Source organism: Adiantum capillus-veneris, chromosome 4, assembly GCF_014529385.1.
Source record: "Adiantum capillus-veneris isolate H3 chromosome 4, ASM1452938v2, whole genome shotgun sequence".
Taxonomy (NCBI): Eukaryota; Viridiplantae; Streptophyta; class Polypodiopsida; order Polypodiales; family Pteridaceae; genus Adiantum; species Adiantum capillus-veneris.
Window position 1 is genome coordinate 132,342,962 of NC_140934.1, and position 72,089 is coordinate 132,415,050.

A 72,089-nucleotide genomic window follows, 5' to 3' on the forward strand; every position below is an offset into this window, starting at 1 on the left:
TCCACTTCTTCTACTTTTGCTTTCCCTTTGTGCTTCTCTCGAACTGGTTCTTCTACCTTTGCCTTCCCTTTAGCTTCCAAGCTAATAACACTCACTGCTTGGTTTACATCAGGTGGTGGGGGTAGTGGTGGAATAAGAGGTTGTGGTTGTGGTTGTTGTACAGGTGGTCGAAGGATTTGGACCGGTGGAATCGGCCCTGGTTGCTTGGGTGGTGGTGGTCTTGCCCTTGGCGGAGAGATTGGATTCTGCCTCCCTCCTCTATTGAAATTATGCCTTCTTGGATGTGGGCAGTAGTACATACCATGGCCGTCTTCCCTGCAATTATAGCAGTGGTACTCTTGGTTTTGCCTTCGTTTTCCTCTTCCTTGTTCTGGATTTCTGACAGGTGCATGCCCTTGATGCACCAAATGCACGGATAAACTCTCGAGTTGGGTAGTGATGCGACTCAGCAGGTGTTGCTGCTCTTCTAATGCCTCTTGTGGCTGGGTTCTATGAACGGCTCTTGCAGTCACTGGGGTTAGTTGGATTGAGCTTGATTCCTCTAACTCTTTGACTCTTTCTTGCATGTGCATCTTCTTGTCTTTAAGGTGGGCTACTTCTACTGCCAACTCATATGTTGCAGAAAACCTTCCCTTCACCTTCTTCTTAAGCGGCGACCACAGGCCAGCAATGAAACGGTCCTTCTTTAGGAAATTAGGTGCTCCTTCACCTTCCTCCAGTGAGGCAACCCATCTCCTCCACAAATCCACAAACTTGGACTCATAGGTGGCATACTCTAGCAGACGTCCCTGCTTTACTTCCGTCAGTAGCTGCCATAGCTTCTCCGAGGTTGCGCCTCCACCAAACCTCTTCACAAAGGTAGCACATAGTACATCCATGCATTCTTGGTAGCTTGGGGCAAAGCATTGTACCAAGACTTGGCCTCTACTTTCATCAGTAGAGGAAAAATTTGAATCTGTGACGCATCGTCATCCTTGTTGGAAACCACACAAGCAATGTCGAAATCATTCAAAAAGTCGGTGGTGACGTCTTCTCCCTTCTTTCCACTTAACGTGGGGAAAGAACACTTGCCATGGTAGTGACTCAGGAAATTACAAACTCTTTTTTTTTCTTTTTTTTTGAAGAATGACAGTAGTGGCTCATAGCTGCTTTTTTTTACAGGGTTGGGCGGATAGATTAAAACAGGATAAAGATGGAAATGTTGAAGGAGTGGTGGTAATCCAATATGAGGAGAATGATAGGGTTTGGGGAGCTAAGGATTTCTCCTAGCACCGGAGCGTCGAACAATACACAATCTTCTGTTGGTAGAAGATCTTCCTATCTACATAAATATTCACATGCATATGCTGCAGAAATCTAAATGGGAACGTTGTTGGCCCGTTTTCCATCATGCACAAAGGATGGAGCACTTACTTATACTCTTACCATGCCGGTGTTGATGAGTCAGCACGTCGATAGGAGGTCGTCGCCTTTCATAGGCTCTACTTTTCCTTCGTCGCTCAGCACGTACGGGGTGATAACGACGCGTCTGACTACTCCCACCCTTTTGGCTAGCAGCAACTGCAGATAATTATTGTAGTCGACGTGTTGCATGAATTCCACTCCATTCAGTTGTAATTCATCTCCAGTCCACTAGGTTTCACCCGTGGTGGAGAGATTCTTCAGGATGAGCTGTACGGGGAGAGGAGGAAGACCCTCTACCCGTCTTCCAAAACAGCAAGAGCAATAGCCGAACCACTCTTCCTTAGGACATGGGAACCTTCTTACCACTTCTACTTCCGGATTGTCGAAATGGACTGGTAGTACTCGCATGCATCATGTGAATCTGTAGGCAACCTTCCGCCGCTTAGCCTCGGATGACCTTCTCTTTGGCAAACTGGGTACGACCCGGCTTTCCGAACTTGAAGCACTCGCTTGGGCAGACGCTTCTTCCTTTGGGGTCATGTGTTTCCAAACTGGCTTAGCCTTTCCTTACCTTTGGCTCGAGCAGCCCCTTTAGGCAATTTTGGAGTAGAGGTTATACCTTTGATTGCAGTTTCCTTAGGAAAGAGAGGCCTTACCTTTTTCTTTCCTCCTTTGATATGGACGACTTCCTCGTGGTGAATGTCGATGTAGACGATTTCAGTCCCTTCGCTGCCTTGGTTGCTAGCACTCATTGACAGTGTGTTTTGGTTGACAGCAGTGATAGCACTTCATAGACCTCCCACCTGATGCTCTCAATTTGTGGTTAGAACGAGCAACACGAGATGGGAACTTACCTCTTGAATACTGACGAAACTACAGTTGGGCAGTAGTACTTCAATGAAGGCGGCTAGTGCCTTCTTAGTCTCCTCCTCTTCCGTCCTCTAGTTAGAGAACTCCTTCAGCCATTCGTCCATGATTGATGAGATGCGTTGCTTTCAGCATTGTAATCTGAAGGTTTCTTAGAAGCCCTCCTCCGGGGGGGCACCAAATGACGAGCGCAACAGCACGACACGGACCCCGATGGCCTCTAAAACGCCTGGAGTTGATGCACGCTACAAGCCGCTCATAGTGAAGCGAACAGGGGGCACCACCTAGCTTTGAGCAGCTAGGACCTAGACAACGGTGATTTGAAATATCATGGACTCTACACACACACACACACACACACACACACACACACACACACACACACAGAGAAAGAGAGAGAGAGTAGATAGGTGATGAAAACACTCGGGGGTGTGAGGGAGAATTATTCTCTTGCCATATTTACAGCAACCTTATTTCCAGCGAGGTGGCACACCATGGTGATAGAGAGATAAAGGGAGAGATAGTGAGCCTACTTGCTGAGTTCTCTAGAGATGACTCATTGACATGAAAACTTGCTAACATGAGTGTGTGTGCATCCGACCATTGGAGTCAAGATGTGGACATAGCTTCCTTTACATAGTACAATTCCCAAAGCAAATCACTACGCTAAGTTCCCTCTCTTGTGATGCAAATGTTGCCAATCCTCCCACCAAAAATACTACCAAGTGCTGACCTCTGATGAGCTTGCCCCCCCCCCGATAGTGACCTCTCATTGCCTCTTTATAGGTGTTGGCTACTTTAGATTAGGATAATCTAGTTTGATTAGGGTAATCTAATCAGGGGAGACAAAGCAAGGCGGTGGGCCGTGGGTGGTTGACCCTTGTTTTGTCTTGGGAAATATTATAAGGAAAACCTCTAGGTGGCCCTTTGTGACCATCACCTAAAGAGATGAGAATTTACAAATTTGGGATTTTTACAAGGCTTGGTTTCAAACTGGAAAAAAAATGATGACAACCTACGGTTTTTACTGAAGAGGGCGTCGTGGACACGATGCCGGTGAATGGCAGCCTTGCTGGTGAGTCGATGTAGCGCATTCGTCACTTTCAGGGTTGGCCGGGGCATGCCTTCCGCGCCTTTGCTTGTTTTGGTGTTGGTGTCGCGATATTTGGTCGTCTTCTTTCTTTTGTCGATGTCGATGTCGTTCGGTTTCTTTTTTTTTTGTATTTTCTAGTGTGTACGTGTATGTGTGTTTGTATATGTATGTGAGTGCGCTCGTGGGTGCGTGTGTGTAGATGTGTGTCGGCCAATGTGCGTGGGAATGGGGGGGGGAAGTATATTATGTATATATTTATTTATTTATTTATTTATTTTTATTTTTTTTTTTGGTGGTTTACTGCTGCAGGGAACCGGCGACGCAGAGGCGTGAGTGAGAGAGGGAGAGTGTGTGCAAGGGGTGTATGTGTGTGTGAGAGAGAGAGAGAGAGTGTGTGTGTGTGCAAGGGGTGTGTGTGTGTGTGTGTGTGTGTGTGTGTGAGAGAGAGAGAGAGAGAGAGAGAGAGTGCAATGGAGGTGAAGTGTGTGTGTGTGTGTGCGTGTGTATTTTCCGTGCGCCCGCACGGGCTGCTCACGGCGAGCGCGACGGAGGTGAGTGGGTGAGAGTGGGGTGTGTGTGTGTGTGTGTGTGTGTGTGATAGAGAGAGAGAGATTCCGGTTATTCTGATGCGCCCGCATAGGCTGCCCAATATAGGCGAGAGAGCACAAGGGGGTGGGAGGGTGATGGTAAGGATAAGAGGTAGGGAGAGATGTTGTGGTTGTGGGCGGTACAGAGGGCGGGCAATGGCGGGGGCGAGAGAGGGTAGGCCCGGGTGGCGCGTATCAGACAGAGGATGAGAAGGGGGGGGGGGGGGTTAGTCAACGGAGAAAAACGGGGGATTTTAGGAGTTAGAGAGAGAGAGAGAGAGAGAGAGAGAGAGAGAGAGAGAGAGAGAGAGAGAGTATTTTCCTTATGGTTGGTTCCCACCGTGGAAGAGAGTGAGAGAGAGTGTGTGAGTGAGGGGGGGGGGGGGGGAAGGATAGGAAAAGAGGTTATGTGGAGGGGAGTGAATTGAGAGAGAGAGAGAGAGAGAGAGAGAAGAAGAGAGAGAGAGAGAGAGAGAGAGAGAGAGAGAGAATATGAGATTCCCTCCTATGCCTGCGGGCCGCTCTCTCAAAGGGAGAGAGTGAGAGCTAATGGAGGGGAAGATAGGGAGGGGGGGGGGGGGGGGGGGGGGGGGGGGGGGGGGGGGTATGGGGAGGAGAGTGAGGCCGAAGGGGTGCAGACGAGAAGGGAGATGGGTGGGTGTAGTATTGCGGCCCACTAGGGCTGGGATATGGACGAGCAAAGAGAGAGAGAGAGAGAGAGAGAGAGAGAGAGAGAGAATATTTGAAAAAGAGAGAGAGAATATACAAAATGCGTGGCGGCCCGCTAGAGGGGTGTGACAGTGGTATCCCGTCTTATGCGCCCACTGGGCCAGGTGATGCAGCGGCAGAGTAAGTGAGAGAGAGAGAGAATTGGCGGAGCCGAGCAGTAGGAGAGAGAGAGGCTCTGTCTTCTGGTGATAATGGAGAGCTGTGGCCAAATTGGTGGCGCCCCGCTAGTGGTTAAGCGTAGAGGGTGGTGAATGGTAAAGAACTTTCCTTTTTCTTTTTGTTTTTCCTTGGGTAATATGCTCTCCTCTTCTTGGGGTATGGTTCTCGCGGTCGCGGTTTCGAAAACCGGTCGTCACTAGTTTGACCAAGTTAGGCGTTAGAGATGTTCTCTTAATACCATGGGAAATACCTTTCTAATAATCAATGGTTACTTTAGATTCTTAATCCAATTTAGGCAGCATTGTGTGCAATGTACTAGGGCTTTATAGTAAGCTTAGTCGCTATTGACCTTTAGCTTAAGTATTATAAAGGGAGTTTACTAGTGTGATGAGTTGGGGGAGGGTAACAATGTCGTATGACCCCCCAAAGTTCAAAATTGCAAGGCATTAAAAAACAAACAAAAGTGTCAATAATGTAAAATTTTAATTTGGTACTTCACTCACATATATTGCCTATGGTATTAGAGCCCTAGAGGTTCTCAGGGTAGGCACTTTTCCTTGAAAAGAAAAAAAGCCCAAGGAATATAGATTAAGCACACACATCAAAAATTGAATCAAGTGTGAAAAACTTTGGGGGGTCAAACAAAGGGAATAATTTAGGAGATGATTTCATAAGCAATTCTTTTTATCATAGCTTAACTAGACGGTCTTTTAGGTATAGCCTCTAGCTAGTCCTCAAACATGAAATTCTTTTCTCTCGCGATTAAACAACTTAAATGATAAGAGAGAATTAAGAAGCTTGCCCATGGTATTAATAGTTGACCCCTAGTGCCTTTCAACCATTAATTAACAACCCCATACTTGTTTATTTTTTACCTTTTACAAATGCTTATGTATTTGATTATATTACAATTTAATGTTTACTACTGATGAATTGTTTAATATTGTGTTACCAATCAATTTGTGTGCCCACGCACTGCATATGCTTTTTAATTTTATATGAGAATGCAATTACTGTGCCAATTTTGGTTAATGTTGTAGTGGTTGAAGAAGGCTAAGGACATTCAAACTCAGATGCTCTTCCACCTCGACGAACGGGCTTCATCTTAATAGCTTTCGAGAACAGAATCTACATCAAGAAGGGAGACATGTTAACCTCACGAACACCCTACCGGTAACCTTTGACGGATGCCTTATTATTTATTTGATTGAGTCATGAATCAGGCTTGTCGATCCAATAGATGTGTATGCGATCGCAATGAGAGGTGCACCACTTAGCTTATTTTTACAGTATTTTTGCAACGATCAACCAGAGTGGGCACCCATGTGTGAATGGGTAAAACTCTTATAAAAGATCTATTTTGACCTAAAATCCTCATTCTTTGAGGTGCAAGCTAAGAAGTGCTCTTTCTCTACTTTTGTCTTCTCCTCCTTCGTGTGCTCACGTGTATTTGTGTGTGTGTGTGTGTGTGTGTGTGTGTGTGTGTGTGTGTGTGTGTGCGCGCGCGCACACATACGCATGTGCGCGCTTTTGAGAGAGAGAGAGAGAGAGAGAGAGAGAGAGAGAGAGAGAGTATGTGTGATCGAGCATTACGGTGGCATCGGCGGCAACGGCTCCTTCTTCTTTGCGGCATAGGATCCATTCGTGGCTCGCACATGGTGTTTGGTAAGTTCCCTGCCTTCGACACGTGCGGCAAAGCCCACAGACAACAGTTTACTCTTTTGATTATAACTTCTTCATCCAAACTTTGATTTTGGGTGATCTATAGCCTCAATCAAGAGCACAATGCTCTCTACAAACTAATGTGAAAACAAAACAAAAAAAGAATTATGAAAGGCTTTTATTTAGCAGCATTTTTGAAGTGAACACGTTCGCGAAAGTTGACTCTCATCTCTTATTTTATATACAATGTCTTCTGGTACTCGGAAGGGTTCTCCTTCTTCAACAAGGTCCACAACCATTGTAAAAAAGGATCCAAAATCTCCTAAGTGTGGAGATAGAAGCACGACCACGCAACCAACGACATCAAAAACCATGCTCATGGCATACTTAATATCGTTGTAAGAGATCGTAAACAAACAAGGTGAAGACTTACGGACACTTGCATGGCATGCTAAGGTTTCTTGTGGCTAAGAATGAGAATCTCAAAAGGGCACTTGAGATGCTAACAACACGTTTGATACAACTTGAAGAGAAAGTCAAGGAATGTAAACACTCTCTTGTGGACTTGAATGCTTTGAAAGAGCGTGTGAGCAACGTAGAGCATGACCATGTATTGAAAGAGGAGAAATTCGACACTATGAGTTGGGATGTATGCGATATGAAAAATGTATGCACAAACAAGTCTTGGACTGATGTTTGTGTGGTAGCAATGTGGTTCCTAATTTCTCCCTCCTGCAAGCCATGGCTCAAACAAAGAATGTTGAGAATGTGGATGTAGAGGAGTTGAAGGAATGAAAGTGATGCTCTAAGAACACTGTTGGGTTGGCATTGATGAACTAACAAACAAAGCCAATATTTTACTTGTTGAAACTTGAGACCATGATACACAAAGGATTAATGGGTTGGAGGAATATAATGTACATTCATTGATGTGGTCAAAGAATCTCAAGCAATGAAGAGGGCAAGGAGAGATAGCATGTATAGCTGGAAAAGGATTGACAAGCACAAACGTTATGTATGGCTGAAAATTATGACACCAAAAAGAGCACCTATTTTTGTAGCCAGTTGCTACATTCTTCATCATGATTCCCCCTTTTATGCTTGCATAGATAAAGATCGATCATTTTTTTATTTAAAGGAGGATATTGCTTATTTGAAGGCGAAGGTGATATTATTGTCTTTAGGGATATGAATGCTCGCACAAAAACATTGCAACATGATACTCAACAATTTGATATGCCATACATTTCAAGGAAGTTGGAGGAACTTTACTTGTATGATTGTACTTCAATGGATGAGAAAGAGACGGATCACTATAGAAAGTTACTTTTACACATGTATAATAGCATGGGTATGCTCATTGTGAATGGTGTTTTTTTGTGGAGTGGGACCAATGGATTTACACGTGTGTAATAGCATGGGCATGCTCATTGCAAATGGTGTTTTTTTGTGGAGTGAAACCAATGGATTTACACGTAGAAAAAATAATGGTAATAGTACGATGACTATATGCTACTCTCCAAAGCCACCATGTATAGCATAAAGAGTTTTACGCTTGGCCAATTGACCCCGGAATCAAAACGTCGGACCTTATGTTTTGAGCTTGCATGTGGAGAAGCAACTAAACATGATAATCTCAGCCAAAGGGAAGCGAAGTTATCACTATGTATGGATTTCAAATGGGTGCCTGTGTACATTGAAATGATTGAGCAAAAGTTATGGATGACAAAGCTTCAATATGAAGCACCATTGAAAACTAAATGGAAAGCTTTCAAGAAAGTTATTTATTCTTGTGCCGAAGAATGTTTTTTCATAAAGCATGTCCATGGTATCAACAAAGATAGATCACAAAGGTGGTTTGATGAACAATGTCAAGATGCTTAAAAGTTCTTGATAAAGCTTGATGCAACTGTGGACAAAGACAACTGTCAAATCCATTTGCATACATACCAAGTATTGATACAAAAGGATAGAAGAAGATAGCAAGTGAAGCAACAATTTTTTTGAGTCCAAGAAAAGGTATGTGCATGTGGAAGATTTTGGAGAAACTTGAGGGACAAGCGGGTTGAGATTTTTGGTAACTTGAGTCTTGTGGATATGTACACACATTGTAGGCAACTATATGAGCAACCAAATGCTAAAAAAATATCATTTTATGGTTCACTCCCATGTATGCCCTCTTTTTTTACTATTGAGGATATATGCGGTGGGCTCAAAAAGTTGGCCACTCGCAAAGGAAGAGATCTTCAAGGTATCAAGCCAAAAATGATTAAATAGATGTGAGATTTTATAAATAATTGGATGTGTGATATGTTCAATCTTGCACTTCAACATGGTATGCCTTATGATTTGAGTACTAATTGGGTGAAGCCTTTGCATAAAGGAGCGGATGTAAAGAGTGTAAATAACCATCGGGATTGGGTCTCTTATAGAAAATTTATTTGGATGATAATGGAGGTCAAATTGAGTGATTGGGCTAAAGAGAATGGCAAGCCTGTAAAAGGATTATCGGGTTTTCATCGACGCCATAGCTCCATTGATCATATTGTCACTCTTCGTGTTCTCATGGAGGAAAGTCGTTGAAAGGCAAGCGATTGTATTTTTGCTTTGTGAAATTTAAGAAAGGCTTTAATATGATTCGATGTAACAATTTGTGGAGAAAGATGAAAGAACTTTAAGTACCAAGTGAGTTTATACATGCAGTTTCTCGAATTTGTAAGAAGGTGATGTGTCACTTACGCATGGGAAGAGGAATTTCAAAAAAAGTTGCAAGCACTATTGGGATTAAACAAGAATGTCCGTTGTCACGAACTCTCTTTGATCTATCCATCGATCAATTGGAACAAATGGTACTTGACTTTATGCAAGAAGAAGGCATTGAAGAGGTCACTATTTGTAGTGTAGTAGTCATGATTTTGTTGTATGTGGATGATGTAGTGCTTCTAAAATACACTTTAGAGGATGCACAAAAGCTTATGATTGTCCTTGAGAACTTTTGTTTGCATAGTAGGTTGATTGTGAATGAATCCAAAACAAAGGTTATGCTTGTGAAAACTAACCATAACGAGAAGCCATGCATTGTGTAGAACAATGAGACACTTGAAGTTGTTGAGAGCTTTAAGAACCTTGGCCTTGAGATTCCGGCCAATCATAAGTGGTATGAATGTGTTATACATCGTATGAGAGCCGGAAAGAGAGCATACTATACTTTTGAGAACATGTGTAATGTGGAAAACATCAAGTGTTTGGTTCTCAAGAAGTAGCTTTTTGACACATTGATGAGACTGGTTCTTCTTTATGGAGGTAAAGTGTGAAGCGGGAGCATCTCAAAGTCTACTTAGAAAGAGTTTGAGAATGTCCAAAAGAGTTTTCTTACAAAATTTCTCTAAGTTAAGACACAAACACCATATATGCTCCTACTTATTGAGTCGGGATCTCTTCCCAAGGTGGAAAAGTACGTAGTGTACGGTACGTTTTAGGTACATACGAAACGTACTTCCGTACTGAACCAACCTTTAGGTATGTGATAGGTACATACCATTTGTAAAAAAAGATAATTACACTAAATTTAAGTTCACAGATCTTTCAAAATTCAGCCTCATTAACAATGCAATGCTTAAACTGAACATATTGATCATAAAACTTAACGACTCAAGACTCAATACTCAATGAGAAAAACAATGACCATAAATCATAAAACCACATAACAACTACAAACATCATGTCCATGGCATCAGCCAGAAGTCATCATATACCATACAAACTGAATCAAGATCCAAAACAAAGTACTGTGAAATACTACAATGTCATAATAACAATAAAAGTCTGTTGCAGCATGTCCTCCAAAGCATGTAGTCACCAGTGTGCACTAAGACGTGCAGCCTCAAAAGTCTGTGTCAGATGCGGAAGATGAATCGTCGGTAGAGAGCAAGCCCCCATCATCAAGGACATTGCCCTCCTCATCAAACTCAGGGTTAGGCTCAGCATATGTCAACTCTTGTACAACCACCTCTGCACCACAAGCCTCCCCAGGCATATCAGCAATCTCTGCATGGATGAGCCGGACAGCTTCATTCGCTCGCCTGCGATTGGAGCGAATAGGAAGCCTCCCCCTGCGAATACTCTCTCGTCTCACAGTGTCTGGATCTCCTCCCACCGTGCGTAGAGGATGACTAAGAGCTCGTGCACGTGATCTAGTCACACGACGATCCACGCTCTCGAGCTCTCTATGCAGCTCTCTGAGAATCTGCTCCTGCTCGTCTCTGATATGTCGGTCCACCTCCTCTGGTCTAGGATCATCTACCATTTTCAGCTCTGTCGCATCAACCTATTGAAGAGTAAAATAAAGTTTAAATGACTTATTTATGGCATATGCTTGCAGGTTGAGTTTAAAGTGGCCAACATCGAGATAATTTACCTGTTTGGGTTGCCCCAAAGAATGGTAACTCCTCACGAGCCTCATGTTGGCTCTGCAATACACCAACTTCTCCAACTGAGAAGTGCTAAGGCGATTTTGAATCTTCGTGTATATGAGAGAGTAAGCACTCCAATTGCGCTCACATGCTCCAGCCGAGCAATCTTGCTCAGTGCTCAAGCAAGAGCGCAATCATCAATGCACACAAAATTAGGAGAGTGACAAGTGTCAAGTAATATAAAGATGAAGTTAAAAGTAGTATATACAATGGAATCATGGATGGCAGTTTCATAACCTGAAAAAGGATACGAAGAGCAATGCGTGAGAGGTTGGGAAGACCAACTCTCTCATACGAGTGCCACCACGTCAAAGGATACTTTGTGGCTTCCTTCCTCAAAGAAACTGCTTTCGTGAAAGAAGCGCCAATGCCATTCATGTAGTTGGTGAATTCCTTGTCTATCCCAAGCTGATCATCCTCTGAAAACATGAGCCCAACATACTCTGATTGTTTTGTGTTGAGCAAGGTATTACTCCATAGCTCTGGCGACCTGTAGAGAGGATGAAGCATGGTAGCCATCGCATGTATGGGACGGCTCATGAAAGTCCAGCGGCTCTCAACATGTCCCGATAAATCTGATCGGCTGAAATATCAAAACAACTTGTCAATACAAGTTAGAACTTAGACTTGATGATTAAAACAGACAACCATTAGAACATGAGGAACCCCTTACCGATCAATAGTCAACAGAGAGCATTTGGAAACGTGTTCTTTCATCTGCATAAACAGATGATAGACTAGTCCCAAGGTCGATCCCTCCATATCCGTCAATCGAAGGAGGACGTAGACTGGCTTGAGTGCCACTGAAAGAGCGTGCACTTCCTGCCAAAAGCTCTCATCAAGGATCCGCCTCTGCAAGTATTTTGTAGATTCATCCTACGATCTTGACATGCCTCGCCATTTTGGATCCACCACTGTTTGGAGTAGTGGATCTCTAAGTTTGTAGAGCCTCTGTAAAACCAAGTAAATGTAGGAAAACCTGGTTTTTGAAGGTCGAACCATATCCAAAGTGCTATGGCTGCGGAAGATAGCAAGAGCCTGATGTTTCTTGCGAAAGAATGTGGTGACCTTGACTACATCTGCAACTATGGGCTGCACCCATGAAAGTTTGCCAATATCCTCCATGAGCAAATCCAAACAATGTGCAGCACATGGAGTCCACACTATGCCAGAAAACTGTTGCTCGACCATAAATCCCATTGCCTTGCAATTAGTTGCATTATCTGTCACCACCTGCACAACATTCTCCGTGCCAACCTCCTCTATGGCTGTTTTGATGTGACCAAATATAAACTCAGCCGCACGTGATCTTTTCCCCTGCTTTTCCTACATCCACAGCACGCAAGAAATAGGTGCCCAAAGTAGAAGACACAAGGATATTGATTATGTGTCGTCTGTGTATGTCTTCCCAACCATCTGAGATAATGGTGCATCCAAACTCCTTCCATCTAGCCTTCACAGGCGTAAGTGCCTTGTCAATTAAGGCCTTCTGTTCATCTAACATAGTGGTGCACATCTTGGTGTAATCAAGACCTGTCAATGTCTCAATAGGCCCCACCTGCGCAATGGCTTTTACCATTCTTTTCCACTGATCTGTGCGCAAAACATTGAAAGATATGTTGCACTCAATAAGAGTGCAACATATCTCCATCTCTGCCACCCTCTGACGCTCTTTGACCCAAGCCTGAGAAGAGATGCGACTAGGCAAAGTGGTCTGCGTTGGTGTTTCAGATGTACCTTTTTCACGTGGCAAGGAATCCTCATCTTCACTGCCAACACGTGCTCTCTTCCTGCAAGTAGGGGGTTGCATGGAGGCCGAACCTCCTCCACCTCTGTCTCCGCACCTAAAGACTCCAGCTCTCCAACAAAAGCATCATGTAAAGCATCCTGTGTGTTGGGAGCACCTCTCAAACCAAGAGCACCAACAAGAAAATACTCTTCAATAAGCTGCTCCCTCAAAGGTGGTGGTATTTTCTCACATGCACCAATCTGATCAGTGCACCCGATGCCCATCAAGTGCTTTTTGACTCGCGTAATGGTGCTGGTGTACTCGTCCCCACAATACTTGCATTGCCATAAGCGTGTGTCGAAACCTTACTGAGAAGTGGTCGTGATTATGCTCAACACATTGGTGTGGAGCGACCAGTTGGGGTTGGTTTTACGCGGCATAATGAATCCTGCACATTGCAAATGCAAAAGAGTGCACACACATGAGGAGTACGGAGTGCAAGAAGAGTACGGAGTGCATGGTGGCAGAAGCAGTACCTTTTCACGCGCATAGCTCGGCTCTACAGGTCTCTGTGCACTGCTCTGCAGACTTCTGTGTAACACAACAGAGACTCTTTTGGTTTTGTGGTCGATTAAAAAAGCCTAAGGCTTTCTCCCCTTCACACTATTAAGCCCATCTGAAAGCGCCCTGTAGCGCAACTGGTCCGATGAGAAAACGCCCAAAAATAATAATAATGTTGTACTGTACCATGTCGTACGGTTGTACCGTATGGAATGGTTAGGTACGTACGTACGGATTCCACCTTGTCTCTTCCAATTTAGGTTATGGGCATGGAAAGTGTTGTGGAGTACATGATAAAAATGCATGAAAACCCCTCACATCAACTTCCTACAATTGCATGGGAAGCAAGCAAAAAAGTCCAAAACACGTATAAAAGAAAGATCTTGCGCACATGATTGATGCAAGAGATAAAGAAGTGATTTGGGAGATGGGATGCATTACACTTGCTACGTAATACCTTAATCGACGACTTCCAAGTGAATGAATCTTTTCTACAACGCCAATGTATTATGGTTGGGAAGAATTCGTGATTCACACTTCATACATTATGCCACCCATATTGCCCCCAACTACAAAACCATGTTCTTTGCTTGAAAGCAAAAATTGTACTCACCCTTATATGCTTGAGTATATCCCCTTGTCAGTGATATGCACTATCACAACCATTCGGCTTTGCTCTCACTCCCTTCGATGCAAGACAAAGCATTGGGGCAATGGAGAAGAGTCAAATCAATTGTGCACATTATGTGCACTGCAAGTTCAAGAGTTTGAGTACCACACACTACTAGAATGCTCAATTTTTTGTCACATCCCAACTTGCTTCCCTCACATTTTTAGCCATGACTTAGACCTACACAGTTTCCTGTCTCAGCCACAATGTCATTGCGACTCTCATCACCATAGTTTTGGAGCATCGACAGTCACTCATCAACCACACAAATATTACATCACATGTAACTTTGGTCCCAAAGGTCATTTTTGACCTCCGAGGACGACAATAAAATCTCTCTCTCTCTCTCTCTCTCTCTCTCTCTCTCTCTCTCTCTCTCTCTCTCTCTCTCTCTCTCTCTCTCTGTGTGCTCTTACCTTTAGTTTAGGATGTTATTTGAGATTACATGATGCATGGATGTAATTTGATACTTGTCTCATAGGCTACATTGGCCTTTGTAGTTGTTAATGTATCTTTCTTTATTTCTTCTCTCAAAGAGTTGATGGAAATCTATTGATGATGGGGGCACCCACAATTTTAGCTTTGGTGTTGCCCGTAAGTTACTTTTCATATTGTAAGTAAGTCTTTCTAATCATAGCTGTGGTCTTTATATCTAATTACCTTATGATAATTAAGAACCTTTGATCATGATATCCTTGAATCCCTCGGCAAGTGTGGACAAAAGGATTGCTTTATCCAAATTTTTTAGGCTTTCTCTCGTTTAGGGGTACCTTGGTATGCCTCATGCAAAAACTCTAGACGGTGGTCGCCAAAGAGTTGGTCTAACGGTAAGGCATTGGCCTCTCAACCTACGGGTTGTGGGTTCAAATCCCCCGTTGGGTCACCCTCTAGAGGGACACCTGGTGTTCACATTGCTAGGGCTCTTGCCCTTGGACACTCAAGTGCATCCTCCTCCTAAAGTGGGTCACCCGAGGAGGAGGTTCCTTGTTGGTTGCTACGAGTTCTCTCCGTCGTTCCCAGCACGTGCCACATCAATTAGGTGGCCATGGTGACAGCTACGTGTAGCTCTTGCCCGAAGGTACGTGGCCCTTACCCGACCATGTAGCATGTCTAATATTTAGAAGGGATAAGCACCTCCCCTATGGGCCCTCTAGTGTGTCAAAAAAAAAAAAAAACTCTAGACGGTGGGGATGCTCCAATGTTGGTGGAAGCATGTTGTGACATACCTATTTCACTCCAATCGTAATTATCATCATCTAGAGGAATTTTGTTAGTAGGACCTATACAAAATTATAGTCACTTGCCTATCCTCTATAAGTATAGATTAAGCATTCAACTCCTTTCTAGTAGCCAAACTACCCCATGAAGATGTTCATATATAATCAATCCTTTTTCAGCAATGTACATTGAAACTTCAATACAAAAGAGAGCATACAAGGAGCAAAAGTCCATTGCCTTGCATCTTCTCAAGCTGAGAACAATTTAACTTCTTTGGTGGAAGAATTACCCAAGAATAGAACAATTTTTTATTTTATTTTTTCGACACACTAGAGGGCCCATAGGCGAGGGGGTTATCCCTTTCAAATATTAGCCATGTTACATGGTCGTGGAAGGGCCGCATACTATCGGGCAAGAGCCATGCATAGGCATCACCACGGCCACCTAATTGATGCACCGTGTGCTGGCAACTAGGAACCTCTTCCTCTGGTGACCCACCCTAGGAGGAGGATGCATTTGAGTGTCCAAGGGCAAGAGCCCTAGCAATGTGAACACCAAGTTAACCACAAGTTATGCACCATTTAATCAACATAGACAAGTGCATATTGCCTTCACATTCACAATATTTAGTCCAATATTAAAGATATTTACGTACAAATGGCCACAAAATTACTTGGAAGACTCAATTAGTAAATAGAAAGGAAGTATAATTATATTGGATTAACTATTATTTGAATTTTTGGCCTACCCAAAGGGCAAGGACATAGTATCGCTTAGCATCCTTGGCTTAACTAAAATTTAATGTACAATTAGTTAGAAGCTATTGCTTTTGTCCTCTCTTTGACCTTGGGTAGGTGTCATGATACTCATGATTTCTCTTCAATGAAATCATAAAAATGATTGCACTTCAATGAAGATAGGTTGAATACAAAAGTTGTTTTTACAAATTTGAAAAACCTATAGATAGATATGTTAAAAGAGGGGCAAAAAAAACTCACAAAATCAAGTTCTCTTTGTGTCACTATACTCTCCCAAAGTTCATGCCCAAACATCAAAGGCAGTTTCCTAGTACAGCAGCACTTACAGAATACCATCTCAATACAGTGGGCATGGCTTACAGCTGCAGCAATGACATCTTGCCATGATACAATCTCACTATATAGAGGGTGTCGCTTGCTGCAATACGTCGTCTCCTTGCCAGGATTGCAGCTCCAAAAGTGGCTGACTGGGTATCCAAGCATGGCCTTGAAAGCTTTGCATATACCTTGAGCAATTTGAGCACAAATACCTGACACAATAGGCACATAGGACCTCGGGTTTCCAAGCTTCTCTCAACACTTCCAAGCAACAACCATCAGGAAACTCCTTTTTTGTATACTGGCTCACCACTGCTATTTCTTGCCTTTTTCCTTGGGCTTACTGCGTGCTTTCGCCTTCTTGGGAGCACCTTTGTCGGTTGGCTTTGGCTTCTTGTCTGCCTTGGCTTTACTTTTCATTTTATGGCCTTGCTTCTACACGTACAAGCATTAGTCATTGCTTCTTTCTAATGTTTAGGATTGTAGTACTCTCAGCAATGGAAACAGAAGAATTACTAGTCATTTTGTCATACCTCAGCCAACGTTAACTCCGTCGCAGCAAAGTTGATTTGCAATCTTGATGCACTTGCTGCAAGAAAAGCATTCTCCCTGCAGATCTTCTCTATCTGCTGTGCTGTTGATACTCCAGGAGGCTTGTCCATCCCTGGCACTTGTCGTCCCCATTGAGGCCTTGGTGTAAGAGAGCGCGTCTCGAATGAATACGTTTCAACCTGAGCTTGAACCTGAGAAATCTTGTTCTCCAGTTCTAAGATCTCTGCCTTTGCTGCTATAAGGTCCTTCTTTGGAGCACTGGTTGAAAAAGCTCCTAATGTTGTCAGTACAATAGCATGTGCAAGCACAAACAGATGCAGGAATACGGATGCATACAAGCCCACCAATACATGCACAAAATCGACACCCACATCTTGCTTACAAACATGCAAAAAAGACAGCGATAATAACGTGATATACAGCACACAAACAGCAGTCAAAGAAGATGAAAGCTCTCCAATCCAGATTCCAAAACAAGATGCTATTCTGTCTCAAGAGTTCTAGTTTGTACTTGAAAGGTTAGCTTAGTTTCTAGTCACCTTTCAGCAACCTCACACTGAGCTGCATGGAGGAATGCCTGTGCATGTTGAAACTGGTGCACTAGCTGCATGTACGATGCTTTAAGCTTTTCAAACTCTTCTAGTTCTTTTTCCTGCAATGTAGTTTAAAGAACAATGTGAAAAGAGCAGTGCCAAATTCAACATTCTATAGAGCCATTGAATGCCAAACCCAAGATTGATACATAGGTGAGCACAAACGAAGCAATCAGTCATGTCATACCTTTGAGGCTTCTATTTGCTGAGCACGCTTTACTTCGTGCCTAATCTCTTTCAGCTCCTTCTTTAGCTTTCTAATCTTCTCATGCAACCCTTTTACCTTCCAAATCCCTGACAAACATCAATTTTAAATGCGCATGTCTCCTTACCAAACACCATCTCAAGAATCTTCCGACACCGGATACAAGCCTCCAAACAATATCAAAAGCACACCTTCTCTTTCTCAGAACTCATTGCCTTCTCTGTCAATGAGAGTTTATCTCCTAACTCATTGCCTGCAGTGTCAGCCTTTGAAAGCTCATTTCCAATTTCCTGAGCACAAAAAAGGACAAAATGAACGCAAAGCCCAAATCGGCTGAAAAGCATAGGCTAACAGGAAAAGGGAAAGTTAATAAAGCGTAAGACATACATTAAAGCCAACTCTTATTAGAGCCAAAAAGAATCTGGCAATGCTCATTTCACCATTCAAGCAAACTGTCTTTAGATCATTAGGTTCAAAGGTAGAAGAAAGGTGAAACCTGCAACTCTCCTCTTGTTGTCATCAGCTCACGATGTTGGATCGAAAGTGTAGACTTCCAGGACAGATTTTCAGCTTGCATTTGCTCAATTTCATGTTCAAGTTCTTCAGTGAGTTCAAAGTAGGGCCTTTCCTGAACCACAAAAGATGATTATGTTTACTGTCAAAGCATAGCCAGTCCTGAGCTGTAAGAAGGTGCAGGTAAATGTTAAAACCTCAGCATTGCTATCTTGACTGTTACCATAGGTAGCACGCCTTAGCTGGTCACAAATATGGCGCAAAACAGATGAGAATGGGAGGTTATTTTGGCACATCTCCTCGAGCACCTGCAATTGTATTCATCATGCTTTATCTAGTGCACATGACAGATATTGAGATCCGTATTATGAAGGAAATACCAATACCCAAGAAGTGTAGGACACATACTTCAAAGCAACAATCTGTTCTTTGTGCATTGGGAGACCAGTCGCAGCTGTGACTGTCCGACTTCAACGTATCTTCCAGCTTTGCCTGATGATGTCACAATTGTAAAAATCACTTTGGAATTATGGAGCATGTATTATCATCAATTATGCTTCTTATCAATGTGCTTTCTATTTTGTGTTCTGTGTGATCTGTGATAAAACCATACAAGGAAGATAAAATGATTTTAGGAGAGAGACCTGACTTCACAAAAGCAAAAAGGCCACACAGGAATTTTGTAATTTCTCCAAAAGTACAATTTAGCAATTAAGAATCTATGCTCAATACGTCAAATCTATGTAAGTGTTTGATTTTCACAGTTAAAAAGTTCAATATGTGTTTTGGTCCCTTTTGGAAACTATCATTTACTCCAATTGTCATATGACTCCTTTGTTTGATAGAGATCCTTAACAACTATTGTGTCACCGATTTGGCCCATTTCCATGTTCAGGGCTGATTATCTACATTTGTTGTATGCACTTGTCATGTTTGCTGAAATTTTGAGCAGGTGCTTTATAGGTTGCAAGGCACCTAGGAGAGAAAAACTAGAGGTGCTCAAATGGACACACTGTAAAGGACCTGTGCTATCTCCATTGTGCTCGGCTGCTCTAGAAAACTATTGAGCAGTTGGAGCACTAACTATGAAGGATCAAGGAATGTGAGGAGGTGGGAGGGACACACAAAAGAGGTGGAGCGGATGAGGGGTTGACGTGTAGAGGTGCGGTAGGGTGTGGGTGTGGCAGAGGGTGGTGGTGTTGGAGCATCAATGGGTGAAGGTGGGAGGGGGGAGGCGCAAGTGGGGATAGCAAAGGGGGAAAGTCTGTCTCCATAGCTAAATGTGAACCAACAACTATGGTGTTGAGCCTAGATGCCCGTGGAGCCTTGGGAGGATGTTGAGAAGTAGAGGGTATATCCTGCAAGGGCTGATCCAACTGAGTAGCAAAGACCTGAGAAACTACTGGAGACATAAGGCTGTGTCAACTGAAAAGTATGACGATGAGTAGCCTACTGCCAGCCCTCCGTGGCGCCCAGGGGTGGGGGATGTTGTGGCTCAGGTCGTCAAGGAGGGTGGATAGGGCAACTCTCACCATGTGCATAAAAGCATGGCACCTAAGACATTGATCTGGGCGACCAGATTGTATTCGTTGGCAAGCCAATCTTTGTAGCCAATGAACCTGGTATAACCAAGCCCCATCTAGAGGCTACGTCAGTAAGACAGATTGAGAGATGGACCACGAGTGATGGGAAGGAAAGGGTAATTGGGAACCGGGGGATCCGATGCTGACGATCAAACTCCTGAACGTCAAAGTCTAGTGTCCATCGTTCTAAAACCAACAACCTGGTTCCAGCCACAATGGGAGAGCGACTGTATAGAGACGCAGAACAGCACTCGTCTAAAAGATGCACCAGAAGGATGTCATGGCCCAGCATGATAAGCTCTAGAATGCTACCCTCAAAGCCACCGAGTGCAAACTGAAGCCACTCGTGAATTGCACCCCATAAGGGGAGAGGCCCACCACACACTCAACCAAAGTAATATCGAGTGGGCGGCGCCATGCTGGGCAAGGTCCTCCGAAGTCAAATCATAAGTATAGGTGAATGGTGTGTGGGCAGTCGTCGTGACGCCCGAAGCAAGGATGGTAGCTGCCATGGAGCAAGAAATGACCTAAGGTATGAGGGGAGATGTCGGATCCTCTCTCTCTCGTAACAGAATGCGTTATGCAAAAGAAAAACTCGATGAGGCAGTAGCAAGTTTTGAAGCATGGAGAACAAATATGGAAAAGCACATGGGGGAAAAAGATGCAATAATCGAGGAGAACTTGCGGCTTGCAAATCTGCAACTAAGGAGAAGGGAGACGACCAACCTTCAGTGCTGAAGGAGCTCGAGGACATGAAGGATCAGATGAAAGCTCTACGGGAAGGAGATGAACAAAAATCGAAAACGGCATCTTCATGGGCGCAACGTCTTTTTAAGACACAAGAAAATGCTGATGAAGCAGAGAAATGGATTGAGGATGCGAAGAAAGGGAAGGGCCAGATGCTCGAGACCACACCTACTTCTACCATTATTAATATGACCATGACCATTGAGGAAGAGCAGAAAAGGAAGAATCGGGCTCTGCATGTGCGGGTCACAGGAGTCAAAGACAAAGAGAATGTAGATGAAGAAGTGAAGGAACTGCTACAACGCATGGGCATCACAGAGCCTACTCACACAAGTGCATGGAGAGTGGGCAAGCAAGGAATCGATGAGAAGGGAAACATAAAGGATAGGGCACTTATTCTCCGCTTCCCGAATATAGAAATAAGGAAAGAATTTCTAAAGAAGAGGCCAACTCTTCAGGAAACCAGTATTTTCCTGGGAGATGACCTTACATTGGCACAAGTGGCACACATGCAAGAGTTGATGCCAGAGATCAGGGCAACAAGAGAAAAGGGGGAAATCGCCTTTTATAGAGGAGGGAAAGTAGTGGTTCTGGAAAAGCGCTCAGCATGACACTGCGAGACCTATGGGGCGACGCTCCGGATAGCGGCGTGGAATTGTAATGGATCATATAGGCTAGATGTAGGTGCCTTTGAATACAGCTTTAGGGAAAGAGACATAGTTTTCTACTCAGAGACACACCAGATACCAGGACAGTGTATGCCACATGTGAAGGGTTATTTATGGGAAACAGCTGGTTGACAAGACAAGAGATCTCTACGGGGTAGCCGGGGTTCAAGAGGAGTAGCAGTCTTATTTAAAGAGGAGCTGAAACCACTACTACATATTATCAGGAAAGATGAGCAAGCAAGGTATATGTGGGTGAGAATGAGAGCCGAGACAGGTAGATTTCTATATATCGCTATATGCTACTTCCCTCCAAGTACCTCAGTCTACTCCTCACCTAAAGGACAATCCCCTTTCTCCATATTGAATAATGACATATGGGAGTTCTCTAGAGATGGAGACACCGATCTCTTAGGAGACTTTAATGCCAGAACGGCCAACTCTCAAGCAATATTCTATGATACTTCTGAGGAAATGCTCAAAGAAGTGGATTTATCACGGAGGGGGCTTACTAGAAACTCACAGGATAAAGAACACACTGAACATGGGAGACATCTCATGGAGATGGCAACTATACATGGTTTGGCCATACTTAATGGTCTAGAGAATTTCCCGTTATCCGAGGGATTCACATGCTTCCCGCACAGGCATGGGGCCAGTACAGTGGATTATGTCATGACTTCACCAAGCTTTATTTCTAGTATCGAGGACTTTAAGGTGGGACCCAGACCGGTTGGGATTGCAGTGGATCATGCTCTCTTGACCTTATCAATCTCCTTCCAATACAATGCCTCTCAAGTACAAAGGAAGAAGACACATACAAGATATACTTTCACCCCAAAGACTGATTCAGTCTATGTGGAAAAGATCTATAATAGGATGTGGGCAGCCGAGCCAGTATATACTGTAGAGGAGATTACTTCTCAGTTAACAGAGATACTACATGGAGCAACACAAGAGGCATACCCACATACTCAACCTGATCAGAAGAGAGGATCTGGGAACATGCCTCAAAACAGTTGGTATGACGAGGAATGCAGAGAGACAAGAACCCAGGTCCAGAAAGAGCTTACACTTGGGATCATCACATATAAGCAATCTCGGATTGCTCTTTGGCGTATAGTACGTCGCAAGAAAAGGGCATTTTTAGCCAAACTGGAGAAGGATTTATATCAGCTCTTCTTGAGTCGGGACTCACATGAGGCCTGCCGCTTATTTCACGAGCACTCACCGCCTCCGACGATTACTTCTCTTGAGATTTGGGGTCAATATGTAACATCATTATATATGGTATCTGGACAACCTCCATTACCAGATCCGCTAGAGCCATGCCTTGCTACTAGTACTTTCTTTACTACAGAAATGGTGAAAAAAGCCATTGATAAGATGAAGACAAGAAGAGCATATGATCATGATGATTTAGTAGCAGAACATCCGATCCATGCCAAGGATCTACTTTCAAAAGTCCTTGCTCGTCTGTTTAATCGGGTCATGTGTGAAGGATTACCTGAATCTTGGAAATTATCTACTATCATACCTATTTTCAAGTCAGGGGATCCTATGATACCCAGGAACTACCGTACCATTATGGTAGGTCACACATTGACCCGACTGTACGCATCCATTCTTGAACAAAAATTGAGTAGATGGGCAGAGAATGAGGGCATAAGGGCAACAAGACAAGTTGGATTCAGAAGGGGTTATTCCACTTTAGATCATATTCTTACGCTCAGAGCCATTATTGAGGAAGGAAGAGAACGATGTATTGTTGCTTTGTGGATTCTCGGAAATCTTTTGATACAATACCAAGGGCCAGATTGATGCGCACGATGCAAGAGTTAGGGGTCCCCAAAGAGATTATTTGGGGGATCATGGCCTTATACGGGTCAGTAACTGGTTATGTACGTACTCCAGAAGGGGATTCCGATATTTTCATTCCACCGTTGGAGTAAAGCAGGGATGCCCACTGTCCCCTACTTTATTTGGTATGTACATAGATGAGGTATCAAATTACATTGATAGAGAGGGTGTCAGAGGTGCTCAGCTTGCAGGGTCATGGATCCCTTTGTTGTTGTATGCAGATGATATTGTATTGATAGCAGAATCACCAGATGGAATGCAGCGGCAGCTAGATGCATTACATAAATTCGTGGAGGACAGTGGAATGTCGGTAAACTTGGGTAAAACCAAAGTTATGGTGTTTAACACCACACCACAGTGGGTTAGGAGATCGGCACCTACATTTGTATATGGCCAGGATACAGTAGAGTACACAGATGCATACACATACCTTGGTGTGGTATTTGCAGGACCGAAGTTTACTCTTAAGAAAGCAGCGGATGCTAGATTATCCAGAGCCTCTGCGGCCTTGGGAGGATTGGAGAGGATGTGTTCACAAGTGCAGTTTCAGGAACCACGAACAAAAGTTTGGCTCTTTGATACTGTGGTGGCTTCGGCTATGCTTTATGGGGTCCAAATTTGGGGACCATCTGTGGATCAGGATAATTGGGAGTCAATGGAGAGACCTTTGGTATCTATGATTTCCCGAATGATTAGAGCCAAGGCCTCCGTACCACATGCGATTACCCAAGCGGAACTAGTTGCCGCTCCGATAGAAATTGAAGCTCTTACCAGATCAGTGTCCTTTATACATGGTTTGTGGGATACAAATAATTGCCGATATACTAGACTGGCCCTCGAATCCTCTCGACAATTAGCATTGAAAGGGGATACATCATGCTGGTATGCGCAACTGTCCTCGTGGTTTCAGAGACACGGTTCAGTATGGAAAGAGTACCCCGCTTCGAATACTCTTTTGCAGCTCCATCACTTGCAATTACACGAACGGAGATTAATAAAATCATCCGTCACGATCTTATACAGTTGGATATTAAGAGGACATGGGTAGACCCTACACAAGAATTGGGCACGAAGATGGCCGACTACAAAGAAAACTTCCTACAGCTATCTGAAGATGGATTTGTGATTCGCCCGAGCTACATGGATACCCACCTGTCTCATGGTTTGAGATGTGCTATTGGTCAGATTCGTACATTCTCACACCATTTGGAAATTGAATTTGGCACATTTAGGGGAATCCCACCTGCGAGCAGAATTTGCAAGTTATGCAGAATGGAGCCGGAGACAGAATTACACTACATATGCCACTGCACAGTATACTATGAGATACGTGGGCATTTAGGCTTTGGACCTCTAGATAGAATCATGCAATACCAAGATCAAAGATGCTTAGGCTTGTACCTATTGGAACTACATCGGCACAGGGATAATCTAATGAGAAGACAAAGAGCACTACAGCCTCAGAGGCAGATCACAGATTTCTTCGAATCGAGAGAAGCAGGAGTGGAAGGAGAAGCAAGAGGCCAGCAGCCAGCAAAAAGGAGTACCCACATTCATACAAAAGGCACCCTAATTGACAAAGCGATTGAGCTTAGGAAATCGAGACGACCACGACCAAGATGCAGAAGCACAGTTCACCGGAGGAGACTACAACAAAGGATTAGAAGCATTCTAGCCAGACACCCAGAATGCTCCTAAGAAGTTTATTTAATACTTTATATTTAGTTTTTCACATTTATTTTCACACTTTCACACTATCACCCTTAGTACTTTAGTACTAAGGTACCCAGACATTGTAACAGATTCACCACTTTTGTATCAGTTTGGTCTCATAGGTCATTCTGGCCTTTTGAAAACATTAATATAACATTTCATTTCATTTCATTTTCTCTCCGAAGTCAAATCATAAGTATAGGTGAATGGTGCGTGGGCAATCATCGTGACGCCCAAAGCAAGGATGGTAGCCGCCATGGAGCAAGAAATGACCAAAGGTATGAGGATGTGCGATGGGGAGATGTCGAATCCTCTCTCTCTCCGAAGTCAAATCATAAGTATAGGTGAATGGTGCGTGGGCAGTGGTCGTGACGGCCAAAGCAAGGAAGGGTGCCACCATGGAGCAAGAAATGACCAAAGGTATGAGGATGTGCGATGGGGAGATGTCGAATTTTCTCTCTCTTTGAGGATGTGCAAGAGAGAGATGTCGAATTGAGGGACACAACATGCTGGTATGAGCAGATGACATCATGGTTTCAATCACACGGCTTCAACATGGATAGACTACCTCCATTCCAATACTCCTTGGATACACCCTCACTTTCTCTCACGCGTAGAGATCACTAGACTTATTACGTCAAGACTTGATTCAAGTTTCAACTAGATACCAAAAGAACATGGAATCTGGATACAACAGATACAAGAGTTGGACATGCAGATGGCTTTCTATAGAGAGCATCTTTTCCAACTAACAGAGGATGGATATGTGATCAAACCGGCCAATATGGACACGCATTTATCCTATGGGATACGATGTGCTATTGGTCAGATGCGCACATCATCGCATCAGCTAGAGATTGAGACTGGCAGATTTAGGAGAGTACCAGTAAGGTCGTAGCCGACTGCAGCATGATCCACAAACTCTTGAATAGTTGAAACAAGCCTCGACCCAAGCAATGTTCCTGTGGCGGTGATGGTAGTCCCAAGACCTAGCAATCACACTGGACCTCCAAGGTTTTTAGGTCGAAATGAGACCTACTATGAGATGTCGAGAAATTTCAAATTATAATCTGCTCCAATTTCCATGGCAAGCATTTTACGATACCCCACTGCCAAAAGTTGCACTCCGAAGAAAGATGTCAAAAACCATATATCTTTGGGCAAAATATTTTCTTGAAAGCTTGCCGAGTCCTTGGAGTGTGGCTTGGTAGCTATAAACATCAACATCTGCATGTCACGTGACACACCCCAACCCTTTGTGTCCATGGACAAGCTACACCACAACAGGGTTCAGTCAATCTTGTCAAGTCTAGATTAGCAGTGATCTGGCACTTTTGTGAGTCTATTCGTAGACCGTGCATGCCCAGTCACTTAGCATAGATGCATATCCTCCAGTTGCACACAGCATGATCATCAGTATTCCCTTCAGAATCCAGCAGATTCAGTTAGGGGAATTTTCCAGTGCATTTAGCCTATTTTCCTATTTTTGGTTATTTTCACTTATTATTTTTAAGTGACTTTCCAACAAAAGTAGGTAGGGCAATTTTGCTAAGTTAATATATAAGCAAACCCAAGTTAGCACTTTCTGGCAGAAGAGGCAGTAGGAGCTTCCCGCTCAACAGGCAACTTCTCAACAGTACCCCCCCTCAGCAGTAGACCATCGCCATACTCCCCCATCCCTTGGCATTTTTCTCCCACAGCCACAGCATCGCCATCAAGTCCATTGGCCTGGCGTTTTCCCGCGACAACCACACTCAACCTTAGCGTTTTGGGATCTTTAAGCATCTGCATGATCAGCGTTTTCTTCAGCAATTCAGTAAACTACTAACGCTAACAACTGCTGCCCATTGCAGCGTTTTCAGCATGGAATAGACCCCCAGATTCAGCGTTTTTAGAAGGTGCTGTCCAGCGTTTTTCAGCCAAGATAACCCACCCAAAAACGCAGCCTAAGAGCAGTGACACCAGCGTTTTTCCTCAGTACATCATCCCCGAATAAACCAGTCGTTTTCAGCCATGAAAACAGCCAGAAACAGTCATTTTCAGCCACCAAGAAGACCATGAAAATCAACAGATAAAGGTTCCCAGATTTCAGCCATCAAGTCGTCGTCGTCATCGGCATAGTCCAAGTTGCATCAATCCATTGCATTCGCATTGTACACCTTTGTGCAATCAAAGTAGACCACTCTCGCTGACGAGAGTGGGGCCTTCGGAGGAGGGTTTTACAACCTCTCGGGTGTCGTATCTCTTCTCTCTCCTTCTCTCAGTCTCATTCACTTGCACACACAATATCCACTCACTTTGTTCGTGATCATAGCACTCCCCATAAGACGGAAAGCTCTCTCTTTCCCTAAGAGCAAAAAGGAACCTTGAGCAAATAAAGATCACTAATCTTGAGAAAAAACAACATTCATTCCGCGAAACAAATCTTGGATCCTTCTCTTGCAAGTGGCCTTTTTGGCTTATGCCCTATAAGACACGAGCGGTGGGAGCACGCCCGATGCGCGATGAAGTAAGGGTGGGAGTGGCTAATAAGTTCGAGGTCGGGACTCGAAGATACTTCAACTAAAATTCCAATCGCCTTTGGGTTTGCTTTGTCTGCTCTTTTGTAGGACCGGTATGCTTTCAACAAAGCACACTCTTGATGCTCTGATACCACTGTCAGCGCCATGTGCCAATAGAAAAGACCAGACTGTATAGACTTTTAGCACTTTAATAACAACTGAACTGAAAGAGAGACGACACACGACACGGAGTGGTGGAATTCCACCCCAAAGAGTATTGGCCCCAAACCTTGGTGTCACAAAACGGGAGCATACACGAGCACTTAAAAAATTTGAAAATTATTATACTTTGCAAGCATGAGAGAAGGGAGAAGATCGACACAGTATTGGGGACCAGAAGATGGGCTGATCCCCTCTCGTTAAGAGTATTCTTTTATTCAGGGAGAATTCTTATACAAGCAAAAGAACCCGAGGAAACCCCTCCGTTCTGTAATCTTAGACCCGAAGGTCATGCTTTCCCGTAAAGGGCTTGGGCACAAGGCCGTTCCTTCCCGTAAGGGACTTAGGCACAAAGCCGTACTTTCCCGTAAGGGACTTAGGCGTGAAGCCGTACTCCCCGTGAAGGGGCTTCCCGTAAGACGGGAGATTGCTGCAAAACAAACCACACATGCGTTCTTACGCATATTTTCTTACTCAGTTCGGATTTCCTCGTTAGCCTACGGGATGCCCCCTTACTGATGCACCCGTCACCCATCATGTGACGCATCAGGGGCACTCGTAACCCGGCCCTTTCCACCGAACTTACGGAAACTCCTTCGCGATGTTTACCGTCACCCATCAAATGACACATCAGAGTTGTCCGTTCCTGATGGCAGTTCCTGTAGCTACAATCTTTTTAACAGTTCTTAGTGCACATAATATAATATCCTAAAAAAAGAGATTTAATCATTAAAAATAAGAAAATAGTCCAATTAGCAACATCCCTCTGGCTTCTAAACAGTTGACCTCAACTGTAGTGCTTGGACATATACCTCCAATATCTCGAGACAAGCTGCTAATTCCTCCTGCGTCATCCACTGAGCATCTAGATTCGAATAGTTCTTAAACTTAAGCAAATACTTCCGTGTTATCTTTCCGGATTTCAGAGACCGCTCCTGATGACTTGCTATCTACTCCAGTTGGAGTATTTCTTATGTTTCCTCAACCTCAGGAGGTTCCTCAGCGCTAGGCTGGCTCGGAGGCGGTCCCACATACGGCGGAGTGAACTGACATGGAAAGCATTATGGATCTTCCAATTAGGCGGTAGCTCTAATCGGAAAGTGACATCATTCACTCGCTCAGTGATCTTAAACGGCCCATAATAACGAGTAGACAGTTTTACTACTTTCCCCTTATGAGACTAATTGTCCGACTGTTAAGTCTAGATTTCTTTTGTGCTTGTCTGCAGCTTTCTTATGCTTTTCCTGAGAGCGTAGAATAGCTCTCCTAACTTGCCCGTAGGCGGTGTCCAAATCCCGGACAAATTCATATGCTGCAAAGATCTTATCCTTAGTTAAAAGGATCGGTGGCAGCAAAGGCTTACCATAAAGAATCTCAAAAGGTGCTTTCCCCGTCGATGAGTGTATGGTATTGTTATACGCATACTCGACAAGAGGCAAATATTTCTCCCAGTCAGATTGCCGGTCTGACACATAAGCTTTTAACATATCCAATATTGTGGAATTGGCTATCTCACTTTGCCCGTCCGTTTGAGGATGGTAGGCAGATGAGAAATTCAGCTTTGTACCAAGATTATCCATCAAGGCACGCCAAAAATTTCCTGTCATGCGAGGATCTCGATTGCTCACAATAGACTTAGGCATTCCATGATGCTTAAAGATCTGTGCTAGAAAGACCCTAGCCATATGATCTGCTTTTATCGTTTTCTTGACTAGTATAAAGTGTGCTTGCTTGCTAAACCTGTCCACAATGGTCCAGATCGCGTCATTTCCAGTCTGAGTTCTAGGGAGGTCCATGATGAAGTCCATGGCAATACTTTCCCAAGGTTCATTAGGCACAGGCAAAGGTTGTAGCAACCCAGGCGTCTTATGCCGATCATACTTCACTTTTTGGCAAACCAAGCATTCCTTGACATACTTATCAATGTCTGCTTTAAGGCTAGGCCAAAAGAAATATCTTTCCATTGCTAAGGTCGTAGGGAGAATACCCCGATGACCCGCATAAGGCGAAGCGTGTGCTTCATCCATGATCTTCTTTCTTAATGGTTCCGCCACACATATGGCCTGATGGTGGTAGAGATAACCGTCCCGAATGGAATAGGGAAACTCATTCTCTCCACGATGTAGCTTTCCCCAAATGGTGGAGAAGTCTGGATCATTCGGATACAAATCCGGTAGTGCTTCTAATTCTTGGTGATACACCGAAGTGATAGCGTTCACCCTTGGCCGCCTAGACAGTGCGTCTGCGACTACATTCTTACTCCCAACCGTGTGAAGGATCTGGAAGTGAAACATAGACAAAAAGTTTGCCCACCTCATCTGCTTCTCAGATAGTTTCCTTTGCGTAAGAAAATACCGCAAACTCTGCTGATCAGTCTTGATCACAAAATCCGCTCCTAGAAGATAGTGCTTCCAGTTGGATAAGGTGTGAATCACAGCCGTGAGTTCCTTTTCGTAGATTGATGCATGCAACTCTGCATCCTTAAGCCGTCTGCTTTCGTAGGCCACTGCATGGCCTTCTTGGTTTATCACTGCTCCGATGCAATCGCCTGAAGCATCGCAGGGAACCTCAAATGGTTTCCTTAAGTCAGGCACTATCAAAATAGGTCCATGGCTTAGCAAGTACTTGAGCCGATCAAAAGCTCCTTGTTGTCTCGATCCCCATGTGACAGGAATCTTCTTCTTTGTCAAATCATGAAGAGGTCCTGCTACATGAGCAAATCCTCGGACAAACCTTCGATAGTATGAACATAATCCCAGGAAGCTACGTACATCATGTACCGTAGTGGGAATAGGCCAATCTTCTACCACTCGGATCTTGGCAGGATCCATACTCACTTGATTGTGAGAGACTATATGCGCGAGATAGTGTATCTCAGAGAGAAAGAACTCGCTCTTCTTTGCAGTCACATGCAACTCATGCTTTCGTAATTCTTGAAACACTAAGTCCAAGTGCTTCCGATGTTCCTCTTCTGACTTAGAGAAGATGAGTATGTCGTCAAAGAATACTCCCGTAAAAGCTCGATAGGGGCTGAAAATGCGGTCCATCATGCGATTGAACGTCGCAGGAGCATTGGTCAAGCCGAAAGGCATTACCAAAAATTCATATAGTCCAAAGGTTGTGCGGAAAGCAGTCTTATGGACATCCTGAGGGGCGATCCGTACCTGATGATACCCACTCTTTAAGTCTATGCGACTAAAGACACTTGCACCCTGCAACTTATCAAGTATATGATCAATCTGAGGGATCAGAAAGCGATTCTTGATGGTGATCTTGTTTAGAGACCGGTAGTCTATGCACATTCGAAACGTGCCATCTTTCTTCTTATCTGAAAGTTTGAAGTTGAGTAGGAGAAAGGTACTTAGTTCGCTTGCCAGTGCCCTCTAGCTTCTTAGAATGATCATCGTCTCTAGATGGAGGACGTTTTCTTCCTTGGCCCCCTTGGTCATCGTAGACCCCTCTTTGTCTTGCACGATAAGTGCTATGCTCCATCTTTCTGGGCGTCCCAGTGGAGTGCAAATCCTCAACAATGATTGCTGACTCCATCATCCTCTGAAGAGTATCATGCGGATACACTTTCATACTCTTTCGAAGCTGCGGTTGGAGACCCGCTTCGAACTTTCGTTTCTTTTCCTCGTCGGCAATCTTCATGAAGGGAGTGACCTTCAGAAGAACCGACCAATACTTGTCCACATAAGTCGTTACTCTTTCATGTTCCTTCTGGGCAAGCCAGTCCCATTCCTTCCGTATGTCCTGTTCGAAGTCAGGTGGAAGAAATTGTTCATAAAATCCAGATTTGAAGCTCTCCCAAGTTCTGGCCTGAGAACCTTCTAGAATCTTGGCTAACCACCAATTACTTGCCGTTTTCCTTGAGGTGCATCCCCACATGGCATAATTTGGATCTTTCTGTGAAGTGCCAATTGGTAAAGGCGACTTCAAACTGTCTAATGGACACTGCTTTGGAGATGTCTCTCCGTCCGTTGTAAGTTTCGAACTTGATGTCCTTGTCGCCCGATTTGAAGACTCTCATGCAATGTTGAGACTTGCGACCTTGCTTCTTGAATCGAGGCTTATCTTTAGGTTGATGTATGGTAGTGGCGGTAGTAGCTGCTTCCTTCTTCTGACGAGATGATCGAGAAGTAGAAGTGTAATCAGGAGAGTAAGATGGAGATGAGATAGAGATGTCCTTGCTCTTGTCTAGCAGAGAGAGCGCTTTTTCCTCGCCTTTCCTTGAAGTAGGCCCTTCATTCCGATCCGAAGATCCTTTGTGCACCTCGGCACGTGCTTCTTCTCTTGCCTCCTGTGGTCTCACGCCAACAGTGTTGTCTGGATGCTTGGCTGCATCAGTTCCATTTGTTTTCTTCATTCCGCCCAAAAGCTTTTGGACATCTGGCAACAGTAAAATTTGTTGCAACTCCGCAAGCTGAGCTTGCACTTGTTGAAGTTCCTCTTCAACGCTTCTTCCTTGGCTCGACATGGTTCTTCCCGTTCTTCCCGGAATCGTCCTTCTTTGCAGAGAAAGAGAGGAGTCCGAGCTCTGATACCACTGTCACAAAACGGGAGCGTACACGAGCACTTAGAAAATCTGAAAATTATTATACTTTGCAAACATGTGAGAAGGGAGAAGATCGACACAGTATTGGGGACAGGAAGATGGGCTGGTCCCCCCCCGTTAAGAGTATTCTTTTATTCAGGAAGAATTCTTATACAAGCACGAGAACCCGAGGAAACCCCTCCGTTCTGTAATCTTAGACCCGAAGGTCATGCTTTCCCGTAAAGGACTTGGGCACAAGGCCGTTCCTTCCCATAAGGGACTTAGGTACAAAGCCGTACTTTTTCCGTAAGGGGCTTAGGCGTGAAGCCGTACTTTCCCGTAAGGGACTTAGGCGTAAAGCCGTACTACCCGCGAAGGGCCTTCCCGTAAGACGGGAGATTGCTGCAAAACAAACCACACAGAGTAACAATTCTCAATCCGTATCAACACCTTATACCTGTCGCTCCTTGCTCGGAGAATCGACCTCCGTACTCAGTCGTCACGCGAACACTTGCAGTTTCCGTCGCCAATCTTTGCTCCAGAATCCCAGCGCTTGCACTTTCTGCTGCTTCCGCCTTCTCCAAACTGAAATGTTGGCTACCCTTTTATAGGGTCTGACACCCGGCAGGAATAGGGGTCCAAAAGCAGAGCTTGGCGCTCCTAGAGAGAGAGAAAATCGCATTTTCTAGAGAGAGGAGAGAGAGAGAGAGAGAGAGAGAGAGAGAGAGAGAGAGAGAGAGAGAGAGAGCAATTTAGCCCCCTGCATTGGTTTTAGCGCTGGTTTTCTTTATAAGAGCCATGCTTGCTTTATTTTATTAATAAAGGGGCCGGTCACTTTATAAAATAAAGTGTGAACCTGTTCAAACTTTAAAAACTCACTCAGTTAGTGAAAACAATGCTACACAGACACATTCCAGGCGTCCCCGGGTGCAAGACACGACACAGATGCAATGCAGACATAGACTCCTCGAGGGAAAACATCTGTCCTCCCCCAACTGTTCGTGCTTTTCGTAAAAAGCTTCATTGAACCCATCTTTATTCTTGTGCTTGCGTTCTTACACGTATTTTCTTACTCAATTCGGATTTCCTCCTTAGCCTACGGGATGCCCCCTTACTGATGCACCCGTCACCCATCATGTGACGCATCAGGGGCACTCGTAACCCGGCCCTTTTCACCGAACTTACGGAAACTCCTTCGCGATGTTTACCGTCACCCATCAAATGACACATCAGAGTTGTCCGTTTCTGATGGCAGTTCCTGTAGCTACAATCTTTTTAACAATTCTTAGTGCACATAATAAAATATCCTAAAAAAAGAGATTTAATCATTATAAATAAGAAAATAGTCCAATAAGCAACACTTGGCGCCTCTTTCGGTATTTCTTTATATTGCATCAACACAATACAAGCCGATACTCCACGCTCTGCACCTTCTCCCAAAAATGTACCAAAGAATGAGCCCATGGCCTCATATTTAAAGGCCCTAGGCCCAAAACCAGTTTACATAAAAAGCCTTAAAGTCAAAATGTTGCTAATTGGACTATTTTCTTATGATTAATCTTTTCTTTTTATGATATTTTATTATGTACACTAAGAACTGTTAAAAGATTGTAGCTACAGGAACTGCCATCAGGAACGGACAACTCTGATGTGTCATTTGATGGGTGACGGTAAACATCGCGAAGGAGTTTCCGTAAGTTCGGTGAAAAGGGCCGGGTTACGAGTGCCCCTGATGCATCACATGATGGGTGACGGGTGCATCAGTAAGGGGGCATCCCGTAGGCCAAGGAGGAAATCCGAACTGAGTAAGAAAGTACGCGTAAGAACGCAAGCACAAGAATAAAGATGGGTTCAATAACGCTTTTTACGAAAAGCAGGAACAGTTGCGGGAGGACAGATGTTTTCCCGCGAGGAGTCTGTGTCTGCATTGCATCTGTGTCGTGTCATGCACCCGGGGACGCCTGGAATGTCCGTGTCGCATTGTTTTCACTAACTGAGTGAGTTTTAAAGTTTGAACAGGTTCACACTTTATTTTATTAAGTGACCGGTCACTTTTAAGTGACCGGCCCCTTTATTAATAAAATAAAGCAAGCAAGGCTCCTAATAAAAAAAGCCAGCGCTAAAACTAAGGCAGGGGGCTGAATTGCGATCTTTCTCTCTCCTCTCTCTAGAAAACACGATTTTCTCTCTCCTCTCTCTAGGAGCGCCAAGCTCTGTTTTTGGACCCCTATTCCTGCCAGGTGTCAGACCCTATATAAGGGTAGCCAGCGTTTCAGTTTGAGAGGGCCGGAAGCAGCAGAAAAGCACTAGTGCTAGGATTCTGGAGCAAAGACTGGCGACAGAATTTTGCAAGTGTTCGCGTGACGACTGAGTACGGAGGTCGATTCTCCTAGCAAGGAGCGACAGGTATAAGATGTTGATACGCATTGAGAATTGTTGCTCTGTGTGGTTTGTTTTGCAGGAAACTCCCGTCTCACGGGAAGAAGGCCCTTCACGGGAAGTACGGCTTCACGCCTAAGTCCCTTACGGGAAAGTACGGCTTCATGCCTAAGTCCCTTACGGGAAAGTACGGCTTCGCGCCTAAGTCCCTTACGGGAAGGAACGGCCTTGTGCCCAAGCCCTTTACGGGGAAGCACGACCTTCGGGTCAAGATTACAGAACGGAGGGGTTTCCTCGGGTTCTCGTGCTTGTATAAGAATTCTCCCTGAATAAAAGAATACTCTTAACGGGGGGGGGGGACCAGCCCATCTTCTAGTTCCCAATACTGTGTCGATCTTCTCCCTTCCCTCATGTTTTCAAAGTATAATAATTTTCAGATTTTCTAAGTGCTCGTGTACGCTCCCGTTTTGTGACAGTGGTATCAGAGCTCGGACTCCTCTCTTTCTCTGCAAAGAAGGACGATTCCGGGAAGAACGGGAAGAACCATGTCGAGCCAAGGGAGAAGCGTTGAAGAGGAGCTTCAACAAGTGCAAGCTCAGCTTGCGGAGTTGCAACAAATCTTACTGTTGCCAGACGTCCAAAAGCTTTTGGGCGGAATGAAGAAAACGAATGGAACTGATGCAACCAAGCATCCAGACAACATTGTTGGCGTGAGACCACAAGAGGCAAGAGAAGAAGAACGTGCCGAGGTGCACAAAGGATCTACGGATCGGAATGAAGGGCCTACTTCAAGGAAAGGCCAGGAAAAAGCGCTCTCTTTGCTAAACGAGAGCAAGGCATCTCTATCTCATCTCCATCTTACTCTCCTGATTATACTTCTACTTCTCGATCATCTCGTCAGAAGAAGGAAGCCGCTACTACTGCCACTACCCTACATCAACCTAAAGATAAGCATGGTCGCAAGTCTCAACATCGCATGAGAGTCTTCAAATTGGGCGACAAGGACATCAAGTTCGAAACTTACAACGGACGGAGAGACATCTCCAAAGCACTGTCCTTCATCAGACAGTTTGAAGTGGCCTTTACCAATGGGCACTTCACAAAAAAATCCAAATTACGCCATGTGGGGATGCACCTCAAGGAAACGGCAAGTAATTGGTGGTTAGCCAAGATTCTGGAAGGTTCTCAGGCCAGAACTTGGAAGAGCTTCAAATCTGAATTTTATGAACAATTTCTTTCGCTCGACTTCGAGCAAGACATACAGAAGGAATGGGACTGGCTTGCCCAGAAGGAACATGAAAGAGTAACGACTTATGTGGACAAGTATTGGTCGGTTCTTCTGAAGGTCACTCCCTTCATGAAGATTGCCGACGAGGAAAAGAAAAGAAAGTTCGAAGCGGGTCTCCAACCAAAGCTTCGAAAGAGTATGAAGGTGTATCCGCATGATACTCTTCAAAGGATGATGGAGTCAGCAATCATCGCTGAGGATTTGCACTCTACTGGGACGCCCAGAAAGATGGAGCATAGCACTTACCGTGCAAGACAAAGAGGGGTCTACGATGACCATGGGAGCCAAGGAAGAAAACGTCCTCCATCTAGGGACGATGATCATTCTAAGAAGCCAGAGGGCACTGGCAAGCGAACTAAGTACCTTTCTCCTACTCAACTTCAAACTTTCAGAGAGGAAGGAAGATGCTTCTACTGTGGCGAGAAAGGACATATGAAACCGGATTGCCCGCTAAAGCAACAACGGCAAGAACAAGCCTCTACGAGGCAAGAGAAAGCAAGGAAGGAACCCGCACCACCAAGTTCGAACTCAATCCCAGATGTTCAAGGAAACAAAGAATCTGAGAAAGGGAAGCGTCAACTTCTGAAGGGTTGGGGTCCTTTGAACAACCAACGAGTACTGATTCTTTATGATCCAAGATCCACGGATAACTTCATCTCCCTGGATATTGCGGAACGATTGTGCCTCACACCGGCTCAGCTTGGCACACCGGTTACATCCGGATCGGCATTCGAGGGGTTGACAACCAACTCCCGTGCAAGGACAGCTCAATCTTCAGATTGGCGAGTACAAGGACCGCGAATCATTTTTGATGGCACCCATCGAGGGATGTGATATCATCTTGGGTATGCCATCGCACTTTCACATGACACCTATTCCCGATTATGTGGAAAAGACCCTCACATTTGATCATGGGGGTAAGAAAATAAAGATTCAAGCTGATGCAGGAGATTGGCAATTCCCAATTGTAAGCCATATCTCCATTAAGAAAGAAATGAAGAAGTGTGTTTCTGCTTACTTGATTTTTGCAAAGGATAAAACTAGTAGGGACTCTCTCTCTAGTCTGGAAATTAAGCGTTTTCAATTTATTGAAAAGTACAAGGATTGTTTCACGGAAACACTTCCTTACGAACTCCCTCCAGTACGCTCGTAAGATCACCGCATAGATCTCATACCGGGTAGCTCGCCTCCCAATCAACCCCCTTATTGGGTAAGTCTTGCTCAGCAAGAGTAAATTTTGAAGCAAGTCAACAAGCTTCTAGAGAAAGGGCTAGTACGGCCTAGTGCTTCACCCTACTACTCTCCAGTTCTACTGGTGCAGAAGAAAGATGGCACGTTTCGAATGTGCATAGACTATCGGTCTTTAAACAACATCACAATCAAGAATCGCTTTCCGATCCCTCGGATTGATGATATACTTGATAAGTTGCAAGGCGAAAGTATCTTTAGTCGCATAGACTTAAAGAGTGGGTATCATCAAATACGGATCGCCCCTCAGGATGTCCATAAGACTGCTTTCCGCACAACCTTTGGACTATATGAATTTTTGGTAATGCCTTTCGGCTTGACCAATGCTCCTGCGACGTTCAATCGCATGATGGACCGCATTTTCAGCCCCTATCGAGCTTTTACGGGAGTATTCTTTGACGACATACTCATCTTCTCTAAGTCAGAAGAGGAACATCGAAAGCACTTGGACTTAGTGTTTCAAGAATTACGAAAGCATGAGTTGCATGTGACTGCAAAGAAGAGCGAGTTCTTTCTCTCTGAGATACACTATCTCGGCCATATAGTCTCTCACAATCAAGTGAGTATGGATCCTGCCATGATCCGAGTGGTAGAAGATTGGCCTATTCCCACTACGGTACATGATGTACGTAGCTTCCTGGGATTATGTTCATACTATCGAAGGTTTGTCCGAGGATTTGCTCATGTAGCAAGACCCCTTCATGATTTGACAAAGAAGAAGATTCCTGTCACATGGGGATCGAGACAACAAGGAGCTTTTGATCAGCTCAAGTACTTGCTAAGCCATGGACCTATTTTGATAGTGCCTGACTTAAGGAAACCATTTGAGGTTCCCTGCGATGCTTCAGGCGATTGCATCGGAGCAATGATAAACCAAGAAGGCCATGCAGTGGCCTACGAAAGCAGACGGCTTAAGGATGCAGAGTTGCATGCATCAATCTACGAAAAGGAACTCACGGCTGTGATTCACGCCTTATCCAACTGGAAGCACTATCTTTTAGGAGCGGATTTTGTGATCAAGACTGATCAGCAGAGTTTGCGGTATTTTCTTACGCAAAGGAAACTATCTGAGAAGCAGATGAGGTGGGCAAACTTTTTGTCTATGTTTCACTTCCAGATCCTTCACACGGCTGGGAGTAAGAATGTAGTCGCAGACGCACTGTCTAGGCGGCCAAGGGTGAACGCTATCACTTCGGTGTATCACCAAGAATTAGAAGCACTACCGGATTTGTATCCGAATGATCCAGACTTCTCCACCATTTGGGGAAAGCTACATCGTGGAGAGAATGAGTTTCCCTATTCCATTCGGGACGGTTATCTCTACCACCATCAGGCCATATGTGTGGCGGAACCATTAAGAAAGAAGATCATGGATGAAGCACACGCTTCGCCTTATGCGGGTCATCGAGGTATTCTCCCTACGACCTTAGCAATGGAAAGATATTTCTTTTGGCCTAGCCTTAAAGCAGACATTGATAAGTATGTCAAGGAATGCTTGGTTTGCCAAAAAGTGAAGTATGATCGGCATAAGACGCCTGGGTTGCTACAACCTTTGCCTGTGCCTAATGAACCTTGGGAAAGTATTGCCATGGACTTCATCATGGACCTCCCTAGAACTCAGACTGGAAATGACGCGATCTGGACCATTGTGGACAGGTTTAGCAAGCAAGCACAATTTATACTAGTCAAGAAAACGATAAAAGCAGATCATATGGCTAGGGTCTTTCTAGCACAGATCTTTAAGCATCATGGAATGCCTAAGTCTATTGTGAGCAATCGAGATCCTCGCATGACAGGAAATTTTTGGCGTGCCTTGATGGATAATCTTGGTACAAAGCTGAATTTCTCATCTGCCTACCATCCTCAAACGGACGGGCAAAGTGAGATAGCCAACTCCACAGTATTGGATATGTTAAAAGCTTATGTGTCAGACCGGCAATCTGACTGGGAGAAATATTTGCCTCTTGTCGAGTATGCGTATAACAATACCATACACTCATCGACGGGGAAAGCACCTTTTGAGATTCTCTATGGTAAGCCTTTGCTTTCACCGATCCTTTTAACTAAGGATAAGATCTTTGCAACAGATGAGTTTGTCCGGGATTTGGACACCGCCTACGGGCAAGTGAGGAGAGCTATTCTACGCTCTCAGGAAAAGCATAAGAAAGCTGCAGACAAGCACAGCAGGAATCTAGACTTAACAGTCGGACAGTTAGTCTTACTCAAGTTTGAGAAGGCAAGACTTAAGAAACAAGCGTCTCATAAGGGGAAAGTGGTAAAACTTTCTACCCGATATTATGGGCCGTTTAAGATCACTGAGCGAGTGAATGTTGTCGCTTTCGGATTAGAGCTACCGCCTAATTGGAAGATCCATAATGCTTTCCATGTCAGTTTACTCCGGCCGTATGTGGGACCGCCTCCAAGCCAGCCTAGTGCTAAGGAACCTCCTGAGGTTGAGGAAACATAAGAAATACTCCAACCGGAGCAGATAGTAAGTCATCAGGAGCGACCTCTCAAATCCGGAAAGATAACACGGAAGTATTTGGTTAAGTTTAAGAACTACTCGAATCTAGATGCTCAGTGGATGACGCAGGAGGAATTAGCAGCTTATCCCGAGATACTGGAGGTATATGTCCAAGCACTACAGTTGAGGTCAACTGTTTAGAAGCCAGATGGATGTTGCTAATTGGACTATTTTCTTATAATTAATCTTTTCTTTTTATGATATTTTATTATGTGCACTAAGAACTGTTAAAAGATTGTAGCTACACGAACTGCCATCAAGAACGGACAACTCTGATGTGTCATTTGATGGGTGACGGTAAACATCGCGAAGGAGTTTCCGTAAGTTCGGTGGAAAGGGCCGGGTTACGAGTGCCCCTGATGCGTCACATGATGGGTGACGGGTGCATCAATAAGGGGGCATCCCATAGGCCAAGGAGGAAATCCGAACTAAGTAAGAAAGTACGCGTAAGAACACAAGCACAAGAATAAAGATGGGTTCAATGACGCTTTTTACGAAAAGCAGGAACAGTCGCGGGAGGACAGATGTTTTCCCGCAAGGAGTCTGTGTCTGCATTGCATCTGTGTCGTGTCCTGCACCCGGGGACGCCTGGAATGTGTCCGTGTAGCATTGTTTTCACTAAATGAGTGAGTTTTAAAGTTTGAACAAGTTCACACTTTATTTTATATAGTGACCGCTCACTTTTAAGTGATCGGCCCCTTTATTAATAAAATAAAGCAAGCAAGGCTCCTAATAAAAAAAGCCAGCGCTAAAACTAAGGCAGGGGGCTGAATTGCTCTCGCTCTCTCTCTCTCTCTCTCTCTCTCTCTCTCTCTCTCTCTCTCTCTCTCTCTCTCTCTCTCTCTCTCTCTCTCTCTCTCTCTCTCTCTCTCTCTCTCTCTCTCTCTCTCTCTCTCTCTCTCTCTAGAAAACGCGGTTTTCTCTCTCCTCTCTCTAGGAGCACCAAGCTCTGTTTTTGGACCCCTATTCCTGCCGGGTGTCAGACCCTATAAAAGGGTAGCCAGTGTTTCAGTTTGAGAGGGCCGGAAGCAGCAGAAAAGCACTAGCGCTAGGATTCTGGAGCAGAGACTGGCGACAGAATTTTGCAAGTGTTCGCGTGACGACTGAGTACGGAGGTCGATTCTCCTAGCAAGGAGCGACAGGTATAAGGTGTTGATATGCATTGAGAATTGTTGCTCTGTGTGGTTTGTTTTGCAGGAAACTCTCGTCTCACGGGAAGGCCCTTCACGGGAAGTACGGCTTCACGCCTAAGTCCCTTACGAGAAAGTATGGCTTCACACCATACTCACAAGGGACGCATTCTGGGACCGGGAACGCGCGATGGGGGACGGGGCTCAAATGGATTTTTAGTGTAAAAAAGAGGGCGGGATGACAAGTGGGGACGGGAAGCCCGAAAAAGGGCGTCCCCTGTTACTATGCTTCACACCTAAGTCCCTTACGGGAAAGTACGGCTTCGCGCCTAAGTCCCTTACGAGAAGGAACGGCCTTGTGCCCAAGCCCTTTACGGGGAAGCACGACCTTCGGGTCTAAGATTACAGTACGGAGGGGTTTCCTCGGGTTCTCGTGCTTGTATAAGAATTCTCCCTGAATAAAAGAATACTCTTAACGGGGGGGGGGACCAGCCCATCTTCTGGTCCCCAATACTGTGTCGATCTTCTCCCTTCCCTCATGTTTTCAAAGAATTATAATTTTCAGATTTTCTAAGTGCTCGTGTACACTCCCGTTTTGTGACACAAAAGCATTTGGTACAAAAGCATCTTGTCCAAAAGCTGCCAGCGGAAATTATGAAAATCCGTACAGTCTGCCACGTCAATAGTCAATGTGAAACTCGAGATTCCGTACAGTCTACCACGTCAACAATCAACATGAAACGCGAGATCCCATACAGTTCGCCATGTCAACAGTCAACGTGAAACGCAAGATTCCGTACAATCTACCACGTCAACAAGCCAACACGAATTCTAGAGTTCTGTACAATTTGCCACGTCATCTTCTTCTACTATTTTTGCTTCTTAGGGTTTAGGCCCCTTAGCCGGTGATCTGCACAGTGGCTCCGTTCTTTAGTGGCTTGATACGTCAACAGTTAGTGACAAGGACACACTTCTACAGCCACCTATAGAGACCGAGGTGGGGGGAGACAGTCACAGCTTACAAACTTCTTTCAAAGAGCTACACCCCTCCCACTCCCAAACCCACTGAGGGGAGTGACTCTTCACTAGGCTGAGACGAACCGGGCTAGATGACGCCCATGTGCCACCAGAGGCCCAAACCCACGACTCCATCGCAAACCGATTGAGGAGATCCGAACACGAGTAGATCGAGCTGCTGATTTTGTCTTTTACGATAGACAAAGGACATTACCCACATGTATACTTGATTTGTCTCATAGGTTGACTTCGATCTCACATAGACATGAAAAAGCTTTCCTCTCTCTCCCTCTCTCTCTCTCTCTCTCTCTCTCTCTCTCTCTCTCTCTCTGGAAAAGCTTTCTTCTTTCAGGGGATGGGTTTGTGACTCGTTCGAACTACATGGACACTCATTTATCTCATGGTCTGCGATGTGCTATTGGTCAGATTTGCACATCCTCACACCAGCTGGAGATTGAGACGGGTAGATTCAGAGGGATACCACCAGAGTCTAGGATATGTCAACTATGCGGTAGAGAGCCAGAGACAGAGCTACACTACATATGCCACTGCATTGTGTATTATGAGATACGAGGGCGCTTCCATTGCTTATTCAGGGAGGGTTTTGGACCCCTAGATAGAGTCATGAGGTATCAAGACCAGAGATGCCTTGGCTTATATCTACTTGAGCTACACCGACATAGAGACAATCTGTTGGGGAGACATGGAGTACGACAGTCGCAGAGACAGATCACAGATTTCTTTGGATCGAGGGAGCCAAGAGACCAACCACCAGCACAGAGTTGTACCCGCATTCATACCAGAGGCACCCTCATTGACAGGGCGATTGAGCTCGAGAGATCGAGACAACCACGACCGAGACACAGGAGCACACTACATCGACGGAGACTCCAGCAGAGGATAAGAGGCATTCTAGCACGACACCCAGATTGTCATTGAGGGCCTATTCTACATTTTCACATCTCACATTTCACACTTCATTTCAGTTTTCATTTTTACTTTCAGTACTTTTTGTACTTGTACTTCAGACATTGTATTAGATTCACCACTTTGTATCTGATGGTCTCATAGGTCATTTTGGCCTTTTGAAGACGTTAATATATCATTTCATTTCATTTCTCTCTCTCTCTCTCTCTCTCTCTCTCTCTCTCTCTCTCTCTCTCTCTCTCTCTCTCTCTCTCTCTCTCTCTCTCTCTCTCTCTCTCTCTCTCTCTCTCTCTCTCTCTCTCTCTCTCTCTCTCTCTCTCTCTCTAGCGCGGGGCAGGAACCGGAAAGCCATCGCTAGGGCTTGTCTCGCTGCTCTCTCTCTCTCCAGAGGGGAGGTCGTCGCCATAGATACATCGCGTAGCTTTAGATTCCACGCGACTCTCTCTCTAGAGATCATGGCGGGCTGCTGAGCGCGCAGGGCTACAGAAATGCACGGAGAGCAGGTTGCGCAGGCTCTCTCTCCACCTTGAAACCCTAGGGTTCGCAGGCATAGTTACAGGGGACGGAGGGGACGGACCCTAGGGACGGGGGACGCCCGATTCCGGGACGGGGACGGGCGGGGACGGGTGGGGACGGACGGCAAAAGGGCTGCCAGGCTGGAACACAGGCAAAACGTCCCCGGGACGGCAGAGACCGACAGGAGACTTTTTTAAAAATTTGAAAAATTGATCATTTCTAGTGGCTTTTTCCTCTCCAATAGCCATATGTTTGAACTTTGAAGCACCCCAATGGCTATAAAAGCCACCCTTTGGTCCTCATTTCTCGATGTTTTATAAGCACATTTGCGTCTATATCACTCATGTTATTTGGTCTAATTAGTGTAAATTTGTGGTCAAAGTGATGCTCTATGTGTGTTGCATGTGTGTAGGTCAAAAAATGCCAAAACAAATCTTCTTCTTTTTTTGCCGTTCCGACCCCCGTCCCCGTTTCTTGACTTTTGCCATCCCGTCCCCGTCCCCGTCCCCATCCCCGACCCCGACCCGCCGTCCCATGTAACTATGTTCGCAGGTGCTTCCATAGCTTTGAACCGCTCTACAAGCTCCTCTACGAGTAGAAATACTTTCTACGCGTAGAAAGTCCTGTCTTACGCGCGCCCCGGCACCCCCTTGCATTTATCTACGCATAGAAAGTCCTCAGACCTCCTACGTTAAAGTTTGAAGACTTTTAAGTTTTAATTTAAACTTTTAAGTTTTAATTTAAACTTTTAAGTTTTGCCCTATTCTCAGTCCCTCACCCTAGTACCCTACCCTCTTTCTCTCTCTCCATAGGTAGCAAGGGTCGCCACATTTGTGGCTCGGGTTCCATGGATCCGCCTACCGACGGGGAATGGCCGGGTGTAGATAGCTACACCACCCCAAAAAAAACAACAGCTACATTTAAACGGAGAAACAAAGATACTGTACTATCACCAGGATCCTTACGAGTTGAGAAAACCTCCAGGATACATGATGAGCTAATGATGGAGAAGGTCCAAGTGATGCTCAAATCAGAGCTAAAGTATATGAGGGATGACATCAAGAAGGTAATGCACGCGAGCGCTGAGAGCTACAGAAACTCCATGTATGGACACATGATGAGAAAACTAAGGAGAGAGATCTGAGGGATATAGAATGAGGAAATTCAGATCTTGAAAAGGAAATTACGAAACCTAATCAAGGCCGAAGTAAATGTAACAGAATGCGTTATGCAAAAGAAAAACTCGATGAGGCAGTAGCAAGTTTTGAAGCATGGAGAACAAATATGGAAAAGCACATGGGGGAAAAAGATGCAATAATCGAGGAGCTAAAATGAGAACTTGCGGCTTACAAATCTGCAACTAAGGAGAAGGGAGACGACCAACCTTCGGTGCTGAAGGAGCTCGAGGACATGAAGGATCAGATGAAAGCTCTACGGGAAGGAGATGAACAGAAATCGAAAACGGCATCTTCATGGGCGGAACGTCTCTTTAAGACATAAGAAAAGGTTGATGAAGCAGAGAAATGGATTGAGGATGCGAAGAAAGGGAAGGCCCGGATGCCCGAGACCACACCTACCTCCACCATTATTAATATGACCATGACCATTGAGGAAGAGCAGAAAAGGAAGAATCGGGCTCTACATGTGCGGGTCACAGGAGTCAAAGACAAAGAGAATGTAGATGAAGAAGTGAAGGAACTGCTACAACGCATGGACATCACAAAGCCTACTCACACAAGTGCATGGAGAGTGGACAAGAAAGGAATCGATGAGAAGGGAAACGTAAGGGATAGGGCACTTATTCTTCGCTTCCCGAATATAGAAATAAGCAAAGAATTTCTAAAGAAGAGACCAACCCTTAAGAAAACTGGTATTTTCCTAAGAGATGACCTTACATTGGCACAAGTGGCACACATGCAGGAGCTGATGCCAGAGATCAGGGCAACAACAGAAAAGGGGAAAATCACCTATTATAGAGGAGGGAAAGTAGTGGTTCTGGAAAAGCGCTCATCATGACGGTGCGAGACCTATGGGGCGATGCTCCGAATAGTGGCGTGGAATTGTAATGGATCATATAGGCTAGATGTAGATGCCTTTGAAGACAGCTTTAGGGAAAGAGACATAGTTTTCTACTCAGAGACACACCAGATACCGGGACAGCTTATGCCACATGTCATAGGTTATTTATGGGAAACAGTTGGTCAACCAGACAAGAGATCTCTACGGGGTAGCCGAGGTTCAAGAGGAGCAGCAGTCTTATAGAAAGAGGAGCTGAAACCACTACTACAGATTATCAGGAAAGATGAGCAAGCAAGGTATATGTGGGTGAGAATGAGAGCTAAGACAGGTAGATTTCTATATATCGCTATATGCTACTTCCCTCCAAGTACATCAGTCTACTCCTCACCTAAAGGACAGTCCCCTTTCTCCAAGATTCATGCCAAGGATCTACTTTCAAAAGTCCTTGCTCGTCTGTTTAATCGGGTCATGTGTGAAGGATTACCTGAATCTTGGAAATTATCTACTATTGTACCTATTTTCAAGTCAGGGGATCCTATGATACCCGAGAACTACCGTACCATTATGGTAGGTCACACATTGACCCGACTGTACGCATCCATTCTTGAACAAAAATTGAGTAGATGGGCAGAGAATGAGGGCATAAGGGCAACAGGACAAGCTGGATTCATGAGGGGTTATTCCACTTTAGATCATATTCTTACGCCCAGAGCCATTATTGAGGAAGGAAGAGCAAGCGGGAGAAGGATGTATTGTTGCTTTGTGGATTTTCGGAAAGCTTTTGATACAGTACCAAGGGCCAGATTGATGCACAGGATGCAAGCGTTAGGGGTCCCCAAAGAGATTATTTGGGGGATCATGGCCTTATACGGGTCAGTAACTGGTTATGTACATACTCCAGAAGGGGATTCCGACATTGTTCATTCCACCGTTGGAGTAAAGCAGGGATGCCCACTGTCCCCTACTTTATTTGGTATGTACATAGATGAGGTATCAAATTACATTGATAGAGAGGGTGACAGAGGTGCTCAACTTGCAGGGTCATGGATCCCTTTGTTGTTGTATGCAGATGATATTGTATTGATAGCAGAATCACCAGATGGAATGCAGCGGCAGCTAGATGCATTACATAAATTCGCGGAGGACAGTGGAATGTCGGTAAACTTGGGTAAAACCAAAGTTATTGTGTTTAACACCACACCGCAGTGGGTTAGGAGATCGGCACCTACATTTGCATATGGCTAGGATACAGTAGAGTACACAGATGCATACACATACCTTGGTGTGGTATTTGCAGGACCGAAGTTTACTCTTAAGAAAGCAGCGGATGCTAGATTATCCAGAGCCTCTGCGGCCTTGGGAGGATTGGAGAGGATGTGTTCACAAGTGCAGTTTCAGGAACCACGAACAAAAGTTTGGCTCTTTGATACTGTGGTGGCTTCGGCTATGCTTTATGGGGTCCAAATTTGGGGACCATCTGTGGATCAGGATAATTGGGAGTCAATGGAGAGACCTTTGGTATCTATGATTTCCCGAATGATTAGAGCCAAGGCCTCAGTACCACATGCGATTACCCAAGCGGAACTAGTTGCCGCTCCGATAGAAATTGAAGCTCTTACCAGATCAGTGTCTTTTATACATGGTTTGTGGGATACAAATAATTGCCGATATACTAGACTGGCCCTCGAATCCTCTCGACAATTAGCATTGAAAGGGGATACATCATGCTGGTATGCGCAACTGTCCTCGTGGTTTCAGAGACACGGTTCAGTATGGAAAGAGTACCCCGCTTCGAATACTCTCTTGCAGCTCCATCACTTGCAATTACACGAACGGAGATTAATAAAATCATCCGTCACGATCTTATACAGTTGGATATTAAGAGGACATGGGTAGACCCTACACAAGAATTGGGCACGAAGATGGCCGGCTACATAGAAAACTTCCTACAGCTATCTGAAGATGGATTTGTGATTCGCCCGAGCTACATGGATACCCACCTGTCTCATGGTTTGAGATGTGCTATTGGTCAGATTCGTACATCCTCACATCACCTGGAAATTGAATTTGGCAGATTTAGGGGAATCGCCAAGTTATGCGGAATGGAGCCGGAGAAAGAATTACACTACATATGCCATTGCACCGTATACTATGAGATATGTGGGTGTTTCCATTGCCTATTTAAAGAAGGCTTTGGACCTCTAGATAGAATCATGCAATACCAAGATCAAAGATGCTTAGGCTTGTACCTACTGAAACTACATCGGCACATGGATAATCTATTGAGAAGACAAAGAGCACTACAGCCTCAGAGGCAGATCACAGATTTCTTCGGATCGAGAGAAGCAGGAGTGGAAGGAGAAGCAAGAGGCCAGCAGCCAGCACAAAGGAGTACCCACATTCATACCAAAGGCACCCTCATTGACAGGGCGATTGAGCTTAGGAAATCGAGACGACCACGACCAAGATGCAAAAGCACACTTCACCGGAGGAGACTACAACAAAGGATTAGAAGCATTCTAGCCAGACACCCAGAATGCTCCTAAGAAGTTTATTTAATACTTTGGATTTAGTTTTTCACATTTATTTTCACACTCTCACACTTAATACTTTAGTACTAAGGTACCCAAACATTGTAACAGATTCACCACTTTTGTATCAGTTTGGTCTCATAGGTCATTCTGGCCTTTTGAAGACGTTAATATAACATTTCATACTCTCTCTCTCTCTCTCTCTCTCTCTCTCTCTCTCTCTCTCTCTCTCTCTCTCTCTCTCTCTCTCTCTCTCTCTCTCTCTCTCTCTCTCTCTCTCTCTCTCTCTCTCTCTCTCCACAATTGCCTTCTATATGTATGTGGCATTGCAAGTGTTCTCTAGTGTCAAAGGATCTTTTCGGAGTCAAGTCGGATTGAAGTCGAGGTGTCCACCGGATCGGAGGCCAATCCATGTCTTCATTGCATCTTCCGCTGCCTATTCTAACAAGACTATCTTATTGTGTTTCTCATTCCTAGACACCTTCGACTCTTTACAGTTTTACCACAATTTTGCCCGATTCAATATTAGGCAACAAGCCTCTAAAACTTACGTGAAGAAGATCATTCAGCTTTGTGCAACATGAAACACCCGCAATGGCATGTCACAATGCATGTGTGCAATGCCTTTATTGAACGCCTATTAACAGCCCAGAGAATCTTCATGATTCCCCATGCATGAATGTAATACAACATACATTGGCTTGATTCTTGATGAAAGAAAGTAATGGTATGCTTTGGGAGTCTGTAAGCAACCTGAAAGAACTGAGTGTGATATCTATAGGCAAAAAGAACTAGGGGGAAGCAGACTCATTTCTGCGATGAGGATTAGAGTTAATCTAAAATTACTTCAAACCCATAAAATTAAGATAGAGTAGTCACAGAACATAAAGTAAATATTAGGACCAATTTTCTGTTAAGCAATGATCAGTTCTAGTATAATGCATGGTTATGGGATGGTATCTGCTTGTGCAAGCGTTCAGCCACCATGCAGCATTATGAAAGCAATTTCTGGTAAAGAAGTATGCATTATTGATGCATGAAAGAATGACAGAAAGAGAGTTTCACAGTGTTACCTCACAGTATCTGGCAAAGGAAATACTGTCCAGGTTCCAGCGATGGCTCAATGTGCGGTTTTCGTCATTTTCTTCTAGGCAATCCTCGTCCACTTCCTCTTGCAATTCAGGCAGGGGCATGAACCCGTATAGATTCTGCTTGATTTCGGCATCCCTCTCTTTCTTCTTCTCTACTCGCTGTGTCTGCAAAAGTGGTTTTCTTGTACTGGCAGATTCACAGCAGAGACATTCTCGCTTCGCACAGGACTTGACGTTGTTGGTAGTGCTTGGCTTGAGGTTTTCTGGTGCCACCACGGCTGTTAGATCTAGTGGCTGAACAACATTTGGGTGGGGTTTCTCAGACTCGGATCCACAGCCATGGAAGTTAGGGTTAGCCTCTCGCCTTGACTCGCGAATCTGCTTGCATATGCCTTGCATCTCTCTCTCTCTCTCTCTCTCTCTCTCTCTCTCTCTCTCTGCGCTCGGGCTACAGATTTTGCCGCGTACTTCGTCTTGCGGAGGAGACGTACCTTTTCAAGTTCAAATTCGAAATGCAGACGTTCACACACTCCTATGACCTGCCCAATTCCTTTTTCTTTCTTCTCTTTTCATGTGTGCTTGTGTGTGAATACAAAGAGAATTTCTTCTTAAGAGCATCGATGTTTTCCCAACAAGTGACACCTTCTTCGAGTTTGTCTTTCCCGTTGACTCGTACTTGACAACAAACATGAAGTCTTGTTCATAACTTATGAGAATCTATGATTTGATCAGGTTCATGAAGTAAAGTGGACGGCTCAATGAAATCAACCAAGATATCTTGATTAGCAACATTGTCGTTCAAATGAAAGCGTTGTCCCTCACAAACCACTTGCATAAAATATTGAATGTACACGAGAATTTGATGGAAGAGGTGATTTCAAGGCTATTTCGCCTACTCACTTGAGTATTTTAAATGGCCCAAAATATCTTCGAGATAACTAACGTTGTAGATCCAGTTTTCAAACTTTCTAATTGTCCAAGAGCCTTCAAAAGACTTCATCACCTTCCTTGAAATTAACCTAACGTCTCTTTTTAGTAGCATACTTTCTATAATGCTCTTGAGCTTGCCGAACATTTTGGCGAGCCGTCTATAACATATCCATAAGATTTTGAAGGAATTCCTTGATATATATTTTTGAAGGAATTCCTTGACATATAATGTTTTTATGTCATAAAATATAATATTTAACTTTACCAAATGATTTTCTCATATTAAACTGATCATTTAATATGGGAAGATAAAAGGGGAACAAGAGTTAGGATATAGATATGTGCTTTTAGACCTATCTCAACATGGGACCAAAAGGAGAAATGGTTGCATCTCAATAGGGGTCCAAAAGAAAACGGTCTACCAAAGAGCAATGTGCAATAAGTGCTTCTAAATTTACCTCAGTAAGGGACCAAGAGGAGAGATAGTTACATCTCATTTAAGGGTCCAAAAGGAGGTAGTCTATCAAAGAGCAACGTGCATCTAATGGAGCTAAAAGACCTTAGGGTTAGCTTCATTAAAGACCTCCAAAAGTTAGTGTTAAAAAGTCATTTGACCTTACGCAAGCTAGGACTAACCTCGAGGTAGGAATCATATCCAAGCATGAGATACTAAGATGTTTAAAGTGGTTGTGGGAACCTTGCCCAAAGCTTGAGGTGATTTTTATGTTTAAATGACTAAGGTTTTTGAAATGTTAAATTCAAAGATAAATTCTCAAGAGGCATGAACGTTTCCATGCTTGATTGACTAAGGTTTGAAGTATTCAATTTAAACCAAATGACTTAAGAAGCATACAAGACACATGCTTGAGACTAAGTGCTTAAAGTATTCATATCAAACCAAATGATTTAAAAAGCATAAAAGACACATGTTCAAAAAATTCTCCACATGTGGCTCTCATGATGTGCTTGAATCCTATTGGATAGGCTTTAAAGGGATCCAATGAGAATTTAGATGCATAATTAAGTTCTTTCTCTCAAAGAGGAAAAAGAGGACACATGTCCCCAATGAAATAATTAAATATTACTAGAGAGAGAGAGAGGTGTGGACCAAGCATGAGAGGGAGGTATACTCTCCCTCCCACACACACACACACACACACACACACATTCTCTCATTGTGTGGAGTGCAAAGTGCAAGAGCTCCATCTCCTTCTCCAAGCTTGTTGAGAATTGGAGAGCTTACACCAACACTCTTGGCTATGGAATGCAAATCCAACCAAGAGCCATCCTTCAATGCTTAAGCTTATCATCTTCTTCATCTTCATTACTATGCTATTATGTTATGCTAAGCAAGAAGAGTGATGATAAGTGAGACACTATTTCTTTCTCCTATGAATGATTCTTCTTCCTCTTCCCTACCCTCATTCCCCGCTAGCTCTCTCCACCTTCGAAGGTGTTTGAGGCCTTGGGACTGAGGCTTGAGGTAGTTAATGCTTTTTTCAAAGTTTATGTTATGATAGTGATACATGAAGCTTTCCATCTTCATAGCATCACCAAGGTCACAAGGAACACAAAGATTGTATTGTACCAAGTCTCTCTTGATGGGAGAATCTATAATACAAACTCCTTTTGGAGGGTGGACCCGCTCCAAGTAAACCTGGTCCTCAACTATTGTCATTTTCTCTAATACTCTATCTCTTGCAAAAGTATTGTTCATGCCGAGTTAATTAAGTACTATGTTTATGTTGCTACCATCAATTAAGTTCACCCTCTATATTCTCAAAGTGATCTCACAAAAATGCTCACTTTAAATTCTCTTAATTTCGCTATTCTCAAAGTTCATAGGCCAGTCTCATTACATTGGTATCAGAGCATTTGGTTGCTCTTTTCTTGCTTAAGAAGAGAGGTCCTTAAGTAGCCTATTAATGGTTGATTTTGCTAATTATATTAGGGTAAGTGGGACTGGGATCTATTATCGGTTTTGTTGAGCCACTATGTGGGATATAGTGCACACCTTGGGAGCTTTGGTCTTAATAATGGGGTCTTTTTAGACTTGCCTACGGCTTTACCATTATTGAGCCATAAGAAGTCCGAAAGGAGCTATCCCTCAACAATTCTGCTATGTTAGACCCAACCCACTACTTTCTATAATTAACCAATTCGAGCCGTGGGTGTAGATACTTAAGTGGTTATTTTCAAAGGCTAAGAGGAGTAGCAACTAAGGTTTTGAATTTTCAAATGATACACTAAGTAAACAGATAAGTATAATTAGCATGGATGACAATAACCAAGAGAGTAGAACGAACATTGATAACTTTGATTTTGCACATGAAGGTGCTAATGATGATGCCCCATGTTTATCAATTATCTTGTTACTAGGTTGCATCAAACTATGGGCAACCCTACTTTGCAAGCCAAAGTTACTCAATAACTTCATGTTTATGGGATTTCCCTTCCTCTCCAAGAGGAGAGAGAGTTTAGGAGGTCTCTTGATGAGACTCCCAAAAGAAGACTCTCTCCCTAAGAGAGGAGGAATCTAAAGAATGAGAAAGAAGTAATCCTTAAGTTCCTCTAAAGATGTTGCTCCATGAAGACGGCGGTCTAGACTATCACCAACTCCTCCCAAGAGGAAATGGTCAACCCATAGTCCTTCTCCTCGTCACTTCGAAAGGGAAGAGAGGAAACAAAGGAAGAAAAAGGCAAGAAAGAGGTTGCCCTCTTCTCCTTCTTCTTCACCTTCCTCTTGTTCCGACGAAAGCAATAGTTATTCTCCTAGAGAATACAAGAGGGGAGGAGATCACAAATCATACCCTGCATAGCGAAGATCCCAAAAGCTCAAGAAGTTCAAAGAGGGAGAAAAGAGTATCTCTTTCTTACCTATGATAGCACCTTTGGTGCCACAGACAAATTATTGGCCTTCATTCAACAATTTGATTCGGCCTTTGACGGAGTCCTCCAAGCTACACCATCCAGAAATCTACTCGTCAATGGTGAGCTAGTGTTCGTGGCAATGGCGAGGCCCCAAAGACATGGAAAACTCTATGAGTTTTCATCATGAAGCAATTCCGTACAAGCGATGGCAAGGACAAAGTGCTCACCAAATGGCAAAGTTTGAAGCTACTCTTCAACGATTCTATCCACAAAAGTTTGGGATTTACATCTCAAAGCTACAGCCTTTCAAAGGATAGACTTCACCGACCAATTTTGTGCGGGATTACCTAAAGAAATGGCCGAGTATGTCAACTCACAACGGCCTAGCACTATCATGGAAGTCATCCACCGCACTATGGTTGCTTCAAGGATCAATTTTCAACAAGGAGCGAGAAGAAATTTCAAGCCCATGGAAAACAAGGATCGAAATGAGACTAAAGGGAAGGGCAATGCTTAAAACTCTTCCCAAGGCAATACCAACAACAACAACAACAAGGCCAAGGAGAAAGGAGCTTACAAAGGTAAAAATAAGCTCTCTCTTGAAGAATTAGAGGTCTTTCGTAAAGACCATAAATGCTTTAAGTGTGGGGAGCAAGGACATGGTTATCGTTCTTGCCCAAAAAGATATGTACGCAATGACACTCCTAGAGCTTCTATGGTTGAAGCTCCAAAAGAGGATACTCTCCTATTCTTGGGGAAAAGTAAGGTAGCATGATGCCTTCATCTTGTTTGACGTTGCCTCTACTCACAACTTCAAATCAACAAAGTTGGCCACCAAGTTGGGCATTCAAGCTTTTGAGATGGGAGATATTGTAACTGCTGATACAGCTTTCAAGGGATGGCAAACCTTTGTTACTCCCTTGATTGGCAAGTTGAGGCTGTTGGGATTTGGATCGTGCTAGCTATGGTGGATGAAAGAGAAACATGGTGTAAGTGTGTGAGTGTGTGTAAGCAAGCTTATCACTCAAGTGAATTAGGTTCCAAGATAGATTAGCTTGGACTCATAAACACAATCTTGAGTATTGACTTAGCTTAGCACAAGCTCACCATAGACAAGCATGTAGTACAAAATGAGTTGTTGTTTATTGCTTCAAGAGATGAGCTTTAAGTAGCTCTACAGCCTTGCTCCATAGTATGTGGGATAAATCCACTCTCCTCTCCTTGACTCACACCTTAGGACAAAGCACACACTTTACAATCCTCCCCTTGAGGTTTGGACTAAGACAAGATACTGAAGATGCGCGATCCACACATGCTAACAAAATCCACACAGGATGGTGATATCCACACAGGAAAATAAAGTCCACAAAGGATGGTGATATCCACACAGGATGGTAAAATCCACACAAGAACAATCCACAAAGGATGGTGATGTCCACACAGGATGATAAGTTGGTATCCACACAGGAAAAAGTCCTCCCCTACAAGTAGAGAGTCTGCATCTTCAAAATGGGTCTTCCCAAACGCTACCTTCGTCTTCGTCCGTTTTGTCTTCTACTACGTGAGTTGGTCCTCTGTCAGGTCTCTTGCCTTCGTTGCTTCTGTTGTTGCTTTCAACTGCTTCATGGTCTGACTTCGTATCCTCCCCTCGAACGAGTACTTCTGTCCCCCTTTTTTGTGGTACAATCAGGCTTTATTCCATGCGTCATAATGACATGCAACAATATGCTAAAATATCCTATGAAAAGGTTGATGCAAAAATTAATGCTCTCTTCCATCTTGGTTATACTCCGAGAGCCCAAGCATGCGGAATTTCTCATACAATTTGTCACAAATTCTTCACACATGGGGAGATTTTAGCAATTTGGAGACTCTCCAATGCCAATGGCTATCCCATTAAAAAAGCACACAATGTCATCCATGTAGACAAATATAATTACATACATTGCAAGAATTTTGTTGTGCTTGGCTGCAAGATTCCAATTTTAATGTCTTCTTAGTAAAATGTGAAGTACCTCTTCACTCGAGGTGAAGTCACCCTTCACAGCCTTGAGTTCTTCTTTGATGATTGGAATGAACCTTTGAAGTTGGCTTAGAATACCTTTGGAGCTTCTTTTTAAATGCTTGAAGATGCTTTGTTTTGTATTCTCAAAGAAGCCATTGATTAAGGTCTTCTACTTTTCTCTTTAGTGCTTGAGGCCGCCTTTGAATGCCTTTTGGAAGGCTTTGAAAGCTTTAGGGTGCCTTGCTGCAGCTTTGGTGGGAGCAAGCCCTTAAAGGGGTCTTCGGAGGTTCGAGATAACAAGCTCGTGAGACTGTCCCCTTGAGGGAGTTGGCCGCGGGAAGATTGGAGCTCTTGAGGTCGGGTCTCTTGAGGCAGCAGGGGCTTAAGAAAGCCTTGCCTTGGAGCCATCAAGTTGGGAGCAGCGCGAGAAAGTGTTCCAAGCAGTGGCTTGGTCAAGCCTTAGCAGGCGTGGGAAGGGGGCCCCAAAAGGTCAGGTAATCCGAGCAAGGCGGGGTCAGGCCGGGCAGGGCGGGGGCAGGCCAGGTGGCGCGGGAAGGCGGGCAGGAGCGCCGCGCAGCGGGCAAAAAGCCAAGGTGCGCGCGATCGTAGGATCTCCCCCTTACGGATCCCAAAAACGGATTTCAAACGAATTTGGCACCGTCTTCATCTCCGCCCAGTGGGCGCCCAAAATGGGTTGGCCGCCTTCAAATAAAAATAGTCAATGGCCCCTATTAAGCAAGGCGTTCCCACCACGTGCAAGGCAGTTTGAGGCCCTTTTTGGGCTTGTTTGTCCACAAGGGTGCGGTGAACATTAAATGCTCTTCTGGGCGCACACACACACACACACACACATTGCCCCTGTGGATTTGTTCTGCAAAAAATTCCAGAGATTGAGGGTGTATATGAGACCAAAATCAAGCAAGCTTTAGGATAGGCAAATCAAATGCGATTTTGGCACGGGTGGACTTGACGGAAAGCTTGCGAGGAGAGCTTCGAGATGAGGTGAACAATGCAAAAGGAAAACAAGTTTAATGAATTTAATTGAAGAGGCAAATGATGCAAAAATTGACGCAAAAAAAATGCAATCTAAAATACAATCCAAATGATGCTAATCCTCTCTCTAATCAAGTCTACCTAGCCATGGAGGGTAGTGGCCTCTTGGGTGTGCCAAGGACATGCCCACACATAGCTAGATTAGTGCTTAATTAGTGAGATATGCAACTTAACTATGAAACTATTAATGGGCCGTGACAACAATTATGCAATGCTAATAGATCTAATGGAGATGCTAATGATTAACACACACTAATGCATAATGACAATCCTAGCTAGCACACCGTAGCTCTGATACCAAATGTTGGGATTTGGATCGTGCTAGCTATGGTGGATGAAAGAGAAACATGGTGTAAGTGTGTGAGTGTGTGTGAGCAAGCTTATCACTCAAGTGAATTAGGTTCCAAGATAGATTAGCTTGGACTCATAAACACAATCTTGAGTATTGACTTAGCTTAGCACAAGCTCACCATAGACAAGCATGTAGTGCAAAATGAGTTGTTGTTTATTGATTCAAGAGATGAGCTTTAAGTAGCTCTACAACCTTGCTCCACAATATGTGGGATAAATCCACTCTCCTCTCCTTGACTCACACCTTAGGACAAAGCTCACACTTTACAGAGGCTTCATGTCCAAAGCTACGTCGACAAAGAATATTTTTTTTAAATCTCTCCTCTCCAACATGAGGATGTTATTGTGCGTGTCTATCGCACGTGTCAATGCAAGGGACTTGCCGATACACTGTGTGCGAGCCACAAATGGCTGCAAGTACACAACCAGACTAATCTAGCAAGCTCAAGAGAGCAAGGGTCCGCCCTACGCTCGCCTTCATGGAGGATTCCTTGCCGCGAAGAAGAAGGAGCTACCGCCATGCCGCGCTCAACCACCTCGTCGTCGCCATGCTGTTGTTGCAATGCTCGATCTCTCTCTCTCTCTCTCTCTCTCTCTCTCTCTCTCTCTCACACACACACACACACACACACACACACACACACACACACACACACACACAAGGAGATGAAGAAGAAGAAGATGGAGATGGTGCAAGAGCACTCTTCAATTGCACAAATGAGAGAATGAATGAATTTTAGGTTTAGGTGACTTTTATATGATCTCGTCCCATTCACACTTGGGCGCCCATACTTAGCCAACTAACCCTTGAATGTTCCTGTTAGAGTGCGCCTCTCATCGGCGATCACTCTTACTCTTTTCCTATTGGACCGACAAGCGCGGCCCATGACTACTAGAAGTGGACACCAGTGGTTAACATGCCCCCCTTCCTGATGTAGATTCCGTCCTCAGAATATAACAATGCAGCGTCGGGATCCACGATAGAAGTACCTGTGTCAGAAGAAAAACAACATTGTGAAAGCTCAAAGGCAGCATGTACAGGTGTGTAATAAGTGAGATGCATACATGATATTCTAGGAAATGCAAAAACAAATTCATAAATTGTAACATTTCCAACTAGAACAAGCATAGTGCCTGAAGAAAATGCAATTGAGTTAGGGTCTATTAGGTCGACTTTAAGAGAAGTACACAAGATCTAGGGCTAAAGTAAGTACTATATTGACCAACATAAATTAAAAAATGTTGACTAAAGAGTAGTTAACCCTAGGAATGTTCGTCGGGGTCTAAGGACTAGTGGTCTTGTCACTTATACCACTTAAGTGTGATCCACATAAAATACAAGGAAGTTTGTGCTATTTACTTTCTCTTTTTTTTTTCTTTTTTGTTGTTGTCATAGTTGCTACAAGTAGCTAGGGGACTCGAGGTCTCAAATACCAGCAGCTGGGAGACTCAAGATCTCAAATACCAGCTTGAGCTAAACTAGCCAGGAGACTCGAGGTCTCAAATACCAGCTTAACACATGGGCTTCCATAACACAAGTCACACTTAGGTGGAATAAACTAGAGAGAATTATATCTTCATAGCCTAAAATATTACTAAAGTTACTAAAATTAATAGACTATTTAGAAATTAAAGTTAGCAATTAAGTGGCTTAGTTTAGCCTAAGGTCTTGATACCTACTTAAAGCCAACTAATTGACCAAACTCAAAGAGAAGAACAAGATACTAGAAGTTTGAAAAAATTATAGCATCTAAATTGGCAATGTCACAATTTCATAAATTTTATGCAGTGTGTTAGAATTCAAATGACAAAATGCAAACATGTAAATGTGGAAGCATAGATAAAAGGAAGCATTACACCTGATATAATGGAGAATATCCGTTGTAACATGTAAACATCCATTGTCCTTGTCCTTCAAAGGCATCCTTATATAGTCACAAACTGCACAATAGTCACCACCAAACATCCACCTTCCAGAGGCACATTAATTGGAAAAGGTACCAACACTTCTTAAACACAATTGAAAAAACATAAGGAACCCTAACCTAATTATTTGCGCTCCCCCTAGAGAGTCAAGGGAATAGGATATTGTAGAGATTGGGGGGGAACCCTAAGGCTAAACCCTTATCCTCGTCGTCGAGAAAAACAAAGTCATCCTCCGTGAGACCATATGTGCCCTCCGTGTAATCATGTAAATCTTCTTCATCATCAGAGGCACCAATGTTTACTAAGAAGGTCACTAGACGCTTATAGTCATCTTGGTCAAAAGGATAGGCTTGTGCAATGAGAGAGACACTCTCTACTATGTATGGATCAGTCATGGTCAAGAGACGTATCAACCATTCTAACTCCTCGAAATTCCTCTCACATGCTAGCGTACCTACCAAATCCCACTCACAGGCAAGCACCAAAAAGACCATGTGAAACACTTGTGAAAGTAACAAGGGTACCTCTCACCCAAGGCAGGAGTGGATGACTCTAGCGTACTAGCCATATCTGTACACGCAGATAGATGATGGTTAGAGTGCAAATATTACAAGGGTCATGTTCTTGTGCATGATGTGTTTTTATGATTTTGTGTTATGTATAGAGCTTGTAAGTTTCCACATTATCGTTTGGTGGCTCTTGATCTTTTACTTTTTTATCTTGTTTTTGTGAGTATAAGGCTTTATATATACATTCCCTAGGATTGGAGGTTGAGAGGTCAGGGAGAAAGGTTGAGAGGGAAGCAAGTGAATGATGGATGTCAGCAAACACTCCCCCCTTCCTTGGGTAGATCATACCTTTTGGAATGATGTTGTCACCTTTTGAAACCAATTGTTCCAAGTTGTTATGGGTGAAGGCTTTAACACTCCAAATTCGGTTCTAAAGGTTATCTTCGCCTCTTATATATCTTATCCTCTTGCCTAATTTTTAATTACGACTAATCTCTAGTGAAGAGTCACTAGATGAATCGCTTCTTGTGTCTTCTGCTCCCTTGGATAGATTGTCATTTGGGATACCACTCGGCCCTGAATGGTTTGTCCCCACATTTGCACTAAGATTTAACTTAGATTCTTCATCCTCAGAGTCAATTTCAATTGATGATTCTGGTCCCAAATCGTGTGGGCTATAGTCTGGTGAGGCGCTACTAATTCCAATGCCAGTCAAACCTTCGTCTTGTAGGTCATCATAAGCTATATGCATTGCTTCTATCATATTTAAGGGTACGAGTGGTGGCATTTCATCCCCTCAGGTTTTACCTGAAGGAGTACGAGCGGAAGTGCGACGCGAGAGAGAGTGCGAGAAGAAGAGCACGACGATATGGTGAACTCGCTCTATTGTAATGTGTAGAGCATAGTGAGTTCTTATTAGGTTTTTACAAAAGAATATGTGTACATACCTGGCGGCCCGCCCACTTACCTGGGCGACCACATTGGGCTTTATACCCCAACAACCTCCCACTTAAAGTCCAATGTGGTACTTTAAGTGTGAGAGAAGCTACTATACAAGCTAATATACAAGAGATGTAGAGAAGTGATGTACTACCCTACACCTAACTGCTTGCGAAAATGCGCAAAGCTCTCTAAGGGAAGTCCTTTTGTAAGTAGATCAGCTGGATTTTCTGTGGTGTGAACTTTGACAAGCTGAAGTTGCTTATCCTCGAGCATTTCCTTGATGAAATGATACTTCACATCCACATGCTTTGTCTTTGAGTGATAAACTGGATTGCGAGCCAATTGTATAGCACTTTGACTATCACAATATAACACAGGCATCTCTTCTTTGATTCCCAAATCTGTTACTAGTCGATTAAGCCAAATTGATTCTTTGCATGCCTCTGATGCTGCAACATATTCAACCTCTGTAGTAGACTGAGTAACACAATCTTGTAATCTAGAACTCCATGATACTGATCCACCAGCCAATGTAAAGACATACCCTGACGTAGACCTTTGGTTGTCTAAGTCACCTACATAATCTGATTCTGTAAAACCCTTTACGCTTAGCTCCTGACTCCCATAGCATATACGCATAATACTCTTTGTAGCTCTTAGGTATCTCAATATTCCTTTCACTGCCTCCCAATGTTTCTTGCCTGGGTTTGACATGTATCAACTTACTACTCCCACTGCAAATGCAATGTCTGGGTGAGTAGCAATCATTGCATACATCAAACTACCCACTGCAGACGCATATGGAATCTTATCCATTTCAGCCTGCTCTTCCTCAGACACAGGACAATCTTGTTTGCTAAGTTTCACATATGGTGGCAATGGAACACTCAATGCCTTTCCCTTCTCCATATTGAAACGTTGCAAACCTTGTCAATATACTCTGTTTGAGATAACCAAATCAACTTCTTTGATCTGTCTCTCTCAATGCGCATACCAAGGATATGACTTGCCTCACCCATGTCTTTCATGTCAAACGATTTTGCCATCTTTGACTTCAAAGCTGAAATTTCTTCCAAGTGCTTGCCAGCAATCAACATGTCATCCACATACAAAATAAGGATAAGCCAACTACCATCCTTAGCCTTCTTTGTATATAGACATTGATCGAACTCACTACGTTTGTAGCCTTGAGAAAGCATAAACTTGTGGAATTTATGGTACCATGCCCTCGGTGATTGTTTTAAGCCATAAAGACTCTTTAACAACTGGCATACCCAATCTTCCTTGCCTTTCTCAACAAACCCTTCTGGCTGCTGCATGTAAATTTCCACATCTAAATCACCATGCAAGAACGCTGTCTTGACATCCATTTGGTGCAACACCAAATCTAATATGGCAACCAATGCAAGAAAGCATCTCAATGTAGTCATCTTGACCACCGGAGAGAAGACTTCATCAAAGTCAATGCCTTGTTCTTGCTTAAAGCCCTTGGCAACAAGCCTTGCTTTGTACTTTGGCTGACTATCATGAGCGGTGATCTTATACCTGTAAACCCATTTACAGGGTAGAGCCTTTTTGCCCCGTGGTAATTTAACTAGCTTCCATGTCTGGTTTTTATGCAGAGCTGTCATCTCTGACTGCATGGCCAATTGCCAATTCCCGGAGTCCTTCATTTGCACTGCTTCCTTGTAACATGAAGGCTCATTGCAATCAGACAACATGACATAGTTGATAGATGGAACAAACCTATCAGAAGGTCGTGTGACACATCCAGATCTACGCACAATAGGTGGCTCAGGCTCAGCCACAACCTGTGGTTCCACTCTATCCTGTCCTTGCTCCTCTTGAGCCCTGACATTTTGTCTTGCACGTGCAGGTCCATCTTCTTGGAAGACAACTCTTCTAATCTCCTCAACCCTCTCTGGTTTAGAATGATATTTGGATTCATTAAAGTGAACATCATTGCTGCGGACAACCTCTCTGGATTCGGGATCCCAAAGTCTGTACCCCATCTCACCAGAATTACCATAGCCTAGAAAGATGCACTTTCTACTCTTTGGCTCAAGTTTGTTCCTAAATTCCTTTGGAACGTGACTATATGCCTCACCGCCAAAGACTCTGAGATGCTTGTATGAGGGAATTTTGCCTGACCATACCATCTCTGGCATTGAATCCTTCTGCAAAACCTTGCTAGGAGATCTATTTACAAGATGAACAGCTGTTGATACAGCTTCATCCCAAAACCCATTTGGCAGCTGTGCATTAGACAACATACTTCTGACCTTCTCTTGTATGGTCCTATTCATCCTCTCAGCAACACCATTTTGAGGAGGATTGTAAGGAGCAGTAAGTTCACGTTTTATACCTTTTGACTCACAAAAGTCCTGAAACGCCGTTGAAACATACTCTCCACCATTGTCAGTGCGTAAGCATTTAAGCTTCTTGCCACTCTGATTCTCCACAAGTGTCACAAACGTTTTGAAAACACTAAACGCTTCATCCTTGTGCTTGAGAAAGTAAACCCATACTTTCCTCGAGTAATCATCTATAAATGTCATAAAGTAAGAAGCTCCCCCTAGAGATAGGTTAGGCATAGGTCCACACAAATCACTATGAACAAGTGCCAACTGTGTATCTCTTCTACTGCTTCTATGCTTATGTGGCTGCTGTGTTTGCTTACCATACAGACAATGTTCACAGAATTCAAAATCATTAAATGAAAAGCCAGGCAAATAACCAGAACGAGACAAGATTTCCATTCCTTTCTTGGGCATATGTTCTAACCGGCTATGCCACAAAGAAACGTTCGGCTGCTCGGTTACATTGATTACATTTTTAGAGACATTTGATACATAAATCATGTAAAGTCCTCCAGACTTTACTCCATGTGCTACTGTCATAGAACCCTTGGATATCTTCCACATGTTCTGTCCAAAAGTGGTGACGTAGCCAGCATCATCAAGTAAACCTGTGCTGATCAAGCTCTTTGTAATTGAGGGAACATGTCTCACATTCTTCAGCGTGAAAGAAGAGCCATTTTGAAACTTCAATTGAACATCTCCAACACCTAAGATCTCACATGTCTGCCCATTGCCTAGCCGAACATGATCTTTAGTGGTCACATAAGAGGTAAACCACTCCTTGTTTGGAGACACATGAAGTGATGCCCCTGAGTCTATAATCCAGTCACTCAGTGCATTTCCATCAGATGCTGTAAGAAGAGCTGAGTCCATTGTATTCTTCAAGGAGTAGATGTCTCCTGACACTAGACTGTCATCTTCTGCAACAATGTTTGTCACATTTATTTCTTGAATCTTCACTGAGGCTTGTTCTTCTCACCATGGTCTTCAGCTTTCTCTTTGCCTTTTTCCGCTTTCCATTCTCTGCAGTCTCTTTTCATGTGACCCTTCTTTCCACAATGGTAGCATTCTATGTCACTCTTGCCTTTAGCACCGCGGGACTTGCTACGAGACTGATTCCTCTGTCCACCTTTGTACTTTTCTTTGGTCCTTCCCCTGACAACTAAGGCTGTTCCTTTGCCTTTGTCCATTGTCTTTCTATTGGTTTCTTCAGTAAGCAGACTTCCTTCTACACCTGCTATGTTCAAACCATCTGGAGGTGCAGAATTACTCAAAGCTTGGCGAAAAGTGTCACAACTTTTCGGCAATGTGATCAACAGGAACATAGCTCAAACAGGTTCACAAACTTGACACCTTGAGCTGACAACTGACTATAGATTGTGTTGAATTCATTCAAATGATTGGACATAGGTGTCCCTTCTTTCATCTTCAAGTCAACAAGCTTCTTAAGCCAGTATACCTGTGAAGCTGCACTCTGCTTCTCATAAAGATCACTCAGCTTTAACCATGCTTGATAAGCTGACATCTCGTCTGCTACGTTGAAGTAAACGCTTTCTGCCAAAGTCAGCATAATGGTAGAAAGTGCCAATTCATCCATTTCGCTCCATTCATCTTCGTCCATATCTTCTGGTTTTATCCCCTTGAGCTTTATAGGTTTTATCTGCTTCTTTTGTACCAAAACGTGCCAAATTTGCTTCTTCCACAATGGGAAATTGGTTCCATCCAGCTTCTTGATATTGTAAAGAGTAGTGTCCTGTGATCCCAGCCATAGCTACGCTTCACAGTCGTTTACTTTTCTGGGAAAAATTTGGCAGAGTTTCCCCTGTAAACTGACCTCTGAACCAATATCAACCTGTCAAATGAACCAAGAAAACTTCAGATTCTGCAGAAATTTTGGCAGAGTCTCCTTTGTAAAATGGCTCTGGTGTACTAAAAACATACCAAAAAACAGCTCAAAAAACACTGACTCTCTGACACTGTAAGCTACGGGTAAACCTGTCCTGCACCTGTACTGTCTCTCACTGTCCTGTCACTGTCTTATAAGCATAGACTGTGACAATGCCTCAATGGCAGTAAAGCAAAGATGCAATCCCAACTGTCTAACTCACAGTCAATACATCCTAGCTGCCTGTCTAAGGGTGCTCGAGGGATCGCTCCAAGACCTGTATCACCAAAAGGATCTCAACATTCGAGAATCCCCCAGCTCAATAAAACCTCACTCGACCCTCAACAAAGGCTGCAGTAAATCTGACAGTACATAGACTTCCCACAAAGTCATACATCCACAAATTTTCCACTGTATGTTGTAACCGCTGCGGCGGTTGTTTGCTGTGCGACTCACAGCCAGCAAACCCTCAACAGACATACATCATCTCTGACAATACATCCCATGTGGAAGTACCTGCAATGTTAGGATGAAATCTGGAATATCAAGCAGCAAACACAAGCTACTTGATGAACTGGTGGATGTCGCCTACAGTCTGTGAATAGATGCGCCCGTGTCGTATGTGACACGCCTCCAAGAACTGTGAGCCGTCCTTCGATGTGTAGACAGCCACAAATTAACACTCTGGGAGTGTCGATATCCTCGACACCTGCAGTCGTAGGCCGAAAACCCCAAATTTGCAGAGTCGGGGATCTGCACCCGTCGAGACCACGTAGTCGAAAATGGCCTGCGCAGACCTTTGTCGAAGCCGAAAGGTGGCCGAGATGACCTCAGAATGAAATTCTGACAACACCAAGCCCTACGGGCTTGCCCACAAGATTTGGGGCCGTGTCTTTGCCTGTCGAATTTCACTCCAATCTGAGCTGGTGACTCTAGCATCCTGTAGTGCTGCCCCGAGCCTCGATCTGAGCTCTGATACCAGTTGAAGGAGTACGAGCGGAAGTGCGACGCGAGAGAGAGTGCGAGAAGAAGAGCACGACGATATGGTGAACTCACTCTACTGTAATGTGTAGAGCATAGTGAGTTCTTATTAGGTTTTTACAAAAGAATATGTGTACATACCTGGCGGCCCGCCCACTTACCTGGGCGACCACATTGGGCTTTATACCCCAACATTACCCAGGTCGTCCCCCTATTTCCCCAAGTGTCTATGGTTGCTGCTAGGTGGACCCAATCCACATTGCTCGACTCAGTCATCCCAGGTAGTACATCCATATAAGGAGAATCTTCCCCAACATCAGTGTTGTTTGCTTTACACGTGTAACAATATTGCAATGGGGCCGAGTGAATTGTGGTGTCAGATCTATGATCAATTATAAACCTATTTCCTAGAGGATGTGCTCCACCAATTACAAGATCCACTCGAACAACAGAATCTTGGAATTGCAAGTAGACATGGTTTTTAGACCAGTCATGCACCATTTTTGCTTCCCTCATGAAAGGACGTCCTAAGATCATCTCCGATGCCATAGTGTGCTTGGAGAAATCCATAACAATGAGGGTAATTCTTATTTTATGTCCAAAGACCTTGATCTTGAGATCTTCTAGCATCCCAATAGGTTTAACAATAGACCCATTGGTCATCTTCACTACTATGGTTGTGGTCGCAAGGTAAGGTCTTTCCATAGTTTCCCATCAATTTTTAGTCACAATGCTAACCCTAGCGCCACCATCAAGGATTCCCTTCACAGTTAATCCCTTAGTAGTGATTGGTATGGTCGCATTGGATTCATCACCCTCAAAGTATTGTCCCAACTTGTTAACAAGTATTTCTATAACAAGGTTCTCATCTAGGTTGGGTTGTGGATCTAAGTGTTCCTCCTCTATTGGCATCTCTCCAACTCCATCTATCTGTGCAAATTGTGGTAGCCCAAACTTCAGTTCTCCATTGAGGAAGGCTCGAAGAGCTAAGACTAGCTCAAGGTCTTTATATAGTTTGGACATGATGGTGGTTCTAACTTTTGAAGACATGAAATCCATCAATTTGGCAATGTTTAATGGCACCTTTTGGGCTTCAACCCCTTGACATGGGGAAGATGGGATCTCCATTTCTTCGATAGGATCAGGTAGTCCCTCTGTAAACATTCTTTCCATCAAGAAGCGAGTACGCTCACTTTCCCATGACTTAAGTCACTTTTTTCTTGGATGACACTAGGTATGGCTAAGGGTCTATGGACTTGGTGAGGTTGTTGTTGCATAAGGAACACGGTGTCTGTAATCTGGATCTGCTTAGGTGCTGGTTCTAGATCCCTTTGGGTATCTTCTACCAAACTCCTTAATTGCTTGACTCGCTCGATCTCCTCTATAGGGTTTGGATAAGTTCCTATCTTCTTCTTAGATTCTGCTTGACTCGCTCGATCTCCTGTATAGGGTTTGGATAAGTTCCTATCTTCTTCTTAGATTCTGGCCATTGTGGCTCATGAAGATCGTCCTTGTTGGTTTCTATCTTAGTGGTTGTTTTGGTCTCCATGGTTTCACCTGAATCAGAATCCTCTTCAGCGTCGTTCATATATACGGGGTTGTCACCAGTCCCTATGTTGGTCTTTGAACTGGGGTCTGACTTCGCTGCTTTTTGCAATCTCTTCCTTCGTGTTTTCTTCTTTTTTTGAGATTGGGCAATTGATGCCGTGTCTCTTTCCTCAAGAATATAATCTTGTTTTTGGAGCATCGATCGTGTGAGTACGTTTACTGGTACCACATGTGTACTTTGTGATGGCTCCTCGGTAACCTCAATCAAGTTTAATGGCGTGATCTTCGGTTGCATTTGGATTATTTGGACATTGGGCAATCAAATGATCTATGCCACATCGATTACACATGAGTATCGGCATTGTAGACGTGCTCGCTTGATTGGTTTGCATTAGTGTGGCGTTCTTTTGTAGCCTAATAGGACACTCGGCCACACAATGTGGACCTCCACACTCGTAGCATTGAAGAGGGGGTCTCTTAGTAGTGTAGTTGATATTTTAGCCTCTTGTAGCAAGAGCAGCTACTTGATGGACAGGTTTGACTTGTCCCCAATAGTCCTCCATGTAGTATTGTGGACTTTCTTCAAGCACATCCATCCCGTAGGCAATATTAGACTCTATATCTTCCTCACAACCTTCCAAACAAGCAATAGATGACTCACAACCCACTTGATTCACTGAAGTGATTCTCGGATGTGGTGGCTGTGGTCCTAGCACTTGAGGTGGTAAGGGTGTTGTTCGAACAACATTCGGGGCCCTAAGGACCATGTGTTGTGATGTTTGTTCAAGAGGTGGGGCCGGCATCAATGTAGGCACTCGAGGTGTGTCTGTCCATGCTGAGGTTGATCTATTGGCCATCGCGCGCTTAAATACTATGCAATCCTTAGCTTGATGACCATACCTCCCACAAGCATTGCAGTTCCCATTGAATTTTACTCTAAAAGTAGGGCATTCACTGGTACTATGCGGTCCATAACATACTGAGCACCATTGTTGCTCCCTTCTTGGATACATATGATTGCTTTGCAAAGCACGATTGTCTCTAAGACTCTCTTGAATGGCCTTGGTGAGGTCTGCTAAAGTCATCTCAGATATCTTTGGCTCCTTAGCCATAGGCTTTAGGGTCATTGGCTGATGCCCCGATGCTTGCGAGCTAATAGATTTAGGCTCAACAAACACTCTTTCTCCTTGAATCATTAAATTATCCTCCAATTGGATTGCATTGGTGGTGACTGCTTCCCAAGTGGTGATACCTCTAATGACTATGCCATTGTAGATATCCTCATGTCGTAATCCCCTAATGAATCTATCAAGCAATTTATTATTATTGAAGCACTCATTTGGATTACAACGAGAATTCAAATGCTTCAAGCGACTAATAAAGTCTCTCACATACTCTCCTTCCTCTCGTTGGGCTTTCTGGAGTTGAGAAGCTACACCCCAAAGCACTCCCTCTTGTATGTATTCTTTTAAGAACAGTCTTCTAAGAGTAGGGTAAATTGTTTTTTCTTCCACCCTTAGGGTTCTATACCAATCCCCAGCCTTCCCGCTTAAGGTTAGGCTTAAAGCATTACTCTTATGCAGGTCATTGTGTTCTCCTAGAGAATTGCATATTTGTTCAAACACTTCGATATGCTTTCTCACATCCCCATCTCCATTAAATTTTTGTGTGAGCTTGGCTATTTGTCCTGCTTTACTTCTAGGTTCTCTATCAGGCGTGTTACGCATATTCTCAGCAATAGATCTCGACTGATAGCTTGAGCAAATGTTGCCAAGTCACCTAAGTGAGCAGGCACCATGGGTGAAGGTGCTCCAGAGACTACATGTGTAGTAGGTATTGGCATTAGGCTTGGCACATAGAAAGCCCTTGGGTTCCATGTTTGGTACGGTGTTGTGCCATGTGGTGGTCCAAAGTTCATATGTGTGGCCCTAGGCATAGCAAACGTCAGATGTGACATGCTAATGCTAGCCGGTATGGTCCCATGGAAATAAGAGCTTGGGTGTTATGGTTGTGGAGCATAGGTTGTTGAAACAATGGGAGGGGTAGGGGCTACATGAGTACTAGGACCTATAGGTGTATACAATTGGTACACACTTGTAGGTATTGTTGCAGGCATTGAGCTACCATGTAGCGGTGCTTTACTAACAAATGAGGTCCATGGCGTGTTTCTCGGCATGCCCATCATTGGGGTAGGCATGGTAGCAGTGGTGTCATCAAGGAGATGAGCTAGACTTGGAAAAGTAAAGCTATCGCTTGTGGGCTCAGATTGCACTGAGACCCCTGGTGAAACAACATATGGAGGATCCATCGGACTTACCGAGGGAGTCTCCATTTGCAATAAGGTTGGTTGTTTAGCCTTCCCTGTATCCAAGAATCTTATGAGACCCGTTGAAGGCATGTGGATCCCCTTGTTCTGTCTCTCTAGCTCAATGGCCCTATGGATGACCTCACAAACTCTTTGTTGTTGATTCTCCACACTAGTAGCTCCCGTTGTGGATTGTAGGACATCTAGCCAACCCATGTGATAGGTGTGACATGTGTACAGGTCGGTTAGAGTTTTTGTTTGTAGTTTGTACTCCCATTTCTCATTTAAGGACACTCCATCTAAGATTGAGGTGCTAGGGGTGTCCTTTGAGCTAGATGCAATGTTGCTCTCTATGGGTTGGCCCTTAGTGGTTGCTAAGTCAGGCGCACTCGATTGCTCTCCTAGCAAGGATATTGACATAGGGGCTTTCTCTTTTAACTCTCTTTGTTGCTCCACCTTGCGTAAGCTCTTGATTTCCTTTTCCCTAGCCGCAATGATATATTGCTCAACCTCTTGCACTTTGGCAAGGCTTCTACTATCAGGTAATATGAACTCGGAGGGGAATAGCTTTGAAGAGTCAGGGTGTGCAGTGAATGGAGCATTCACGTGCACACTCTCCAAGAGCATGGCGTCTATGTTAGTCATGAATGGCAAATTTACTTCCCCACCCCCCTCATTTACATCGTCAGCTCCATGTTTAGAGCGAGTGGCTCTACTAAAGGTTTCCTTCAAGCGGCTAAGCACGCTCGGCCCGGACCGTGGACCCATGGCATGCATGTCTTGGCTTGAGCTATCGGGATTAGGCATTGGGTAACCCTCCATGACGTTGTAGTCAGAGGAAGAGTCACTAAACGCTATATGCGGGTCCTGAGTGGTACTACCTTGGGTTCCAGCCGAGGGCCCGGAACCTAAAATAGGTGGGTATTGAGAACTCGCATAAGTCAAAATGCTCGCTAGTTGTTCAGCCTCTAGCACATGCCCAAAGTGTAGATGCATGTGCCTTTGGTACCCTATAAGCGTGCTGCATCGGTAAATAACCTTGAAGATTAACTGCTTACTTTTTTAGGCGTTCGTTTTCACTCGTTTTTTGATGTTTTTTAACGTTTTTTAATGTTTTTTAATGATTGGTTTTTGGATTAGAGCGTGTGATAGCTCGATACAAGCGTATCGCTCAAGGGGTTGTGGTGTGCTTTACAGCACAGCGTTCGGTTACCCGAAGCTCCATTGGCTCTCAAAAAGGTCGAGGTCGATTTTTACCTACGCGTGAGACTAAAATACGTAATTTTAAAGGGGGACTGAGGCCTGAGCCTGAGCGTGAGCTTGGGCTTGGGTCTGGGGGATATTCTCGATCTCGGTCCTACCTTTAAATTTTTTTATTTTTATTTTTGGGGTAAGGTCGCCGCGGTCGCATGTGCGCGCAAGCACACACACACCTAACCTACCTACTTACAACTAACACAGGTACTGTTACACACTAACACACTACTACAATAACTCATTAGCTAACAGAACTACTTACTGTACTTTACACAGAACTGATATTATGGATCTACTACCGTAATTCTAACACCTTATCATAGAGAAAACACAGTACCTTTCAACACCTTATTAACAAAACAATACACTGCATCAAAACAAACTTCTTCTCAACACACACACCTTCCTTCTCTACCTTTCCTACATTTCAAAATGCACCACAAAGAAGCATAGAGTGCTACTCGAGCTTAATGCAGGGCATTCCTCGGCAACGGCGCCAAAAATGTACACGTCTATCACATGTGTCAATGCGAGGGACTTGGCGATACACTGTGTGCGAGCCACAAATGGCTGCAAGCACACAACCAGACTAACCTAGCAAGCTCAAGAGAGCAAGGGTGTGTCACTCACCGCCTATGCTCGCCTTCGTGGAGGATTCCTTGTCGCGAGGAAAAAGGAACTACTGCCGTGCCGCGCTCAACCACCTCGCCGCCCACCGTGTCGTCGTCGCAATGCTCGATCGCACACTCTCTCTCTCTCTCTCATACACACACACACACGAGGAGATGAAGAAGAAGAAGAAGAAGAAGAAGATGGAGATGGAGCAAGAGCACTCTTCAATTGCACAAATGAGAGAATGAATGAATTTGAGGTTTAGGTGACTTTTATATGAGCTCGCCCCATTCACACTTGGGCACCAATACTTAGCCAACTAACCCTTGAATGTTCTTGTTAGAGTGTACCTCTCATCAACAATGAGGAATCCCAAACTCCGAGCGAACTTTTTCGAGCGATGATAAAATCGAGCGAGTTAATGAGAGACACTTTATCATTAATTGGAGGCCTTCTTGTCCAATCAATGTTTGATGCTCAATAAGAGATGCTACCTCAAACCCCTAAAAGAGGGTTTTTTAATAGAAAAAAACTCCCTAAAGGATTACAAAAAGAGAGATATATATTTTTGGCAAAACTCACAAAAGTGAATAGTATTGTATTAAAAATAACAAAAAAAAATACAAGACTTACCTTGCTCACAAGCCGAGCTAGGATACCATAGCAGGTAGCCATACATCAAGCACAAAAATTACCAAAATTATACATCAAGTTCGTGAACCGCCATCAACAACAAACCCGATCGAAGAGGAGAGTCCATCATCGACAAAACAAGAGCAGACCGACACCACATTATGCCGACATGGCGGGGCTCGCAATCCCCATCACCGAGAGGCTAGGCTTAGGATGCCACTACTACTAATAGCCGTGCCACATCCACCATAGTGTCCAAAACTTGGGACCAAACCAACGACAACAAGACCAAATCCGTCGAGTAGCCGACAAACAAGCAAGAGTCTCCAATACATACACCGAGTTGTACACGAGCAGGTAAGAGACCGCAACATAAACAAAATCTTCTAGTACATAAATAAATCGGATAAGCTATCGACAAATCGAATACGTCCACCATCATCGTTAGCTTTGCAAACTCCCCCCCCCCCCCCCCCTTCCTCTCCTCACTTTGTGTTCACTACAAAAACACAATTTAAAAAAAAAAAAGTCTTCTTAAAGGACTATAAAAAAAAAGAGTTTTTTTTTAAAAAAAACCTCCCTAAAGGGATCTGCGCCGGCGCAAATCCCTTTAGGGAGGTTTTTTTGTCTAAAAACTTTCTTTTGTTATAGTCCTTTAGTAAGGCTTTAAAATAAAAAATAAAATGTGTTCTTGTAGTGCTAAGTGAACATAAAGTGAATAGGGGAATACCCATGTTTTTTAATGGCGAATATGAAGAGGTGCTCCTTTATTTTAAAAGGGAAGTTGTGTTTAACTTAAATGGAAGGCCTAAGCTGCCAATTATTGCGCAATGCAAGGAAGGTAGGTGTTGAGATGTGGCGCGTGTAGGGGAGGTCAAACAGGCCATGCTTTTTTTAATATGCATGGGTTTGTGGAGCCAATAAGCATCTAATTGTGGTGGACTGTCTCAGGGAGAAATGCTTTGTGGATCCGCGACTGGTGATATGCTCGATCATCGTCGTCTGATGAAACAAAGTGCATATTATTTAGAAGGCTTAAATCTCCAACTCCATCTTCGATGGAATCTGAGGAGACTCTAGCTAATGAGTGGAGACCGAATAGACAGGTATCCCATTTTGTTTGATAAAAAGTGAATGGTGAAGTTAATGAATCTTGGGGTGATGCCGAGCCATGTTCGATGGGGAGAAAATGGAAAGACGACAAACGTCAAACATGTAGGTGGGGTCGTAGGTCAGACCGATACACACAAGTGGCGGGTAGGGACAGAGAAATTTACTTGTCAAAAAGAAAGTGCTTGAGGTACGGTAACTATCTCTCTCTATTTGTACTAAATGCAAA

General features: G+C 44.0%; 1 protein-coding gene across 1 annotated transcript; it reads right to left on the reverse strand.

Moving 5' to 3' along the window:
* Window positions 1-10,357: 10,357 nt before the first annotated feature.
* Window positions 10,358-49,099, reverse strand: LOC147459999 (uncharacterized). The gene is made up of 13 exons (XM_086509939.1): window positions 48,565-49,099; window positions 18,499-18,582; window positions 18,288-18,398; window positions 18,074-18,205; window positions 17,769-17,867; window positions 17,560-17,655; window positions 17,319-17,431; window positions 16,761-17,037; window positions 16,572-16,662; window positions 16,243-16,439; window positions 11,211-11,261; window positions 10,919-11,083; window positions 10,358-10,828 (listed from the first exon to the last, which is right to left on the reverse strand). Exons 1-13 carry the CDS (start codon window positions 48,979-48,981, stop codon window positions 10,385-10,387), a joined length of 2,277 nt encoding a protein of 758 aa, XP_086366065.1. The 5' UTR covers window positions 48,982-49,099; the 3' UTR covers window positions 10,358-10,384.
* Between the last annotated feature and the right edge of the window lie 22,990 nt (window positions 49,100-72,089).

Bases quoted from the DNA above. Each gene is read 5' to 3' on its own strand.
- LOC147459999 (XM_086509939.1), bottom strand. From the start codon at position 48,981: ATGCAAGGCATATGCAAGCAGATTCGCGAGTCAAGGCGAGAGGCTAAC. The intron at 18,206-18,287 runs GTTTTAACATTT...TTTGTGGTTCAG, and splicing joins GTCAAGATAGCAATGCTGAG to GAAAGGCCCTACTTTGAACT. The intron at 17,868-18,073 runs GTTTCACCTTTC...TTTTGTGCTCAG, and splicing joins CAACAAGAGGAGAGTTGCAG to GAAATTGGAAATGAGCTTTC.